A 60,948-nucleotide genomic window follows, 5' to 3' on the forward strand; every position below is an offset into this window, starting at 1 on the left:
ATAATTTTTTATTACCAAGTTCCATTTTTTTATTGATTTCGTGTTGGTGTTACCACCACGTAGCCATTGTGGGCCACATTGCTTTTCTAAATCTGCCTAAGGAAGTTCCACACCCATTTCCCAGCATTCCTTCGCTAACATCTCTAATGTTGGGATTCCATAAAAGAGGTTGGTGAACCCACTCCATGGGAGAGGATGACTACCTCAAATGTATTTCCTCCCTAAGCGTCTTCCAAGAGCCATGATGGAGAGCATCAAACGGTGTTCAGATGCTTTGGAAGATTTGAGCTTCATTTCTTGTACAAAAATGCATTTGTTTGTCGACAACCATTTCTCTCCTATTCTAGGAGACCACATATCAAATCTACGCCTCATTAACACTTTCCATACTTCCTTGCTAGCGAGGAGACTCCTTAATACTAATTTGCCCAATAATGCTTTGCCCTGAGTTTCTAGATCGATGAATCCAAGTCCCCCCTCTTTCTTGCATCATGTTATTTTCTTCCATGCAACTTTGGTTGCCACTTTACCCTCCGATTTGCTTGCCCATAGAAATCTAGAAATATCATATTTTATACCAGTTGTAACCCTCTAGTTGTACACTTTTGGGAATATTAATCCTTTCCAAAAATGTAAGTATCTGGTTGCAACTTTTTCTTGTAACCAGCAAAACGAAGGGTGTGGGTACCACTTTGGTTGCTGGCCTCCAATCCGCCACCCCTTGGACTTGTGCCAATTTATCTTAGCCCCTGAAATTTTGCAAAAACTGTGAATCAAATAAATTTCACATCTAAGAGGTTTTCTTGCATCCAATTGACAAACAACATCGTATCATCAACGAAGGCTAATATAATCAACTCTTTATCATGCCTTGGAATCTATAGGCCTTTAATTCGGGGCTCAACAGCTCGTAAACTTGTTGAAAAAGACTTCGCATATAAAATGAATAAGTATGGGGCAAGTAGGCCTCCTTGCCTTACCGAACCAATTATTTCAAAACCGTGTTCCATATTTCCTGCAATTAGTACATAGTTTCTTGCAAATTTATATAGTGCTCACATCCCTCGGATCGAACGACCAATTGACTATCAAAGGCCTTTCCAAAATCTAACATAAGTTTAGCTATGTCCTGGCAAGTTTGTTTAGCAATTGCACATGCTTCCCAATATGTGATAAGATTGTCTAGTATGCTTCTCTCCTCCACAAAACCTGATTGGCTGTCATGTACTAATTTCGGCAAGTGAGGCTTAAGTCTACATGCTAGGACTTTTGCAAAGATTTTGTAGATCGTATTCAAGATAGTTAGGGGCCTCCATTTTTTTATGTTTGTTCTGGCAACGACATCGTCTGATTTTGGAATCAAATAGATGAGCCCTTTCGTGAAAGACTCTAGCATCCAAGCAGAGTTCTAAATTTCAGTAAATCCCTCCAGTATTGGTTCTTTCACATGCTCCCAAAATGTCTCGGAAAACATCCTTCCTAACCAGTGAATGCTTGAGCATGCTTCCTTATTTATATCCTTAAATGCATTCGAAATTTCTACGAAAGAGATAATTGCAACTTGCAACCATAGATTGACCCATGCTTGATATTTGTGGTATTCTCCATCCGTATTATTCGTGGTATTCTCTATCTGTAAGATTCGTAATATTCTAGAATATAAAATGACCCCAAGAATGTTATAGAACCATTAATTTATTTATTATTTAAAAAAACAAACATTTTTACATCTATTATTAAAATTTAAAATATTATTAGTGTGAGGTCCCCTTTTTATTGTCAGGTAAAAATATCAAATTCGGGGTAGGTTTGCAGAGAGGAAACTGTGTTTGTGGGAGAGTAAAAAGTGGGGGATTAATGAACCTTTTATTTATTATCTATTAAAAATAAAACAAATACTTTTAAGTTTTACATCAATTTTAAAAATATTAATAGTATGAGGTCCTATTTTTAATGCCAGATAAAAATATCAAATTTTGTGGGAGAGTAAAAAGTGGCAAAATCAATGAGCCTTTTATTTATTTATTGTTTTATGAAAAAATAAAACAAATACTTTGAAGTTTTATATCTATTATAAAAATATTAGTGTGAGGTCCCCTTTTTAATGTCACATAAAAATATCAAATTTTGTGTGAGAGTAGCAATGGGCCCGGTTCGGTTTCGGTTCGGTTTATTGGCCTTTAAACCAAACCATTTATTAATAATAAAAACCGAACCAAATTGTCTTTAATTTTATGAAGCCATTTAAACCAAACCGTTTAAAGCATAGGAGAAACCAAACTGTTTACGAAAAATTTAAAACCAAACCAAACCATTTTTTATTGATATTAATCATTATACTTATTATAAATTTGTGTGAGAAAATCATCATAAATTTATTCATCATAAATTTTGTCATCATACTTATTATAAAATTTGTCATTATACTTATCATAATTTTGGTCATCATACTAATCATAAATTTGATCATCATACTTATCATAATTGATCATCATAAATGAAAAAGAGACTCTACATATAATACACATAGATTGACATATTCGCTTTCGTGGGATTTTCCATTCGAATGCAAACGAATACGCATACATTCATGTGGTCAAGTATTCGTTTAAAAAAGAAAAGGAAAAAAAGGAGATGAACTCCCTCCTTTTAGTTTCTTAGGAAGAAAAAGGGGACTTGACAATAAAAAGGGGATAATAAAATAGAGAGTTGAGAGAGACTTGACAGTAATAAATTTTCATTGGAGATCTTGATTCTTTACTAAATAAATAAATAAAATAAAATAAATTTTCGTTTTATTTTTAATAAATAAAAAAAATAAAAGAAAGCTTCATTAATTCTTCACCTTTTCTTTTCCCAAAATTTATGGATATTTTTACCTAACATTAAAATTGAGACTTCACATTAATCATGTTTTTTATAGTAAATATAAAAATATTCGTTTTTTTAAAATAAAAAAATCAATTATTTAAATAAAATAAAGGTTCATAAACTCTCCTCTTTTTTTATTTGACACTAGAAAGGAGAGTTTATGCTAATCATATTTTTATAATTTATTAATGAATAATTGTTCTTTTTTTTAGTGAATTAAATTTATTTATTTTTAAATTAATTAATTAATTAATTAATTTTTTGTATATTTATTTTACAAAACGAATGGTTTTTAAATATTCTTAGGGTCATTTTGTATTCTCGAATATTGAGAATATCACGCATGGAGAATATGACGAATATCACGCATGTGTCAATCTATGATAATACATATAAAATTTAATAAGTTAAAACAAGAGTTTAAAATTAAAAGTTGAAAGTTATAGCTTATAGAAAATATTTATGAGTATTTTTTAACCTATAAATCTTTAAACCTTTAAACCGAACCACATAAATAAAACCAATAAGCCGCTAAACCACTAAACCAGTCAATTTAAAACCGAACCGAAACCGATTAGTAATATTTGAAACCAAACCAAACTGTTTAGTTATCTTTGAACCTATAAATTGTTAAGCCACGGTTTTTCGGTTCGGTTCGATTTGAGCCGAAACCGGGCCCATTGCTATGTGAGAGTAAAAAATGGGGAATTATTGAACCTTTTATTTATTTTATTAAAAATAAAACAAATACTTTTAAGTTTTATATCCTTTATAAAAATATTATTAGTTTAAGTCTAGTTTTTAATGTGAAGTAAAATATCCCCTTTTTATTGTCAATGTCCTCTTTGTTACATATATGATACATGATATATCTTTGAAGCTAAAAAGTAAGGACTTTATAAACTCTCTCTTTTTTAAGAATATGAATATGTCAATCTATGGTTGCAGCCTACAACTATTGCCAACTTGGCCATGTCTTTCATAATACGCACATCATCACTACAAGAAGATTTAAACATTCTTTAAACTACTCCAGGTTTGCATTTATCCACTTCAAGCATGGTTAGACCCATCACCATTACTAGTACTCTGTATTGCCTTCTATTTTTGTTGTCTTCCTTTACACTATTGCGAACCTCCAATTCTTTCTTGCACGAGAGGACATGTTGATGCCTTTCTCCAGTTCATGGATGTCGTGAACACAACATCTCTCAAGGGTTGGGGGTTACGCAATAACAATGGGAGTTGTTGTGATTGGAAAGGAGTGAGTTGTGATTCTGTTTCTGCACAAGTTGTGGGTATTTCTCTGTCCATCAAACATCTTATTGGGAGGTTATCTCAAAGATGAGCCCACATTCCATCTCTTCATGTTATCGATGTTTCGAATAATTACTTACATGGCCCTCTCCCACAATACCTCTCATCCCTTCACACTCTTTGACATCAGTAACAACGAATTTTCAGGTTAGCTCTTTGCAAGTGCTTAATGTCTCTACCAATGTCTTTCATGGTAGCTTGCCTCCCTCTTCTTTAAGGAATTTGAGCCTCTTGAGGGAATCCAATGTTCGCAGAGTCGAAATAAAGGCAAAGTCGAAAGCTCTTTAGAGTTCTACGAAACTACGTTAATGAACTTCTTGGATTTTCTTTCATATATGTACACACATTGTATAAACCTTTCTATAATCATGTTTTATGCTTCCTTTCTCATTCCGTATGAAAGAATAATATACAAAATTATTTCGTTTTACCCCTAAGTTCTAATACATTGTGCTCATCAATATTCATGTTATGAGGTGTCATTATGCTTGAAAATATCAAGTTGAAGGAAATAAAGTAAAACAATGGGAGAAGAGAGCCTTAAAAGCTCCACGATGGGATAATATAAAATCAAGAATAAGGAGACGCCCTAACGAGGAAGAACAATTTTCAAAGAAAGAACATATATACCTCATGGTTTGAATGCCCTAGTTTCCCAAGAGCTTCAATATGTGATGCTACCTTAAGTAGTAGAGATTCAAGGATTTTTCTAATATGCATTTGTTGTCGGGGAGAGAACTAGAGAATCTCATTGGGCATATTTGATTTTCTCTACAATACTTGAGGAGGATCCGAAGCACATATACAAAACACTTCAAAACTTAAAATAATCAAGGGTCTAAGTTGCAACATACTTTCACATGTACTTAATGAAAATATTATATTTTTTGTCTCATAGGACATTGATTTTCCAAAGATGATAATATCTAGCTCTTCAAGCACTTTCCAAAGAGACAAATCCAAAATCTAGACAAAGATAACAATGAATGGAAATATCGTGATTCTCTCACAATACATTTCACACATGAGCTCTCTAACATATATGCTCGACATGTTCAAGCCCATCTCTCCTCCCTTGATCCCTCCCTACCTTTAGAGAGCCTTAGTACGAAACTCACACACATCCTTCACTCTGCAGCAGTTAGCAGTTTCCCATACACGAAACACTCCAATCAAGGTAAAGTAGGATCTATGCCACAAAATAGATGGTATGATGAGGATTGTAGGTGCTTACATAGACAACTTACAATATCGCAACTCAGTGGTAGTATTACCTCAGTACAAGCTCGTAAAGAAATGCGCAAGATGACACGTCGTAAGAGACGAGCATGGGAGGCATCCCAATATTGGGAACTCTACCATATGCTCATGAGTAGTGATTGTGCCACTGCATGGAAGAGATTACGGGAACCAAGACCACAAACACCCATCGAAGATCCCGAAACTTGGCACACTTATACAGAGAGACTTTACCAAATCCCAAACCAACCACCCATTCCAATGCCTTCTACACCTCGACCTACTGTGGGGACACTCTTCACGACCTCTAGGGTCACGAAGGTCATAAAGAAATTACAACATAGGAAGTCCATGGACCACACAGGATTGCAAGCAGAACACATCATATATGTGAGAGAGTGCCTAGCTCCCTTGCTAACTCTAATCTTCAATCGTGCCCTCGCAGAGGGTTTTCCACCACAATGGACCATGAACACAATGGCCCCCATACATAAAGGGGGGGACCCCATGGACCCAAATACTTATAGGACCATTATGATAGGTCATACCCTTGTTAAATTATATGGTGCAGTAATGGAGGCAGAGCTTAGCGAGTATATGGAGACCTTAAATCTTCATGCACCTGAACAGGCTAGCTTTAGACGAGCCTTCTCCACTATTGATCATATCTTCACACTTAGATGCTTAATTGACCAGACTAAGGCTCGCAAGAAGAAACTATATTGTTGTTTTGTGGACTTCCGCAAAGCCTTTGACATGGTCCCTAGAGAGCGGTTGTTTGATAGGCTTAAGAGCTTGAGGATACCAGATGACATGGTTTGGGCCATCTACGCATTATATGAACAAGTGCCTGGGTGTGTTCGATACCCAGGCGGCATATCCGATAGTTTCACTAGCACTATTGGTGTAAAACAAGGTTGCCCCTTATCTCCGACTCTTTTTGGGATCTACATTGATGAGATCACAGATTTTATTGCTCGTAAGGGAGGCAATGGAGTAGTCCTTGGGGATACGCAGGTGCGTATCTTGCTCTATGCAGACGACATAGTTTTCCTCTCTAAATCCGAACACGACCTACAAAGGCACCTTAATGCCTTAGATGACTTTTTCACACAACGTGGATTGGTAGTGAATCTAGGGAAAACTAAAGTCCTTATCTTCCACACGTTGGCCCAAGTTAGAGCTACGTGTCACCTAACTATCTCCCATAGCCCAATTGAGGTGGTTGGATCATATGTCTATCTCGGAGTCACTTTCAGTGCCCACTCAAGTAAATTTTCGATGACACAAGCAGCGAAGGATAGACTTACAAGAGGACATGCATCCCTCTCACTCCTCGAGAGACAATGCCACCAAGCATACTTCCAAGAGCCACGAACTAAAGGGTGGCTCTTTGACTCATTAGTGACTCCCTCTCTCATGTATGCATCAGCGGTTTGGGCTCCAGGACTACCATCTTTCATGTGAACGCAATTAGAGAGACCATTGGTGATGATGTTATCATGCCAACTCTGAAGCAAATCGTCGGTCCCACATGACATTATTAGGGCTGAGTTCACTCTACCCCCTATGTTAGTAGAAGCACTTTTTCAACTTGTAGTCTTTATCCACAGGATACATAACCAACCACTTGATAGAATATCCCACCAAGCCTTTAAGGCTTCTCGAGCACTGTATGAGTCCGGCTATACTAGCTCATGGTCTGGCATGATGGTGAGTTGGCTTCTTGCCAACAGTCTAGACATTAATAACCTCCCCCCCCTTAAGTACGACCACACGACTGATAACACTTTAATCTCTCATGAGGACCGTAATAAAGTAATACGCCAAGAAATATGGCAAATTCATACTCGGTATAAATGGATCACCCCACTAGAGCCACTCCCACCTAAAATGTCATACTATAAGGAACACTTTATGCACTTCTCTAGGTTAGGTTTTATCACGCGCCCAAAATATCTAGATGTATTCTTACCACATGCACTAAGGGTTGCCATTGGTCAACTTAGAATATCATCTCACCAACTTGAGATTGAGAATGGACGTACTAATGGAGTCCCTAGGGAGGAAAGGATATGTAGGTTATGCCACATAGAGATAGAGGATGAGTACCATTTTACATGTAAATGCCCCACCTATGCCGAGATAAGGGCAAAATACCACGACATACTTGGTTCCTCTCCCACCCTCCCTAAACTATTAGATACACTAAATATAAAGAAATTAGGTAGATACGTCTTAGAATTGAAACAACACAGAGAGAATAAGTTACAAACATTGATAATAATGTTGTTAATGTTTACTGTTGAGAATCAAGCTCAACTTGGTCTAGTGTGTGAACTCACCTTGAGAGCGAAGAGACACTCCAACGGTCAAGAGTCACCATTATGTCACCACTTTGTATTCTAGCATTTAGTATGAGTCATAGAATCATATTCTATGACACATAACTTATGAGCTTTCACATTCCCCATGCTCCATGAGGCTTGTAGTTAATGAAGAGAGAGGGTGACTACATAAAGCACCCTCCTCCCACCTTGTATAATGTTGAGTCTTTCTCCTTTGTTAATATACTTTTAACCTTGCGTATACTCTGTGTGTCTCTCTCTCTCTATCTCACACACACAGTTCACACCTATTCCGCTTCACAAGAATCCATCTCTTAATTCTTTACATGGTAACAGAGCGATTTGGTAGCTCGATCTAGCCTATTCGCCTCATTGTGATCGTGTGTTGTGCTCTACGCCGACGACCAAGAACCGGCTCATAGCTAACGTAGCTTCGCTACATAGCTCGCATTCGAAGAGAGAAGAAGAAGAAGAAGAATCGATGTAATGAATACTCAAATGGGGAGCGCTCTCCCTACCGAGAAGTTGGATCGAAACAACTTCGCATCTTGGGAGTACAAGATGCACCAATACCTTGTCGGACAAGGCTATTGGAGCTACATCAAAGGAGCGCATGAAGATCGACCCGCCGAAGCAGCTCCCGGATACGCGACATGGGAGCAAGCCGCAAGCCACATGATGTATTGTTTGGCGACATGTGTTCACGACCACATGCTTGGTTACATTCGAGAAGCTAAGACGCCGAAGCAAGCGTGGGAAAATCTATGAAAGATTTTCGCCGCCAACACGACCACGAGGAAGCTTCAACTCCGCCAAGAGTTGAACAACATTCAAAAAGGGACATGTCCATCACGACATACACCTTGAAGATCAAGGAGCTTTGCGACTCGCTCGGCTCAATAAGCGTAAGTATAGATGATGATGAGATGGTGCAAATATGCCTCGGCGACCTCGCACCACGGTTCGGCCCGATGCGAACCACTGTTCTAGCACGGGAGAAATCTCCCTCCTTCTTCGAGCTCCAATCAAAGCTATTGGTCAAAGAAAACCACGTGCGTACAAGGAGCAATGAGTCAGAAGGCCACATGCTCTACACGCACTCTAATGGAGGAAGAGGACACGGACGAGCGAGAGGCCGATTCGGCCAAGGACAAGGCGGGCAAGGTCCGACCTACGACAACAACTCCCAATTTCGGCCGCAAAACGGAGGCCAACGAGGAACCTTCGCAAGAAGGGGGAGCTTCCAATCCGGCCCGAGCTGTCAAAACACAACCGAATGCGGATATTGTGGAAAGCTCGACCACCACGAAGAAGAGTGTCGAAAGAAGATGCGTGAATCGGCTTCCACAAGCCGACAACTCACGAATTACGCACACAATTCCGACTACGAAGAGTATAACGGAATGTACGGGAATAACTCCGACTATGAAGATCGTGGCAGAATGTATGCATGGAACTCCGACCGTGGTGGAATGTTCATGATGAAACATAGAGCAAACTCTATGTCAGCCTCTACCTCAACTAGTGCCCTCAATCCGGAGGACATATGGTTTGTAGACTCCGGAGCCTCAAACCATATGACATCCCATAAAGAATGGTTTCTCGAACTTCGAGAGCCGGAGCGACCCGGTTATGTCGAAACCGGAGATGACACTACGCACCTGATTCGGCACATCGGCAATGTTTTGTTCGATGAAAGAGGTAAGAAAACATACATTAAAAATGTCTTGCATGTTCCCACCATCACAAAGAATTTGGTCTCGGTCGGCCAAATGGTTGAGCAAGGGATGCAAGTACGATTCGACCAAGAAGGGCGCTTCATCGAAAAAGAAGGCCGAATCATCGCACTCGGAAGAAGAGAGGGCCGGATGTTCATTCTCGATTCGCACGAGATGAAATCCGCCATGTTCGTGAAAAGCACGAAAGCCGACTCCGACATAGAGCTATGGCATAAGCGAATCGGCCACATCAATCTCAACAAATTCAAAGCAATGAGATCGAAAGGAGTCGTTATCGGACTCCCGACATTCAAAGAGAAGGAGATTGAAGGTGTATGCGAAGCGTGCCAATTCGGCAAGCAACACCGACACCCATTCCCGAAGGAGCGGAATGTGAGCAAAGGCGTACTCGACGTAATTCATTCCGATGTATGGGGTCTGGCCCAAACGGCAACATTCGGCGGATGTCGATAATACGTGCTCTTCATCGACGACTTTTCTAGGCACACTTGGATCTATCCGATGCGGCAAAGGAGCGAAGTGTTCGGACACTTCCAAAAGTTCAAGAATGAAGTCGAGAAAGCCACGGGCCGACATGTACAATGCCTTTGATCAGATGGCGGCAAGGAGTACTTCTCGGATGATTTCACGGCGTATCTCCGAAAGGAAGGAATTCGGCGAGAATTCACTTGCCGACACACTCCGCAACAAAACGGAGTAGCCAAGCGCAAAAATCGGCACATCCTCGAAGTAGCGCAGGCCATGATGAACGAGAAGCATATGCCCAAGTCATATTGGGCCGAAGCGGCAAATACGGCCGTCTACCTAATGAACCGGTGCACAACATCCGGCGTGCACGAGGTCACTCCGCACGAAAGATTCTTCGGAAAGAAGCTGAACCTATCATATGTTCGGATATTCGACTCCATTGCGTACGTGCACATCCCTGACGAGAAGCATCAAAAGCTCGACCCGAAGTCGGAGAAATGTATCCTCGTAGGATACTCACTGGAGCAAAAGGGGTACAAGTGCTACAACCCCTCAACTCGAAAATCTCGGGTAAGTCGAGACGTCGTCTTTGACGAGTCCGCATCCTGGTACGCACCAGAGACAACTTCGCTTCCGACTCCGCTCGACCCAGAATCCACCGAACAAGAGATAGAGGATGAAGATCATCTTACACGCATGTTCGAAGAAAGTCCGATCACGACCCGACTGAGCGGACCATAAGAGCCTTTGAGCGATCAAAGCACATCACGGCCTAGCCCGAAGATGGACAAAGGCAAGGAGAAAATGGCATAATATGAAGACGATCGCTTCAACGACGATGAATCGACTCACTCACTCGACGGTGAGTTCGGCGGTTTCGAGGTACCAATCGGAGCCAAGAAAGCCCTCATCTCTCCAAATGAAAAGCTCCGCCGATCCACTCGTGAAAAGAACCCCGTAAGCCGATTCGGCTACAACGATTATATGGCGTACCATTACGCCTTTATGATGAAGGTAGCGACAGTACGGGAGCCGGAAACCTTTTCGGAAGCCGCGAAGGACCCGCGATGGATCGAAGCAATGAACGAGGAGATGCAGGCACTACGGAAGAACGAGACACGGGATCTCGTTCCCACCTCACCACACAAAAAGGCGATCGGATGTAGATGGATCTACAAGGTGAAGTATAACGTCGATGGCTCCGTAAACCGCTACAAAGCTCGACTCGTAGCGAAAGGATAGGCTCAGACGCATGGCGTCGACTACGAAGAGACCTTTGCCCCGGTGGCAAAGATGACAACGGTACGGACCGTAATTGCGATTACCGCGGCGAAAGGGTGGCACCTCCATCAAATGGACGTCAAGAACGTCTTTCTACAAGGCGAATTAGAAGAGGTGTACATGATCCAACCACCCGGCTTTAACTCGAGCACTCATCCAAAAGCCGTATGCCGACTTAAGAAGCCACTCTACGGCCTCAAGCAAGCACCGCGTGCTTGACATTCGAAGATAACACAATATCTTCATCAAATCGGCTTCCGTATGTCAAAATCGGACAACTCCCTCTACATACGAAGCGATTCCGCAAGTCCGATCCTCATCATTTTATATGTGGATGACCTAGTCATTGGAGGGGAGCATATCGTTGAAATCAATAAGGTCAAATCCCTCCTTTCCGACAAGTTCGAGATGACGGACATGAAGGAGCTCCACTACTTCCTCGGCATTGAGGTAATTCGGACTCCAGCCGGAATCATGATGTCTCAACGACACTACATCCTCAACTTGTTATACAAGTTCAGAATGGCTAAGTGCAAATCCGTGGCAACCCCGCTCGATCGTAATCTCAAACTAGATGCGAACTCCGGCACCAAAGTGTGTGAGCCGACTCAGTATCGGCAACTCATCGGAAGTCTCATCTACCTCACGATCACACGACCCGATCTTAGTTATCCGGTCGGTCTCCTTAGCCAATTCATGCAAACACCGCGTGATACTCACTTGGATTGCGCTAAGCGAGTTCTACGCTACGTGAACGACACAATGGATTGCGGCATCCTCTACAAGACCGCGATGCCAATACGACTCGAGGGGTACACAGACGCCGATTGGGCCGGCTACAAAGCTGATAGAAGATCAACCTCCGGATTTGTTTTCTCCCTCAGCAGCGGAGCAATATCCTGGAGTACGGAGGCGGAGCAATATCCTCGAGTACGGAGGCGGAATATAGGGGCGCAACCGTAGCTGCGTGTGAAGCCGTATGGCTCAAGAGGATTTTGAAGGATCTGGGCGTACCCATCAAGGATCTGACTTCCCTTTACTGCGACAACATGAGCAGTATCTATCTGGCTCGGAACCCGGTGTTCCACGCGCGGACAAAGCACATCGAAGTGCACTATCACTTCATCCGAGAGCGCATTCTGGTTGGCTATGTCGACCTACAACACATTAGCACCAATCTTCAAACGGCCAACATCTTCACTAAAGCCTTAGGAGCCGACAAGCTATGGCAATTCATGACCGATCTCGGATTGACGATCCCTGACCTGCCAAGCTTGAGGGCGAGTACTAAAGACACTATGCAATAACGCGTGGATTCCGCAACCACGCAACGAAGCAGCGAAGAGCCGATCTACCGCGCAAAGCCGCGAAGAAAGACGCAAGCCGAAGCACAGACTTCGCACAACGCAAGCTGGAGCACGGATTCCGCAACTCCGCATAAAGCGAGCTGACGCGAGTCAAAGCAGATTTCAAATATCGTATGAAACCAACCCGACTTGAGCTTGAGGGGGCGTGTTGAGAATCAAGCTCAACTTGGTCTAGTGTGTGAACTCACCTTGAGAGTGAAGAGACACTCCAACGGTCAAGAGTCACCATTATGTCACCACTTTGTATTCTAACATTTAGTATGAGTCATAGAATCATATTCTATGACACATAACTTATGAGCTTTCACATTCCCCATGCTCCATGAGGCTTGTAGTTAATGAAGAGAGAGGGTGACTACATAAAGTACCCTCCTCCCACCTTGTATAATGTTGAGTCTTTCTCCTTTGTTAATATACTTATAACCTTGCGTATACTCTGTGTGTGTGCGTGTCTCTCTCTCTCACACACAGTTCACACCTATTCCGCTTCACAAGAATCCATCTCTTAATTCTTTACATTTACCAACATGTAACAAATGAAGTTTTTCAGGAACAGGGGGAGACAATGAATGTCGACACACCTGCACCACTCGGGCTTTTCCTTGATGAAGCAGAAAATCAAAGAAGAACCAAACGCCCTTGGATGCCGGGTTTCAAAGCAACTCGACGAGATGTAGAAGCAATAAAGAAAATAAGGGAACGTGAACTACACCGCCTAGAAGCCATGGCTAGGGCACTCTATGCATCGGGACCATGGGTCACACCCACACCAAAATCTTTTGACCTCCCACTTCTTTTTGAGAGACTTGGGTGGGAATGAGATTAGGTTTAGTGCAAAGTTTTGTACAATACTAGAACTTTCTTAGCTTAAGCTATTTTCTTTTATTTTAGTTTTGATGATTGGATAAACACTCATTTTTGTTGTAACCCAATTATCTCATGGGCCAAATTTGGCCTTAGAAGACGTTAATATATCTTTCTTTCTTTCTCACTACTAACACAACTCACAATAAGGCAAACAAATGATAGAAGCTAACTATCAACAACAGAGTGCAAAATCTAGAAAGGAATTCCCTCTCCACTAACATGATTATGCAAGAAAGTTGAAGAAAAGGAAAAATGCGAAACGCAAATCCTGCTCTATTAACATGATGGGCAAAACTACATTTGTCATGATCTATAGAATCATTCCTCTTTTGTCATTTGAATTTTTCCCAATCTTCATCACTACTATAACCATCCAGAACCATCTTCTTGTTGTCATATAATCGGACATCATAGCATAGATTGTTCAAACAAATGTGATGCAGTGATGATTTTGTTTGTAACTTTTTGTAGTGACCATGAAACTTCATGTGCAAAACGTTGTTGTAAAGCTCTCTGAACGTCCTAGCAATTACCAATTGGCAACGGTTTGGTTCGGTTTGAGAGTGTCAAAACCAAATCGTTTTAAAAACTGGAAACTTGAACCGAACCACGAAACTATTTAAACCAAACTGTTAAACCATTAAAACCGTGGTTACATGGTTCGGTTCCGGTTTTCAAGTTAGGTCAAAATTCATATTTTAGGCTTTAAATTTTAAAATTTAAAACTTTTTCATTATTTCAAATTTTAATTTTCAAAATTTTAATCATTTGGGCTTAAAAATAGAAAGGTTGTTTTGACAAAATATTTTTAAAAAATCAACTAGGAACCTTAAACTCTCAAACCATTTTAACTACAATTTCAAACCGTTTTAATCGAACTGAACTAATAAAACCACTACGCCATTAAGATGTGGTTTCGCGATTTGGTTCAAACCGAACCGTTGACGATTGGTAGTAGCAATGAGGGCAAACCTACGTCAAAAACACATTCCGACACTACTATTGGAATGCCATCGCTTTTTGGGTCTCTTTGTTCACATGCTCCCTCTCTCTCTCCCTCTCTCTCTCTCCCTCTCATGGGCCAATTTTGGCATTAGAAGACGTTAATATTTCTTTCTTTCTTTCTTTCTTTTCTCTCTCTCTCTCTCCCTCTCATGGGCCAATTTTGGCATTAGAAGACGTTAATATTTCTTTCTTTCTTTCTTTCTTTTCTCTCTCTCTCTCTCTCCCTCTCATGGGCCAATTTTGGCATTAGAAGACGTTAATATTTCTTTCTTTCTTTCTTTCTTTTCTCTCTCTCTCTCTCTCTCTCTCTCTCTTTGTACTATTGGTTGCCACAGTTGCAGAGCTTTTCAAAACTTTTGAAACAAAGACCCATTCATAGCCTTAGGAGTGTGAAGAAGACTTTCTTCTTCTACTTCATTCTTCTCATGCATATGTGTATATAACCTTCCCTCCCCTGTTTCTCTACTGTTCTCACATAACATATACATATGTCAAGCCTTGCTCTGTTTCACTTCAGTAATCTCCTTTCTCCTCAATTCACTACCATTTCTTCCACCATTACTACAAGAAGATGTAAAGATAACATGTGTACAGATGCTTCAAACTACTTCCTTTGCATGTATGTATCCACTTTTAAGCATGGTTAGACCCATCACCATCACCATTACAAGTACTCTATATTGGCTTCTATTTCTCCTGTCCTCTCTTGGACTGCCACGAACCTCCGATTCTTGCACGAGAGGAGATGCCGATGCCCTTCTCCGGTTTATGAATTCTGTGAACATAACATCTCTCAAGAAGGGTTGGGGTTTAAGCAACAGCAATGGGAGCTGTTGTGATTGGGAAGGTGTGATTTGTGATGCTGTTTCTGCACAGATTCTGGGCATTTCTCTCTCCAGCAAAGGTCTATATGGGAGTTTATCTCAAGGGTTGGCCAACATTCCATCTCTTCAAGTTCTCAATGTTTCTAATAATTACTTATATGGGCCTCTCCCACAAGACCTCTCAACACTCTCATCCCTTCACACTCTTGATGTCAGTAGCAACCATTTTTCAGGCCAGATCTCTGATGTACTAGTGAATTTCAGCTCTTTGCAAGTGCTTAACCTCTCTACCAATTCCTTCAATGGTAGCTTGCCTTCCCCTTCTTTAAGGAATTTGAGCCTCTTGAGGAAATTCCTAGCAAGCAACAATGATTTAAGTGGAGATTTGCCACTCGTCCTATGCCAAACTGCCCCACTTCTTCAAGAGATGGATCTATCCTCTAACAATTTCTCAGGAACAATCTCAAAAGGTATTGGACTTTGTGCCTCTCTTCAGGCATTAGATCTTGGTGATAACAACTTGGTGGGTAATCTACCCCAAGATCTGTACTACCTAACCTCATTAACAATGCTTCGATTCACACTTAACTCTTTTGATGGCGAACTAGATAATGCTATCGGCAACCTAATAAATCTCTCTCATTTGATGTTGGGTTCTAACAACTTCACGGGACAACTTCCCTCAAACCTCTCCTCGTGTACAAACCTAAAGGTATTTGCTGCAAACAGAAACAAATTCAATGGTTCATTGGATGTTGTTCGATTCAATCAATTCCCGATGCTAGAAAATCTTGATCTCAATAGCAATGCTTTTGTCGGGTCAATCCCACCTTCATTAACTGAGTGCGCAGCGCTCAAGAGCATAAACTTTGCAAAAAACAAACTTTCGGGGGAGATCCCATCATCTTTGTATCGATTGAAGAACCTAACCACACTCATTCTCTCAAGCAACAACCTTAATGGGAGCATAACATCACTGGATGGGAGTGAACATCTGGTGATTGTGATCTTATCCAAGAATGTGTTCAACGAGGCACTACCCGATAGGATGCAAGGGGTAACTAATCTACAAGTGTTCGGCCTCGGAAACATCCGTCTCTTTGGTTCCATTCCAGAGTGGTTGAGGAATTGCACAAAACTACAAGTGCTTGACCTTTCGTGGAACAACCTAACCGGATCGATCCCCCCATGGATAGGGTCCTTTCCACATCTTTTCTATTTGGACTTATCTAACAACTCTTTATCCGGAAGCATTCCGCCCGAATTGTTCTCATTGCCTACGTTGATACATCTCGATAACAACCTAACCGGATTGCAAGGGGTGGTTAGCAACCTCGCCATAAAACAAGAACTTGATGTCCAAGAGCTACAATACACACAAGTTTCAGCTTTTCCACCCTCAATTTACCTCTCCCATAATCACCTCCAAGGTTCTGTACCTTCACAAATTGGTGCTTTTGGCTTGCTTTTAGACATGGATTTGAGTTTCAACAATTTATCGGGAAACATGCCAGAGATGATAAGCAATATGACCGATCTAGAAAGCCTTGATTTATCATACAACTCTCTCACTGGTGGAATACCTTCGTCATTGACAATGCTCAGTTTTCTAACTTATTTCAATGTTTCGTACAATCAACTCGAGGGTTCAATACCTCTTGGCAACCAATTCTTGACATTTTCTAACAAAAGTTATGAAGGGAACTCTGGTCTATGTGGTGCCCCTTTATCCTTTCCTTGTGGGAATGATGATGCCACCAAGTCCAACCCCAATTCCACCTCAAGTAGGGGGGAAATCCCGATTAAGGCCACTGATATTTTCGAACCAATTGGTGTGGTCATTGGTTATGTTGCATTGATAGTGGGTTGGTTTACTTGGGATCTCACTAGAAAAAAGATGGGATAAGATTCAACCACATAAAATCTCAAAGTCTAGTTTATATTCAGTAATATAATGGATTTTAAGGGAAAATGTCATCCAATTTTGTAGTTTCTCTTTTCCATGGTCATAAGGACATCCAACGTTGGTTGCAAACCTTTTATGAGTTCAATGTAACAAACTATGCACGTGTTTTCAATTTCCCTTGGCACAATATAAACCCAAAGGTCTATGCTAATATGGAACACATGTATCGAGCCAAGAGCCGAGAACCTAATGCCCTACATTCCTCTCTTTTTAATTCCTAGATAAAAAGAAACCGCTCTACATAGAGACGAGTTGAATTCGAAGAAAGCAATGAAAAACTAGTGGAGCTTATGCCCGTTCACAAAAGATGGGGTTGTCTACCGACCAACAACCATCCCCAAACATTTCACGGTGGTGCTTGCTTCCATCATCCATGTTTGATCATCTATAAACCTTTGGCCCCCTATATTGTGCATGATCAAGATGATGTTGACATATTGAGGAGTTGTAGTACACGTTCTCACGTTTTGAGGACAGAAAGAGAGAGTCATCTAGGTCAATCCACTCGTAGAGTCACCCAAAGTTCATCTGGTGCCTCCCTTTATTCAACAACACACACGCACACACAACTCCAATGTTTGCTAAAGCCCAAGCAACACTTCTTATGTTGTTATTCAACTAGATATTGCTCCAACCACTTCCCCATGAAAACCATACCAAGGAGCATATTGATGATCATGATTCTCTCATTAACTATATCAATATTCCTAACCTAACATTCAATTACAACTATTTCACATCCTCTTGACATATTCTTTGTTTCAAGAACCCAAAAACCATGATTTGCGACAAGTCTGGACAAGACCTAGGTTTTGACATGAATGGTGGACACATATACTCTTGACAAATCCAGTGTTCCAAGAACCCAAACATAATAATTGCAACAAGCCTGGACGAGTCCTAGCTTTTGATATCAACGTTTGGGCTTAAGTTATGGTCTACCTTCCATCGTCATAAGTTACCTAGAAATTTTGCAAACTTAAATCTTCCTATCAATAGCATGATTCGCTAAGGAGAGTTCCATCAGTATGAATCTCATCTTGATGATGCATTCTAATAGTATACTGTTCAAAAATTGAAGGATGAATCTTTAATTTTAAGTAGGAACTAAGATAAAATGGTGAAAAATGATGTGCATCTAGTCCATGTATGTATATTGAGCATAGTTCTTCATGAAATCTACTTTGTCTCTATGAATCTAAATATATTGTAAATGTGGATATTTTCAAAGAAAATCGCTCTTTTTCACATTCCTTAGTTTTTACAAATCAATGACACTTGTAGCATATTGTTCATTGATTACACAAACACATGGTTATTAGAAACATGAATTTCTTGATTAATTTTCACTTTAGCATAAATGTCAATGACTTACTCCATTGGCTAGGCCCCATCCTGTAGATTGAATTTGTTGTGTGTACATTAGCATTATGAAAAATCTTATCATAGTTATGTATATCTACATAGTAATCTTAAATTAATTTAAAGAGAAAGTATATGTATCATTGTTCACAATAATATTTTGAAAAGAGCTTGGTATTACTAAACAAAAGTCTAAATAAAGGTGGTCTTGAGTCTCATTTGTGTCGTACACAATCCATGCCAATTGGTTTTTTTATAGTGTTATTTTGAAGATGCATAACGTAAAGGTTTTCAAGTAAGATAATGATCACATTCATACTGAAAAAGACAATCCTGAGGTGGGTGAAATATCTATGTCATAAGGGCCATATGTAATGAATATTATATATTTATTGGAGTTGACCCAAAGAATAAAAAGCAATTTATCATTAATCATAGTGTCTTTCAATATCTCTCGTGTTCGTTTTTCTTTTGTCTTGTTGCCTTAGTGATATACACCACAACATTAATGTCATAAATTTTAGAGAAGCCATGTTTGATCCTTGCCATGGGCTTGGCCCTATCCCATTGATCGCACTTGGTCTCTCGCTAAACTACAAATTTTATTATCTAGGGAATGGATTAGGCTCATGCCCCCACGCCCCCCAATTGGCAAGTTTATGGGTTATTTTTCTAGTAAACTATGAAACTATAACCCTATACAATATTTCGTTGAATCTATTTTTAACAATAATGAGAAGTTATTGAGTTGGGTTACAATTTTATGCTCAACAACCAATTCTTTATAGGGAAAAGTACCAGGATACCCTTGGAAGTTCGCCTATTTACCAGAATGCCCCCTAAGTTCCAAAATTACCAAACTACCAATATGTCCAAAAATAACACTTTATAAAGTAATTATACACTCAAATCTACAAGCCCTATTTACCATAATACCTTTCAAACACAAATTTCTTTACTTAAGCGATTCTTTGGGTCCTTTGTACCTAACAATGTAGTCTTTTCTTTCTTTCTTGTTCATTGGGTTGATCAATCGTCTTCATCATTATGATCCATAGAAGGTCAGTTCACACACACACACAGTGTGTGTGTGTGTGTGTGTGTGTGTGTGTGTGTGTGTGTGTGTTTATATATGGTCATTTCTCTATGTTTAGGTTTGCTCTTTCTTCTTTTATTGATCAATCCCCTTTTCCTTCTAATTTCTCTTTTTCCTGTATCCTCCAAATTTTTCTTTTTCTTTTTCTTCTTCTTCTTCTCTCTGTCTCTCTCTCATTTTGATGGTTGATGTCTCTCATAGAATGGCTTTGGTGGAGGGAAGGCAATTTGACTTGTAATAATTACATGTTAATTTTGATCCTTCTACAAAAAGTGTAACCCAAAAATATCCACAAAATCAAATATATCTATCGACGCAACAAAATATCTAATAATGCACAATCATCACTAAATTGGCTAATGAGCACTGTCGGCCCCTCACATTGGGCTACATGTAAGTTTTCAGGGAAAAGGTTTGGACACTTGACATCTAACATTGCCAAGTCCCTAAATGCATGGTTGTTAGAGCCTAGAGCTATGTCAATTCTAGGGATGATGGAATTGATACGCCAAAAGATAATGTCATGGTTTTATGAAAAGACAGTTAATGGAGAAACTTCTAAAGCATGTATTGGATTAGTTAATGGAGAGATAACACATGATGCATTGGTTGGACATGCAGAGAATTTCATTAGAGAATCCATACAACGTGGAAGACTATACCATATTTTGCCATCTACTAATGATGTTTTTGAGATTCATACTCTGAAACATGCTAGGATTTTTTATGTGGATAAGAAGATATGTACTTGTGGACAATGGCAGGACAATGGCAATGTAATAGTTTTCCCACTACTTGTGAGACAGCTTGGAAAGGAAATTCAAGAACTAGGGAGGGTCCTTGAAAAGTTCCTTGGCAAAGACAATTTAGGGATAAGGGATTACCCCTTCACCTTCAATTTGATTCATTGGGACAGGTTGTAAATTCATCGAATTCTCGAGGTTTTCATCAAACGGGAGAACCTAAACAAAATATTTCGATAGACAACTCTAAGGATGTGGTGCATGAAAATCCATATGCAACATTGGAGCATGCTTTGACTAGTTTCATGACATCGGTTGCTCTAAAGGAGCAAGTGCACCCATAACATTGTTGATTGAATGAAAGTGGTAACATGGAATGTGAGAGGGGCATGTTCTCCTCATAAGAAGTATATATTATGGGAAACTTTGTTAAGTAAAGAATGGGATGTATTATGTGTAGTTGAGCATAAGTGATATGAGTTGGCAGGATCCATAGTTCATTTACGTGGATATTCATCATTCTATGCAAGACATCTTAATAATCATTATTCAGGTGTGGTATTAATCATGCGGGATAAATATTATCCTCAAGTGGTGCATAATGATCCTTATGGTCGGTTTTTGGTTCTAGAAATCACTTTTTTTGGCAAGGTTGTGTGGGTGGTTGGGATTTATGCCCCTAACCAAGCCACTCAACGTATTGCATTATGGGGCTCACTCCTTCAGACCCTATGTGTGGGTTGTCCCGGATTACTTATGGGTGATTTTAACATGTGTGTTGATGCATCTCAATCTACGTCTAAAAATTCAATCATGGATGATCCTGAGTAACTTCCTTGGGATGCATTGGCTATGGGGGTTCTGAAGTTGGATGTTTGGACATGGTTGCATAGGAATGATCCAGGTTTTACTTTCCAATCTGCTCAACATAGACAAACATGGAGTCGGTTAGATAGAATGTATGTGATGCACAATGATTCTTTTTTACCAACATCACTTTGTATGAAAGTTCTACAAGATGTAGGAACTTCAGATCACTTTCCTATTTGTTTGGTGGTTTGTAATCATGCAATTGACATGTATAGATCCTTACTTGGAAAGCCTCCATTACGCTTTAACTCTTCTCTTTTGCTTCAACCTCACTTTGATTCTCTCATGGAGCAAATTTTGGTAAATTTTTCACAAGAAGTGAATCTTAAAGGAGTCAAAACATGGGATATCACATTACGAAACATTAAGATCATTCATCGTATGTATGGAGTAACTAATGCTCAACGAAGAAGAGGTCTTCTTCGACAATTCTCACATGTTCTCTCCAAGTGTAATGCATTATTGATACATGCACCATTAGATGGGGAGCTTTTGGATATCCAAAGTCAATTGCATGTTATTATTTCTCAGTTGCAATGCCAAAGTTATCGTTATACGAATGTGTGATAACTGAGGGATGGGTTCATAGATAATCAATGTCAATCTCATTTGTTTTTCCAAGCATTACATCCTAATTATGCTTGATCTAATGTGGTACATGTGAAACAAGGGGATGAATGGATAGTGGATCCAACTACAATAATTAACATATGTGTTCATTACTTTAAGAAGTTGATTGGCCCACAATTGTTAATGATAATGAGGTGAGTAGAGCACGTCATGAGTTTTATGATGTGGTTAGATGTATTGTGCATGATCTCATTAGTCATGAATTGGATGTGGATTTCACTGAGGATGAGGTGGGCACAATTTTAAGGCATCTTCCTAGGGGTAAGAGCTGTCACGGATAGATCATAATCTCAAGAGACAAGAAAGAAGATAACCAAATGGATGGGTAGAATTAACTGAAAGACTCCATAACTAGTGTTGTTCACCTTGAATTCCTTCAAGGTGAACTCAACTATTTATACTACACGGCATGCATACTTGTTGCACGCATGTGAATCTACAATAGAGCATGTAGGTATGCATGCATGTGCCAAGTGTAAATACTACAAGGGAGCACCTATGCACATGATGCTAGCCAAAACTACAAGGACCAATTATATACATAATTGTATACTAAATATGTTGGTTAACCCATAATACTTGATTATAATATGGTCATGTCAAGAGTTTGAATCTTGACATTATCCCCCTTCCTAGGCCACCTTCCCAAATCGGCCACCAATTTGTGGGGATATCGATGATGAAAATCTTGGACCACCTTTAGGGCATTTTGTAAATTTTCCGATGGTTCCCATGTGGCGTCAGACATGGGGTAACCCCTCCAAAATACGAGCTATTGCAAGCATCGACAGTGCCAACGCGAGTCAAGGATTTGGTCGACCTCGTATTCCTCCCTTGTCATCAATTGCACAGGTGGTGGTGGTGGGGCCTGATGTCCTGGGAGTTGCGAAGCATAATGGGGTTCGAGGAGGGAGACATGAAAAACATTGTGAATATGGAAGTGGGATGGAAGAGCGAGCCGGAAGGCGACGGGAATGATACGGAATGGTCCCAACTTCTTGTAATCAAGTTTCGCACATGGACGAGTAGTAGAGATGTGTCGGCGTAACAACCAGACCATGTCTCCAACGACAAAGTGTGGAGTGGCAGATTGATGGTGATCAGCCTGGTTCTTGTATCGTTCACTAGCGAGACTAAGCTCCAAGGATAAATCATGATGTAGCTCTTCTAAAACGCGTGCGCGATCCTCCGCCGAAGGGTTCACGAAAGTGGTAGGAAGGGAAATGTTGAAGTGAGGATGTAAACCATAGTTTGCAAAGAAGGGAGTGACGCCAATTGATGCATGGAGAGCATTATTGTAGGCGAATTCCACGAGTGAAAGTAACTTGACCCAATCATCTTGTTGGTAACTAACCGAGCACCGAAGATACTGCTCAAGGATTTGGTTGACATGCTCCATTTGCCCGTCAATTTGGGGGTGATATGCGGAGGACAACTTGATAGAGATGCCTAAAGTTTGTAGCAGGTGCTGCCAGAAGTGAGAGACAAACTGAGGTCCGCGATCGAAGATGACATCATCGGGGAGTCCATGCAAGCATACCACATTGTTGAGTAGTAGATGCACAATTCCTTCTCCAGTAATGGTTTTGGAGCATGGAGTGAAGTGAGCCATCTTCGTAAACTGATCGACAACGACCAACATCGAGTCATAGTTATTTACCAAGGGTAGATCAGTTATCAAGTCCATAGAGATAGAGGCCCAAGGACGACGGGGGCATGGAAGCAACTAGAGTAAGCCGTATGGCCGATAATGAGCGGCTTTGGACTGAGCACAAACCTCACAACTCTTGATGTATTCTTTGACCAATTTCCATGGTTGTGGCCACCAATACCCCCGAGAGATTAGCTTGAGGGTTTTCACGACCCAGAAATGACCTGCAAGTGGGTCATCGTGGCATTCCCACAACACCCAAGTTCGACATGGGCCCTCTGGGACATATAAGAGATTATCTCGGAATAACAAACCCTCTTGTATGGTGAAGGTGTCAAGATCCTTCCTTTTGGTCGCCTTGGAGGGGTTTTGCAAACTATCTCGAATCTCGTTGACGAACGCATCGGTCGTGGATGCATCGGTGATCTGTTGGAGTAATGAATCATCCTGCAACATACAAGTGGCAAAAAGATGCAATTGGTCGGGTTTCAGCAAATGTCTAGATTGTTGAGCATAAGCAGCATCCCCAGGGTGGAGTGCAAGGTCAACTCGACGAGAAAGGGCATCGGCCTTCCCATGTTGGCCACCAGGTCGAAATACGATCTCAAAATCGTAGTCCGCAAGAAATGTCGACCAACAGGCATGCCTTCAATTCAAAGTACGAGTGGTGGAAAAATAAACTAAATTTTTATGATCAGTCACTACCTGGACACGATGTTGTGCGTTGGCCAAGTAGGGTCGCCATTCTTCAAAGGCAGCAATGATAGCAGCAAGCTCCTTGTCGTATATGGGATAATTGATTTCGGAGGCTGTGAATTTACGAGAGTAGTAAGCCACTGGGTGCATTAGGTTGGTGTTGTTTGCTTGGGATAAGATGGCGCCAATGGCGAAGTCAGAGGCATCAGTTTCGACTTGGAAGGGTTTTGTAGGGTCAGCATGTTGCAACACCGAGGCAACGATAAATGCGTGTTTGAGTGAGTTGAACACATTTTGTGCCTCTGAGGTCCATAAAAAAGGAGTACGTTTACGGGTGCGGGCGATAAGAGGTTGTGCTAGGATGGAAAACCCCTTGATGAAGCGACCGTAAAAATTCGCGAAGCCGAGGAAGGATTGCACATCTTTAAGTCGCCTTGGATTCGCCCACGCTTGAATGACAGAGACCTTCTTCATATCCATGGTGATTCTAGTGGGCAAGAGGATGCAGCCCAGAAATTCGATCGAGGTAATGTCGAAGTCGCATTTCTCGCCTTTGGCATAAAGGTCATGCTCACGAAGTTTGGCAAGAACTAATCAAACTTGGTGAGTGTGCTCCTCCATGTTTGGCGAGAAAATGAGAATATCATCGAGGTAAATGGCAACAAAATGATCGAGATATTCCCGGAATATATCGTTCATCACATGTTGAAAAACTATTGGTGCATTACTAAGACCTAAAGGCATTACCTTGTATTCGAAATGCCCTTACCGTGTTCAGAATGCAGTTTTCCATTCATCCCCCGGCTTGATGCATACTAGATTGTACGCTCCACGCAGATCAACTTTGGAGAAGACACGCTGTCATGAAAAATCCATCACTACGTGCGGATCGTGAGGCGGAACCGCTGGGGTTCTGGACTGAAAGGATTCGAAGTTTGCACTAGCTTTAGCGAGAAAGGATTTAAGATAGATTGAGAGAGGTTGATATGGAGAGAGAGAGATTGAGATAAAGATTGAACGCTTGACTTTAAATTTGAGAGACAAGATACATTAGGATAACTTGATTTATTATTATTATTATTATTAATAATGTCTTCCCAATTTCTTCATTAGTCCCATCTCGCTTGACCTCCATTCTTTTATAGATCCTCCCATGCATATGATGCATGGGAGGGTGCAAGACATGCACGTAATGCATGCAATGCATGTATGAGATTTTACATATGAAAAGTACAATGATAAAAGGTAACTCTAAAGTCATGACTTAGTTTAGTGGTAAGTCATATGGCTCTTATGTAGGAGGTGCAAGGTTCAAATTTTGTAAACACAAAATTTTGTAAGGCTCTAGTCTTATATTTACAAATGTTTAACTGCATACCTCCAATGAATCGATGGAACCGTTAGACAATTTTGTTCGTTTCATACCGAAAAATCTTCAAGACACCGTGCGTCGTGATAAACCTATTCAACGGACCAGATCGATCCATCTATCCGGTCCCGACCAGTTCGATCCGCATCCGATATGCATTCCGTTCGGTCCGATTCCAATTCCAGTTCTCCAAGTCCATTTTAAACAACATGGCCACATCCTTTCATCCAAGTTATACAACCCAACCTTTTTGTGCACCTAACACATAGATGAAACATAAAGAGATATGCCTCTACTTATATACTCTTCAATCCTGATAGTGTCCTATCTATGTGGGATATCTCACAGTTTTTTTGTTTTTCTCTTCTTCTTCTCAAACTTCACACTCACATAATTTGACACTAAGTTGTCCATTTCACATGTAGTAAAATGCATTTGGAACCTGTTGAAGACATCTATCTTTTCATACCAAGATATTAAACTAATATATAATAATATCTTCACTATTATTATTTCATATTGTGTGTGAAGAACCACACTCAATTTTGTACATTCCATGCAATTTTCACACTATTGTCGAAAATCTTCACGACAACGCGCAACTCAGAGTTGATCAAGGAGTTCGGGGATCAGAGGTAGCGGATAGCGGTTGTGCATAGTGAGTTTGTTGAGACCTCGGTAGTCGACGCATAAGCGTAGAGAGTCGTCCTTCTTCTTCACGAATAAAATGGGGGCCCCGGCCGACGACTTAGAAAGTTGAATAAATCCTTTCTCGAGGTTCTCATCGAGATCCACACGAAGGGCCTTCAGCTCTAGTGTAGACAACGCATATAGAGGACCAAAGGGTGGACACGCACCTTGAAGATCAATCGGACAACCGTAGAGCCAGTGTTCGGGCAAATGATTAGCATTACATTTTTCAAATACGTCAAAGAAGTGTTAGTATTTGTTAGGAATAACATGGAGTGTGTTAGAAATTGCACCACAAACAACCCCATCTTGGACTGATGGTGGGGTAGCCGAGTTAGAATCGCCTTCTTCGAAGGATGGGAAACTGAATTGACCTTCATAGTTTTGTGCGAGCATCCTAGCTCGCTAAATGTGATCGAGCGGTTGCACTAATCCACTATTGGATTGTGCGCCTCCAACCACGTTAGTCCTAAGAAGATCGGATGTCAAGGAGATGTGATGAGGTAAAAGGTGAGCTCCTCCTAATGTGAGCCCACACGAAGCCCTAATGGGATCATAGCTTGAGTAATTACGCCTGACGAGAGGACGCGCCCATCAATTGCTTCAACAAGAATGGGTTCTGAGAGGCAAACGACGGGTACGCCATGTGCTTGGGCGAACGCGATGTCGGTGAAGCAAGAAGATGCCCTAGAATCAAGTAAAGCAACAGACTGAATGGAACAAGAGTTAAACGAAACCCATGCCTCCAATGTGAAATTGCCCGACGGTCCGGCAATGGAACCAAGAGAATGTGGGTGATGGGAGATGTCCAGTTGCATGGCTCCTATTGCAACCGAACGATGTCATTTTCCGGATGTTGGGGTTCGTTAGCTCGATGGAATTGTGGGTGATTACTCCTAGGAAAATGGCGAATGACATGACTGGAGGCACCACAATGCAGGCACAAAGCCATTAGCCCATTGAAATTATCGTTCGACATTAGTCAATGGCCGAAATCGGGCTTGATCAATTTCCATGGGGACGGGAGCATCTGCCAAAGTAGGGGAGTGTGACGTAGTCGGTGGGAGGGATATCTGGGGTTGTTTGACCGGGGCATGTCGTGGAAGTGAATGAGGTGGAAACCCTTCCTAACGAAATTCAAAAAGACGATTGTCACAATGGATTGCTTGTGAAATTGCTTGGGATAACGAGGTGGGCTCTAGAAAGTTCAAGAGAAGAATCTTGACATTGCTTCGAAGGCCCCTCCGAAAGTGATAAGCTAAAGCTTGATCATCCCAATTGACGTCACATGCTAGTTGTCGAAATTTTGAAGCATAGACAGAAGTTGCACGTGAACCTTGTTTGAGTGCATAAAGCTTGTTAAAGTATGTACGTTGTCGGTCCGTCTCTCCAAATGTGGCCTCTAACTCAATGAGGAAGGTGGGAAAGTCCTCCAATAGAGGCGATGAAGTTTCTACCAATGGTGCAAGCCAAGCTTGGACCGGACCTGAGAGAAGGGTGCCCAGAGCCCACAAGGCCGACTTGTCGAAAATCATCTGCATAACGTTGAGGTTGTAGCCGAATGATAATTCGAATTTGGTTGATGAACCCTTGGAAATGTGACCTTTTTCCATCAAATTTTTCTGGGAGGCTAACCTTAGGCTTAAGAAAATGCGAAGAAGCTAGGCTAGATGTTGGTAGAAGATCGGGCTCTAGGCTAGGTTGTGGTGGGAGACTCAGCTTCGGGGTTGTAAGGATAGGGAGGTACTGACTTGAAGTTCTTGTAAAGAATTTTGAAGAGCTTCATTTTCAAGCTAGAGTTGTTGTAAGGCTACCATTATCTAGCTTAAGTCACCAGCTGAGTTGGACATAGTTACGGCTTATGAGAGGGAGAGCTATGGGGATGGCAAGGTGAACAAACTGTCACGGATAGATCATAAGCTCAAGAGACAAGAAAGAAGATAACCAAATGAATGAGTAGTATTAACTGAAAGACTCCATAACTGGTGTTGTTCACCTTGAATTCCTTCAAGGGGAACTCAACTATTTATACTACACGGCATGCATACTTGTTGCACGCATGTGAATCTACAATAGCGCATGTAGGTACGCATGTATGTGCCAAGTGTAAATACTACAAGGGAGCAACTATGCACATGATGCTAGCCAAAACTACAAGGACCAATTATATACATAGCTGTATACTAGATATGTTGGTTAACCCATAATACTTGAATATAATATAGTCATGTCAAGAGTTCGAATCTTGACAAGAGCCCTGGTTGGGATGGCTTGACAAATGAAGTTTTTAAGCGATATTCGAACATTTTAAAGGGGCCCTTAACTTTGATGTTTCAACATTCTTGGGATTTTGGTCGTATGCCTCAAGCTTGGAAGGTTGCTCTAATTAAATTAGTTCCATAGGTGACATCTCTCGAGTCATTTCATCAATGAAGACCTATTTCTTTGATAGGGGGGTTGTATAAGATATTTACAAAGTTCTTGGCAAATAGATTACAAAAGTATTTGCAAAAGTTGATACATCCTACCAAATATGGTTTTATTGCAGGTAGAAATATATTGCATAATGTGTTGAATGTTCAAATGGCCATGGATTATGCTCGAAACACTCATCAAGAATTGATTATGGTGCAATTAGATTTGGAGAAAGCTTATGATCATGTTAATTGGTCCTTTGTTTCTTGGTTAATGCATACAATGGGCTTTGGACCTCGTATGTCTCGCTTCATATTTTTATTAGGACAATATGCGGTGTCTCGAGTAATGCTTAATGGGGGAGTTACATTATATATTTCCTTCACAAGATCCATTCGTCAATGATGCCCTCTTAGCCCATTGTTGTTTGCTATTGTTACTCATACCTTGTTAGTGATGTTATCAAGGCTTGCAACAAATGGTGACATTGTGGGTCTACACCTTCCGTCTGGAGGGCAACTAGTAGCACAGGCTTTTGCTGATGATTCTTTCATGTTTATACACGCCTCACGAGAGAATCTGGAGAAGGGGATGCTTGTATGGAACCAATTTGCATTGGCTTGTGGATTAAATATTAATTGGAGGAAGTCTAGTCTCATATCATGTAATGAAAGGGATTTGGAATGTTTAGGATGACAAGGATCCGTGGTGAAGAAAGGCTCTATTTTTCGATACTTGGGCTATCCATTAGGAATGAGTGTTACAATTGGTCAATTGATTGAATGGATGTCTAGTAAGTTGAGGGATAAGTTCATGTATTGGAAGTCACAATCTTGCCCATTTCATGTATGCTTGAAGGTTGTACAATGTATTATGGAACCCATGATACTATATTACTTGCCATTGTTGCCATGGACAAAGAAGGCTTCGATATTTGTTGTGGAAGAAGAGGGATAAGATGGGAATCACTTTGGTTGCATGGAATCATCGAGCAACCCCTAAGCGCTTGGGGGGAGCTGGAATATTGAACTTATCTGAGCATATGATGGCTTGTAGATTTTCATTATTACAAGACATGTGTTCAAACTCACAACCACGGATATCTATTGGTCAATATTTCATTGAGAACAAGGGTTTAACACATGGGAGGACAACGATTAAGGCTTCATGGTGGCAATGATTGAATGGATGCATTTCACTTAGGATTCTGGGCACTTGGTTTAACACTTGGTTACCTCATGGCAAGAAGCACTCTTGTTATGTGTATGGAAACCATCATCTAGTAGAAAGCATTGTAATTCTTTGCAAAAAGAGGTACTTATGTCTTCTCTATTATTATGTTGGCCAGGAAAGGAGATATTACGCTCTCAATTTAATAGTTTGTCTCGTTTGGGGGTCAAAGAGTTGGGAGATATAGTTGAGGCTTCATCTCAAAGAATTTTGGAGTTTGTTGAAGCGTGACAATTATTACGCATTCCACCTAATTATGGGTTTATTTGGCAACAACTACAAAATATTCCATTGATGCAAGGTCCCTTACCTCTACAAATAGGAGAATAACCGTGGATTGATTGGTGTTTAAAGGGTCAAATGTCGTTGTTACAAGTGACTACTAATCTTTTGTATCACTGCTATGTCGAGTCTCTTGGATGGTTATCATCTAAGGCTGAAGAAGAATGGGGAATACACAAATCCGATGATGGGTGGTGGCAGATCTTACAACGTAGTTGGCATTCTAAATTGCCACTTGTAGCAAAGGTCTTCATTTGGAGAGTTTTGATTGGAGGATTGCCTTTGGGATTAGCTCTGAAGTGTCATGGACTCGCAACGGGTAATTGCTTCTTTTGCATTGTTCAAATGGAAGATAGTACTCATCGATTTATACAATGTCCGATTGCTTGTCAGATTTGGAATTACATTTCTCAAATTTGGCAAGTCTTATCACGGTGTTATTTAACACCTAGACAATGGGTGTTTGCACAATTTACACAAGTTGACCCAAAATCAGAGATGGAGATCTTTTTTCTATTTCTAAGATATTGGGGATTGCGTCATAATTGGAATATGCGCAACACTTTTATATTTGATGGTAGACATGGAGTGAAAGCATATCTAGCAAAGTTGAAGGGAGTACTAATGTGGCAATTTTCTTTATTGGAGCAAGTGGAAATTCTTTCCTCGATTCAGTGTTCATCTTGCCTATTGGCAATTCAACATGTTCCACTACCCATGAGTGTAGTTTGTGGGTGACCATAATCCATTGTCACGCCCATTGTAAGTAGTGTTTTGTACACACATTTTTTAATATAATTGTGTGTTTTCACCAAAGAGAGAGAGAGAGAGAGAGAGAGAGAGAGAGAGAGAGAGAGAGAGAGAGAGAGAGAGAGAGAGAGAGAGAGAGAGAGAGAGAGAGAGAGAGAGTGTGTGTGTGTGTGTGTGTGTACTGACCTTCTATGGATCCTGATGATGAAGACGATTGATCAACCCAATGAACAAGAAAGAAAAGGAATACTACACTATTAGGTACAAAGGACCAAAAGAATCGCTTAAGTAAAGAAATTTGTGTTTGAAGGGTATTCTGGTAAATAGGGCTTGTAGATTTGAGTGTATAGTTACTTTATAAAGTGTATTTTTTTGGACATATGGGTAGTTTGGTAAATTTGGAACATAGAGGGGCATTCTGGTAAATAGGCGAACTTCCAGGGGTATCCTAGTACTTTTCCCTTCTTTATATTATTAATGAATCACCATGATGGTCACATGGCATCCTTAGGTGTCACCATGGTGCTCAGTCACTTGTAAGATATAGCCACGATGAACGTCCTGAGATTGGGATGTGTCAATCAACACGCAACCTTTGTGAGTCACCCTACACAACATAAAGTATCTCACAAAGGACCAACTCTTTGTCTATGTTGGACTCCTAATAATACAACCACTAGCATGCTCGTCAACCATATGCTACCGCACATACAACTCCATCCCAACATACAACTATATTGTTCCTAACAATCATCATTGTAACATTAGCAACAACTAACACACATCTTTCTTTCATAAAATAGTGGAGTTATATATACACGATTGAAGACCCACATACAATGTTAAATGCCTAATTCCGCATCCATATGAGCACTTTGCACTACCACATCCAACATCCCACTCATATATCTAGTGACAAACTTCTAAGATACATCAAAATTGTTTTTTACACCCATCAAATGCTCCCGCGATACCGATGATGATAAAAACCAAGACCCGAAGCAATGTTATGCACTACGCGAGCAACAAGATGCATTCGTCGTCGATTCATATGCTTTTCTTTTCGTATCGTTTCTGTTGTCCCTTTAGAGGTCGAGCGGGAACATTCGGCGCATTCACAAAAAATTGATTAAACAGAACCTCAAGCCGCAACTGGGAGTGTTTCCCTGAGAACATCTAGATGTGTGTGTGTGTGTGTGTGTGTGTGTGTATGGGTGTAAGTATGTGTATGTGTGTGTGTGTGTGTGTGTGTGTGTGTGTATGGGTGTAAGTATGTGTGTGTGTGTGTGTGTGTGTGTGTGTGTGTGTGTGTGTGTGTGTTTCCCTTTCAATTCAATCAATCAAACTCCAATTTTGAATACAAAAAGAAGACAGAGAGCTACAAAATACAAGGATACAAAAACAAAGCTCTCTCTCCTCTTTGCAGACTCAAACAGGGGATTGATTGTTTTCTTTTGCTTCTACGTATATACATGTATTTTGGACATGTGTGTAGGTATGCATATACATGCCTTTTGTACATGTATATATACTCTTGGCTATGTACCTGTTTGTATGTTTTTGTGAACTACGTATATATGTATGCAGAGGGAAAGCCAAGATCTCTACGAATGATGTCAAACCCAACTCCTCTTCAAGCAGGAGAAAAAGCCACTGATATTCTTGAGCCAATTGATGTGGTTATTGGTGATGTTGGAGTGTTAGTGGGTTAGTTAACTTGGAAGCTTACTAGACTTGAGAGTATAGTTACTAACAATCATCATTGTAACATTAGCAACAACTAACACACATCTTTCTTTCATAAAATAGTGGAGTTATATATACACGATTGAAGACCCATATACAATGTTAAATGCCTAATTCCGCATGCATATGACCACTTTGCACTACCACGTCCAACATCCCACTCATATATCTGGGCGACAAACTTCTAAGATACATCAAAATTGTTTTTTACACCCATCAAATGCTCCCGCGCTACCGATGATGATAAAAACCAAGACCCGAAGCAATTTTATGCACTACGCGAGCAACAAGATGCATTCGTCGTCGATTCATACGCTTTTCTTTTCGTATCGTTTCTGTTGTCCCTTCAGAGGTCGAGCGGGAACATTCGGCGCATTCACGAAAAATTGATTAAACAGAACCTCAAGCCACAACTGGGAGTGTTTCCCTAAGAACATCTAGATGTGTGTGTATGTGTATGTGTATGTGTATGTGTTATACATACATATATGTATGTTTTTGTGTATGTATGTGTGTGTGTGTGTGTGTGTGTGTGTGTGTGTGTGTGTGTGTTTCCCTTTCACATTCATTCATTTAAACTCCAATTTTGAATACAAAAAGAAGACAGAGAGCTACAAAATACAGGGATACAGAAACAGAGCTCTCTCACCTCTTTGCAGACTCAAACAGGGGATTGACCGAGTTGCAGGTTCAATCATTGTTATGGTACGTCTTTGTTATGTAACTGTATGTACCTGTATGTATGTGTATATGTACCTGTATGTATGTGTATATGTTAGGTATATGTATGCAGGGGGAAAGCTCCAATGTAGCCCAAAGGTTTTTCTTCATAGGGAAAAATGTGCACATATATAATTGTGGAAAAAGCTGGAACGAACTGATCATATAATTTGTCAACATGGCCATCTGAAGGAAATAAAACAAACTGAAAGGTTTTTGGGAAATCAAAGAAAAGACCAGTGGAATTCCCTGTGATGTGTATGTGCGCGTGTCTGTATACATATATCTATCTATATGTATGTATACGTCTATACATGCATATATGTAATTACACACACATATACCTATACATACATACATATGTATGTATGTATGTATGTATGTACATGTAAACATACATACATACATACATATATATATACACACACACACGAACATACGTGTATACACATATACATACACGTATGTATGTATGTATGTATGTATGTATGTATGTATGTATGTATGTATGTATGTATGTATGTATGTATGTGTTTATTTATTCATGTAACGTATATGCATAAACATATGATCACATCAACATGGTTTTAATTCTGACAGGCGTCATTATCTTGTGAGGTGAAAGTTCGGTGCAAATATTGTGTTTCACAACATACATTCATCGACTACACAGCTCACAGACTCTCCACCCCTCACCTCAAAAGGCTCAGAGGAGAACTTCTTCAATATAGATTTTTAGCTACTTGTAGAGCATGTAAATGCAATTTGAAGGGGTTGACTGATGTTCAATCACATGTTGAAGATAAAGATCATTCTACATTGATGACTTCTATATCTTCAAATTGTATGTTGGCATCAGGGAAGTATGATTGTGACACATGTGGAATAACGTTCTACAATGAACCTGCTTTACAAGCTCACAAATCAATGCCACCACATGGCTCTTCTTCTTCTTCTTCTTCTATTATTTCATGTTTGAATAAGTTTCCTAAGCTTTTGGAAGTTATACGGCAACTCCATGGATTGGGAATATCCATTGATTCTCTCTCACAAGAGGTTTGTACCCTATGTGTTCCTTGTAATGTATCACACAATGAACTTGAAGAGTTTCTAAAGCATTTGTGTGAGCCAGGACATGCTGTTTGCCTAAGATCTTCCATGTGCATTATATGCAACAAGGGTTTTAAGAATTCATCTGATAGAGAATTGCATTTGGGGAGTGCCAAGCATCGCTCGAATATTCATAATGTTTCTAACCGTCTAGGACAAGTAAATGCATTGATGCGTCTTAAGAAAGGAGGCTATGCTTGCATGTATTGCATGCTTTGGTGTAGTAGTTGGCAATGTTTGGAACAACATCTTATGGATAAGAATCATGCAAGAATATATATTGAAAGGAAGATTACTCACCCAAGGTTAAAGTTTTTCGCATCAAATGCAACAGATGAGGATTGCCCATGTGATGCCTCTGTTTCTATGAAGTGGAAGGAATGGTTGAGAAAAGATATGAAACAAGAAGAAGACTCATTGGATAACCATGCTTGGTGTCATGCCTGTGGAATTGTGATTGATAGCTCGTATTTAGCTTATCAACATTTGGAAGCTCATAGGGTAAGAAAAGTCCAAGGAGTATCGAACATACATCCATTGAAGTTGTCCTCGGGTCAGGTAGGTATGGATATGCGTCCATCTCCTGAGCTATTCGAATGTGCTATGTGTGCACTTACCTTCAAGAGTGAGTTTATGCTAATGGCACACGAGTCCTCATTCGAGCATCATTACCAATTGGAAGACATCACATTGGGTAACTATCAATGTTGTGCGAATTGTGGAGTTTTGGTGGATCGAAATGATGATCAAAGTGCACTTAGTGTGGTATGTGAAAGAATTCCTCAACCAAGAGGCTTGCATCAAGTGTTAGATGGTGATGTGCATTGTTCATCAATTGGATACCCTGTATGTGATCAGAATCTTTCAGGAAGTAAATGTAAAGAAGAATGCAAGGAGGTTTGCGCCTCTAAAAAGGAAGATGATCATGATAGGTTATTGGCTACAACCCAAAAGCATGTACTGGACTCATGCACTCATGGATCATCATTGGCTACAAGCCATATGCATGTAATTGACTCATGCACTGATAGGTCATCATTGGCTACAAATCATAAGCATGCAATTGACTCATGCACGCATGGGTCATCATTAGTGGCAACCCATACGCATGCCGTGAACCGATGCACTCATGGGTCATTATCGGCAACAACCCATAAGCTTGTGGTGGACTCATGCACTCAAATAGAACAGAACCAATTCAGTTCATTGGAATTAAGCCAATTTCAGAAGGATGGAAGAGATATGAATGATGGGGTTTTCTCACATTCGAGGCAGCTTTGTGGATCGAACCATCCTGAGAATGTCTATGGAGAAAGGTTCATAACCGAGTGCTCTCATCAAGGATATAGCGAGATATCAAATCCCCTTCCATGTGACCTACATAGCAAGACAAAATGCACCCCTGAGGCTCCTGCTGGAGCAGCCAACTCTAGCCAATTGTCACCTCATGTATCTCCTAATGTGAGGAATAAATGCTTTTCTTCAAATGGATTAGAAACCGAAACATTGAACAGAAACAGTGGCAACAATCCTGATAGTGCATCCACGTGTCTGTACCCGAGTGTTCCGATAATCGCTGCCGCAGCAATGACACCAATGGGTTCTCTCCAACAATCGTTAGAATCAGTTATGGCTGTAATTACCCGAACCTTATCTGCAACATTGCCCATGTCTATGCTACAACCAAAGATAGAAAAAAGGCCTCATGAAGGAGATCTATCGGATGAACCAAAAGTTTCCAAGAAACTGTGTTCGGGGTACATGAGAGAGGCTCTTCAGAAGGGTTTGAAATCAGTATGTTCGGAAATTGGTTCGGATTGTGAGAATAAAGAGGATTGTCTCACAGAGAATGAGGGTGGAGTTTGTGCTAGCATGATAGCAAATGCAGATGGTGGGGCAATGACTATATTTGCGGTCGCAGCTTCAGTCGTTCCAGAGTCTTTGCAATGTGTTACCGAGGCTAGAAGTAATGAAACAAATCAACATATGCATGAAACTACTCAAGGTTTACATGCGAATATGGTAGCTTTCCAAGGATTTACGGAGCTAAAGGGAGAGAAAGCGGATTTGGAAGCGAGACCTAGTAAAATGGAAGGCTCGAATGAGTTGCTACCAATTACGGAAGAGCGAGGTATAGGACCATCTTTGACTGATATGAAGGTGGCTTCAGAGCAGAGTCGTGATTGTTACGACTTGCTTGGGCAATTAGCAACCCAGGGCAGATGGTACTATTCGTCAGATTCAGATGACTTGAATGATTAACAGAATGTAAAAAATCCAAAGCATGTTTGGCAATTTTTTGGATATATAGCATGTTTTGAAACATAGTATGAACCATACGTACCATATGTGAATTCGCATTCAAGTACGGTAAACACCTTCGAAGTATGGTAAATACCATACTTTTGTATTTCATTATTTACTATAAGGTAAAACTTTTTTTAAGGTCAAAAGGTGAGAAAAAAACAATTTAAAAACGTCAAAAAAAAACAGAAGTATGTTTTCATAACATACGCATTTGTTTGCGCACATATGAAAACAAATGTTTGAGTAGAAGACTGTGAATATTACATTCTATGTGTTGAACGACATGATGTGCCCTCTTTACGCTTTAAAACAACTAGCTATTACCTAAATCTTGGAAGTATTCAATATTCAAGTGTCGAAGCTACTCTTGGATTCTATAACATTGCCTTATAGAGGCTTGTGTTGAGAAGCTACTGATGACACCTATTAAAGTATTTGAATAGGTTTTTCATTGATGCTCCATTTGCATTCATGTGTAACATATTAGATGTTTTTGTATAAATGTATATTCAACTATATCAACTTGAGTTCCATGCTCATATGTGTGAATGCACCAAACATGGCCAAGCAACTAAACATCAACCTTAGGAAATAGGACCTATCTAAAAGAGTAAGTATCAAATAAGGCAAGGATGTAAAAAGCCAAAATATAAAAGTATAGAAGTGAATGTAATAATACTTCTTTTTCTAAAGCTTTTTCTTTGAAAAAAAATTATAATTATATGAAGTACCTTACTCTAGTGATAAGTTGTTTAGATTACCAATTCTAAGGCATTGGGTTGAAGGCTCAAGTATCTCACCTATTGCTTTTTCCAATTGATTATATGCTACAATGGAATGTAAGGGTTGAATGCATTGTTTTTTTCCAATTGACTATGTGCTAATATGGAATTTAAGTGTTGAATGCATGACCTTCTTGTCCCCGCCAGACAACCTTAACAACTCTCTCTCCCTCTCTCTAAGACATTGATTATTAGATTTTTGGCCTTGTCACAAATGGGTGGGAATAATGGATATACCATAGCCAATGGTAGGGACCTTTGTTATGGGCACACTACGATACATGACATGACATAACCAATGAAAATCAACAAAAAAGGTCATGCAAAAATCGCCTCTTGGGATTAATTGGGAATACATAATAAAAGTTGCACTCTCGGTGAGATGTGAAACGAAATGTAAGGAAAGACAAAACAAAGGCAAAATCATTGGGTTCCATGAAAATAGTAGTTGGCGCAAAATCAACTCAATTAGGAACCAACAAGCAACAAAAAGCTTGCAAAGCCGGATCGAATGAACGAACAACGAGAATTCATCTGGGGTAAATGAATATCGGCATTTTTCTTTCTTTCTTTCTTTCATCAGGGCAAGAGTCCGAATCACTCCTAAGACAGAGTTTTTGTTCATCTGGGGGGGGGGTACCAGAGCAAAATCCTCATTGATGTGGCATAGGAGTTTTCTTGATTGTTTGTGTCGGGCAAACAATGTGCTTGTGTGAGGATACCAATGCCTGTTGCATTATAGTGTTAGAAGTCGAGGTCCCTGGTATTTTCAAGTCTTCAAGGATCGAAGGGTCCGTCCGAAAGGCCTACCGGAATCTACAGACTCCACGCGCCCATTTTCTAAGATTTTATCTACCCTAAGAAGAGAGACAGAAAGAGATTGGTGGATTCGAACCATGGCAGATTGTAGAGAGATTGGAGGATTCGAACCATGGCAGATTGTAGAGAGATTGGGGGATTCGAACCATGCCTGACTGTATTCTGATCTTATTTAGCTACTCAGCTTGAGATGTTTTGATGGGCACTTTGTTAGATCAGCAGCAGGGCTACTGCTTTGAAACAGGGTAAGCTTGTCTTTTGTGGAGATACAGAGAAAGAGATATATGTGGGTGAGAAAAATCTTTTATTATTATTATTGGAATTAAGGCCTTTTGATCCTTACAAAATTGCCCTTCATCTCCATCTGAATGGGGGCTTTGCAGCTATCTGAGATGTCATAGGAAGGAAGTAATGATGTCTTAAAGTGATCATATCCGGGTCGGAAAGTAATGATGGATTAAAGTGGTCTGATTGTGATGCTTTTCCAAATCTTAGACGTGTTCGGTTCTTCAAGTTTTACTATTCAGGATGTTTCTGTTTTCGTAATATTTGCCATCCTGTATTAATGCCTAGATTTTAAGAAATGATGGATATAACAAATTTGTTAACGTTTATTTGATAGGATTGCATTATATAATGATCAGTCATTGTCGATATTCTTATTTACCATGCCAAGTAGACCAGATAGAATGTGAGTTTGGCTATTGAGAATGAGAGACAATCAATATCGATTTTTTCGATGTATCTATAAATTTATTGACATGATGCGTACAGAAAATGTTTAACTATGTCATGTTTGGATAAGATAGGGACAACAAAATTCAAGAGAGCGCATGCCGTAATTTGGACAAGCATTTTCTGAAGTGTGGTTTTCTCAGGTATTGCCATGATGAAGGAAAGGAAAGCATTGTTGATTTTTGACTTTGATCACAGTCTCATTGATTGCAATAGTGATCCATGGGTTGTGAATCATCTGGGAGCTGGAGAAATGATGCTTTCATTGCGTTCGGTAATATCATCGTGGACAGATCTCATGGTATTAACTCTCTCTCCTTCATTCTATTCGGACAGAAAACATTTTACTACGAAATGACTCGAAAAACAGTTTGAACGAGACGATGAGGGCATCAATATGTTGTTTGAAATGCCGCTTAATAGCTATATTCTTATGTGAACTCCATGGAAATAAAGCCTTTAAATGGTACTATGTTTTCTACTCAAGACATGTGCAATTATGTTCGAGATCTTCTTTTTTTCTAATGCTAAAAGGAACAGTGAGATGGTTTTCGTACAGGATGCGATGATGCTTGAACTCATGGGCCGAGGAAATACGATTGTTGATATTGAAAATGCATTGAAGACTATTCCTCTCCATCCTGCCATGATGAGAGTCATTCAAGCTACACACTCTTGGGGGTAAAAACACATAAAGAAAAACCTCCTCTAATTTGGTCTTGTAGGTATATAGTTTAGGTAAAATCAGGAAAATAGCCTCCATGTCGGAGCTTATGTAAAACTATACTCTTCCATGTTTCTGAAATATCGTAGATGACATTGATATAAAAAGTTCAACCATTGAGTTAAAACCTTCGAAAGTGTAGATCTAGAGAACAATTCCCTTCCACATTGGTTTAGTTGAAGATCCTCTTTCTTTATGGAGAGATAGAATTTTTTCTACATATTTCATGGAGATGGCAGAGTCTAACTGCATCATTTCAATCAGCATTTTTGTTTGTGTTTTTTACCATCGGCATACATGAAATTTCGGGAGGGTTCAATTCTCCTAGGGTATTTTGGAAAAAAATAGAAGAATCCCCCTGTATTTGTAGATTATTTGTATCCTCTCTCAATAGATAAAGATATATATACTTCTTGTTGCAGTTGGGAACTACGTATCGTTAGTGATGCAAATATGTTCTTCATACAAACAGTGTTGGCAAGTTATAGGTTACAGGACTGTTTCACTGAAATTCATAGCAATCCTGCACACATCGATGAACGAGGCATCCTTCGCATCCGACCTTATCACGCGCTGCCTCCACATGTGTGTCCACTCTGCCCAGCGAACATGTGCAAAGTAAAAAACCCACCCCACCATTCTTCTTATACTACTTTGCCGGTTTGATTCTTCAAAACCAAAGTAAAGGGAAGGTTCATTCCTTTTTTAGATCTTTTTTATATAGGGCTTGATTCTGGACAAAATACGAATGGCAACAAGTCAATCTGCTAATCATTGTATCATTTATGTTGGCGACGGGCGTGGGGACTTTTGCCCATCATTGAGATTGCGAGAAGGTGATCATGTATTGGCTAGAGAAGGGTATGATGAATTTTTAATCTTGGTTCTGTTTGTATATTCATATCCATATGCACATGCCACATGCACTCGTACATATGCATGTGCATTTTTATATGGATATGCACATGCATACAGATATGTGCATATTCATATCCGTGTACATATACATATCCATGTCCTTGCACATGCACATGCACATACAATACATGCATGTATATATAGATGACCTTCCTTTCTTCATTTGACATTTGCCTCTGAATGTTGTAGGTATCCTCTCTCCAGACTTCTCAATGAAAACCGAAACCTGGTTAAAGCGAAAGTTCACATGTGGAGCTCTGCCTTGGATGTAGAGAATTATCTATTTCAGTTGTATGGAGCATAGGAGACAAATCTCTTTTTAAGTTAACATATGGCTGAGGTCAACAAAGACAAAGGTGTATTACCAGCTGAAAATTTAAATGTTGCGATATCGATTTGATTCCATTTTCGTGTTGCCCATATTTATATAGGCTTCGTAACTTTGAAAGACGGGTAGCTTATTTTGTTAAAATGTGTGTTTGTGTGGTCTCTAGGGTAGTCTGAATCATTAACCCTAATATAAATGTTCCTCGAATGTGAGCTTCACAAATACACTAGCACAAATATGGGTACACGGAAATAGCACATTTATTTCACTAGACGTTAGCATTACACACATTAACGATGTTATTGGGAGTTAATGCAGGTAGTAAATGGCTTTTTGGCTGAAGTGGCTATTGTATGGACATAGATGCAAGTTTTGTGGCCATCGAAAGGGCTAGCTACTGTTGCAAATTGTCTTCTCTATTCTTCTACACTCTAATCTACATATGAGTCTTGCTCACATGTATTGTGTCCATCCATGAGCTATGTATTATTAAGAATTCTTAAATACTAGAGTAGGCTTCTTGTAGACTATACGCCTGATGGCTATGGCTTATACGTTGATCATTATTTTTTTAAGAAGAGAGCATACCGATTAATCATAGCTATGTATTGTTAAGAATTTTTCAAGACTAGAGAAGACCTCTTGTAGACTACTCCATGGATATGGCTTAGACATAGGTATGGAGTATGTAGTATAGTTATATATAAAACTAGCCTTTTTTTTATCCTTCATTTCTTTTACGTGCTTGAAAGTTAATGTGTTACCCACATAAAAGGGGTATTGTGTAACGTGGGATGTGGTAGCACCTCTTATCTTGTCATGGGACTTACAAAGGGATTTCTTCATTCTATCAATTTATGGCTACAAGATGTCATTGCAACATTTGCTGGTGTGAAGTAGCACTATTGACCATCCCATGCACTATCAACAAAGGTAGACAAGAATTTAAGATAGTAGATGAGCTAACCCCAAGGCTAATCCCTAGCAAGTCCTTTATTGAGTTGTATATGTAGTTGCTCACTTGGGAGCACATGAGCTATAGTCTTGTTGTATTAACTCATCGTTGCAATTGGACTTGGGCACCTGATTGATTAATACATCTTTCTCTTTGTGCTTCCCCATTGTAAGCTTGGTTGTAATTAGTTGCTTGACAACTAATCTTGTTGTATTAGCCCATCATTGTAATTGGGCATGGGCACCTGATAGGTTAATACAATCTTTTTTCTTTGTGCTTCTCCATCGTAAGTTTGGTTGCAATTAGTTGTTTGATAAACTCATAATTTCCACAATTAACTTAGTATCAAAGTTAAGTCTTGTGCTCATAATGAAATGAAAGTTTTAGTGTAGATAGTTGTTGAGGTGATGATGATTAACAACTAGGTTTGGTGTGTGCTCATTAGTATAAGATGCAGGAACTAGGATCTAGAACCTAGAAAATCAATTGGCCAACAAGTAGATATGAGGAATGGCCATCGAGATTAGGTAGCCATCATCAAAATGGTGAGGACAAGCGTTTGTTCTTCATTTATTAGGAATTTTGTAGATTTGAACTCAAACTTGTCCCAGTAATTACTTCCTTTTTCTTTATCAATTTTTCTTTTACTTTCACTATCTTATAGCATTATGAGATGAATCACTTTCACTTTTTGCTCCACATTGCAAAGAAAAGAAGAAAGTTTTGATTATGCTTTCTCAACTCAAGCTCCAACTAGATTTCTAGGAGGTTTTCAGTGAATACCTAGCTAGGTTATATAGACAACATGATGCCACAAACTCTCGCATGCAAAACGAACACGGGAAGACCTCAAAACGTCCTTGCGACAAGGTTGTGATTCTCCCACTTTTTGCTCCACATTGCAAAGAAAAGAAGAAAGTTTTGATTATGCTTTCTCAACTCAAGCTCCAACTAGATTTCTAGGAGGTTTTCAATGAATACCTAGCTAGGTTATATAGACAACATGATGCCACAAACTCTCGCATGCAAAACGAACACGGGAAGACCTCAAAACATCCTAGCGACAAGGTTGTGATTCTCCCACCAAGATTGCTACGAATCACTCCACCCCGTAAACCTTGTGGGAGTGAATTCTACTCCGAAAGGCATTGATCCTTTCTAGCAAATTCCATGATAGATTCTGAGAGGTTTTGGGTATATACTTGCCTAGGCTATACATATAGACAAAACACGTGACATTCTCGAGTCTAGTGGAACGAATTGTTACTTGTATAAAGCAAGCACAGGAAGAACCCAAAAAAATGTATGGGCGAGAAGGTGGTGAGTCTCCCGGCAAGATTGCTACAGATCACTCCTCCCACCCAAAAGATCGTCCAGACGAATCCCATTCTGAAAGGCATGGATCGTTTCCCTGCGAGAGTTCCGTGCCCGAAAGGAAGTGGATAGTGCAGGCGAGCTTGCACGAAGAAGAAAAGGTGGGTCGATCATTATGGCTTCCGAGAATATCATAGGATCGGAAGGCCACATCATGGATGCACTTTTATTTATCAGATCAAAAGCAAACCCCTTCCACACATCAACACCAACAACAACAAAAAGAAGAAGAAGGAGAAGAAGGAGAAGGAGAAGGAGAAGGAGAAGGAGAAGAAAAGAAGAAAAGAAGTAGTGTGCACTGTGGATCATAAGAAGAAAGGAGGATAGGGTGCCACGTGTCAGCAGCCACAGATACACACACCTCTACCCTTCAATGTCCTCACAACACTCAGAAACCCTAATTCATCCTCCCTCCCCTCCCCCTTCCCCTTCACCCACCTCAGAAACCCTAATTTATCTCCTCATCATGGATCTCCTGAGTAAAACTCCAAACCCTCTCTTGGACAGCTCCATGCCCTCAGACATGCATCAGAAACCCATTTTACCCTGCTGGGTATCCTAAAATTTTCAGGTGCTGGGAACCCTAATTTGATCACATGCTGCAATGCTGGGGACCCATCAGAAACTCCATATCCTCGGGTTGCATGCATCATAAACCCTAATTCATCATTAGACATCCTAACGCATCATCGTCAGACCTAATTTTCTACCTTCAATGGCATTAATATAAATTGAAGTAAGCAATTGATTGGCCCTCAGACAAAAGGGCATTCATTTCTTTATCAGTTAGTTAATTAGATTTATTTATTCATTCATTCGAAATGGGCGATTTGGCGGGAGCATTGGGTGGACGGATTCATGCCGCAGGAACATCATCAATCTTTGTTGCAGAGAAATTGGCTCCTTCAGATTTTAGGGTTTTCACCTGCCATTCCGAATATAAAACTCTCATTCGCACAAAGATGAAAAGCTCTTATGAGAACTCGATACCACATGATGCAACGACTCGGGATCATGCCATGCAATCATCATCATCGCCATCGCCATCACCATCACCACCATCATCCTCATCATCATTGATATCATCATCAAGTATTCAATTACCAGGTTCTTCTTCATTGCCTACTACTACTACCTTCTTATATAATGGGCTCATTTTATGTGATATTATGCATTTGGGGGCGATTGCACCCAAGAAAATCCTAAAGCACCAAGATGAAGGTTTCCTTATAGAGATTAGAAGATCCCTCTTAGAAAACCAATATTGGGCTTCCACAAGAGAATTAGCATCTAATTATGGTTTTCGTAGACAAGTCGATGGGCTTACCGATACACACATTGAGTCTAGTAATTCATCGTCCATTAATAATCTACAATGTCCATCATCTACACATCATCGACTCTCAGCTCGGGAACGCCGTCTTCTTGCGAAGAAATGGCCAAGGAAAAGTAGTCCCCATGTCATAACATCCAGCGTGAATCATAAGCCCAATCACAACCCAATCTGTAGTACCATATCTGGGGTAACTTCACGGAAGGTTCGAAGTGGCTTGACCGGTAATTTTACTCTCGATTCTATCAACACATTGGGTTACATGAGAGGGAGGAAAAGGGAGCTCCTCACCAAGGAGCAAGAAGTTTTATTGTCAAAGAAGATGAAAGTGGGTCAAAATCTACGAAATGCACGCAAAACGTTAGCATCCTTTGCCCTTCTTCTATTAATCATTTACTTATGCATCTATTATGTAATTTAGCTGTTTAATCTTTCAACAAGAATCAACTCCAGGTTAACAACTATGTTAGGATACGAGCCTTCAAATGAACTTTGGGCTATGAGTGTCAAACTGTCTTTAAGAGAAGTGCAAACGAAACTTTTGGAAGCTGATAGGGCAAGAGAACAAGTTTTTATATGCAATTTAAGGCTTGTGGTCTCGATTGCAAGGAAATACTCTGCTTTTGGGGTTAACCTTACAGATCTCATCCAGGTGATTCTTGTCTTTCATAAATTCTCATCTTTTGACTAATCTACATATCTTCTGCTAAATTTATTTTCATCTCTAATAGTTAAGATTAATTCATCTATGACAAGAGCATTGAACTAAGAGTGAAATCCATAAAGATGTAAAGGTGACAAGTAACTTGAGTTAATATTAAATGATAGCGATGTGTTATGCTAGGAAGGTGCCATGGGGCTTCTCCGAGGTCTCGAAAAGTTTGATCACAAAAAAGGCTTCAAGTTATCCACATATGTGCATTGGTGGATTAGGCAGGTAAAAATGAATTGTTGCTATACAAGACAATAGTATAAGATTATTACATTTGACATATAATCAGACTGTATTTAAATGTCGATATTATACATGTAACTCTATACAAATCATTTGAATGTGTATATTTGAACTGCACTACAGAGTATCACACAAGCACTTGCCCAAAACTCAAAAACGGTGAGAATACCATCGTATATGTATGGGAAATTGATGCTTCTCAACAAAACTATGGAGAGATTACGACGTCATGGGAAACATGTGTCAATTGAGGTATTCATCTACACTCCATTCATCAACTGCCATCTACTTCATCTGTTTTAGTTTCAACAAGTTTCATGTCATTTCTAATTGGTTACTTAATCTAATTACTATGCATATTTTTCTCATGATACCATTTTCCCATCTATTCATTTAGAACAAAAGAATCTCACAAGAAAAAAGCATTTGTCTCATTATTTTATTTTCAACATGGCTTATGTTGTGTATGCAATCCTTTTTTTAATGTGGCTTCTATTTTGGAATTCAAAGACCCTTGCAAGCACTTTAAACATGCCAGAAGAAATGGTATCAGTTGCCTTAAAGGTATTGGATAACACCTTGAGAATGGTATTGGTTGATTATCTGAGTTTATTTCAACAACATCGATCCTAATTAAGTTTTCTTTTCTGTTTGGGGGGATTTCTCTAATTTTCTTTCCACTAGGCTACAAAAAAGATGGTATCACTTGATAAGCCAAAAAGATGGAGAAATTTCAACTCAGCAGATGATTCTCTCCATAATGTAACACATTTCTCAATCTTGTAGAAATCCTGATTTCTTTAGTATATTTAACTTAACATTTTATCAAAAAGGAACTTTTTTTCTCTTCAGTTTGTTGCTGATCCATGTTATGAAAATAACCCATGGCATGTGGTGGACAACATGTATTTAAAAGTAAGTTGTGATTACATACTTTCTTCTTGCTTGTTTTGTCTAAAATCTATACTAAGCTGAGCACAGAACTTTACAGTTTTGCTTGTTATCACAATATTAATGTATCGCTTGCTTGTAATTCAAACACAGCTATGCTCATCTTGTTTACATTGTTTCAGGGGGATCTTGATGATCTTCTCACTTGGACTCTTCCTGAGAGAGAGCAAGAGATAATCCGTATGTATCACGGGTTGCATTGTCCAGAAGGACATGGAATGTCATTTGCAAAGATCGGACACAGGTAAATATATATATTCTCTTTTGTATCTTACTTGGAGCATTTTTATTTAATGATTACGGATGTTTATAGTATTTCACCCCACGAAAAATACTAAGAGAGAAACACGGGCTCTGCATAATATGGAATAAAATATCCCTTGCTTAATGTGGCATGACATAGATTATTAATCAGCCTTATGAAACAAGAACACAAGACAAAACATGGGAATTGAACTACAATTTAATAATTTGACAGCAGTATGCTCCAATGAGTCCCTAGTGAAAAAACATTTTTTTTCCCATGAATTACTAATTAAAAGAAGGTACAAATGATGTATAACTCGAAAGGATGAGGAATACTTTGGTTCAATTTGACATCTGGGATCTAATTCACTATTGTCGAATCAATCAATTCCATGCAGTACATATAACACATAGGTGTTGAACATTTAGTTCAATATTATGCTTGTACATGATGATGAGGCACACTAGATTGATTTGTTATCCATATCAATATTTGTCAGGATTTTAATTGGAGTAATAGAAGAAAGCCTTTACAAAGGCATTGATTATTCAGTCATTGAACTTTTACCAGTGTAGCATTCCAAGTTTTTATAAAAATATAAGTAATTTGGAACAATATCTGATACATTGTTGGCCGTTCTTTGGGGTCTGTCATAGGATTGGGATCTCAAGAGAGAGAGCACGACAATTAGAGGGAACGGCATTGCGCAAACTTGGTGTGGCAAGCCAAGAAATTGGAATGGGAATTCCTCTTTCATCTTGAGCATTATTGTACCTAAGTTTTGTATCTTTGTACATCTTGTTATATTAGTGGATGCTGGGAAATTCGCATAGAAGGTAAATGCTGGATCACTGTTAGAATCTCATTTACCAATACTTAATGTAGATTTATACCGAATTTATGTGATCAATATATGTGAAATATGGCAATGTATGTAATGAATATACCAAGCAAGATGACTCAGAAGAAATCATGACTCTTGCCTGGCAATTATAACATATTTTGAAAACCCTAAAAATGAGTTCACCTAGTCCACATTTATTACGAAGTGGAAATTCTCGTGATGTCAAAAGATTTTGTCAAAAATATCCTCTGAAATTGTTGTAAAATGATATATTCTTCATTATAAGTTGTATAATGAATGAGAAGAGTTTTGTGATGAATTGGGTTAATCTTCACTTAATTGCACCAAAGGCATTCATTAAATTTGTTGTAACATGGTATGTTCTTCATTATAAGTTATACAATGAATGAGACGAGTGTAGTGGGGAATTGGGGGATGTCGACTTCATAGCACCAAAGAAATTGAAATCTATCCCCTGACCCGAGGAAATGATGGAAATGAAGGAGATCATTGAGCGAGAACGAAGATGGAAACATAGATGAATGATGGTAGTTGAAGGAAAAAATGTAAAGTTGTACATAATCACAAAATAGTGGCTCTGTATGAGAGGGGAGTTTACAGTTTTGATCAAGGTTGGATAAAGATTAAGCTCATCAAAATTGCACATGTGCAAACAAATATTCCAATTAGCATAGCAATGTACATGTTTGTTGTGGGCAAGGAATTGCTGTTCACAACTTAGACGGCAGCTATTGAATTATGATGGGTGCTTTCAGATGATCAAGAAGTAAAAACCAGAATGAGATTATAAATGCTCGAAAGATGATTTTGAACAAAGATTAAACATAGAAATAGTTATTTCTGTATTGTTTGTGGATACACGCAACAGAGCTATGTGTGATTATTTGCAAAGTATTGACAAACTATAAAAGGTCTATCCCTTATCCCTTATAAAACGTCTCTCATATGGAGTACTAGTTTAATCAATGGGATATTAAATCCTTTGGCAAATGTCTACAATTAGCTTTTCCTAGTACTTTCAAAAGATTTTGCTTTGCTCTTTACATGAGGGAGAGTGAATGGGTTGGTCATGTTTTCCCATTCAAATATTAACGAAGTTTCAGTCATACTAAGTGCCACACAATAGGTAACCTCCATGACTGCACATCCCTGAAAGCTAGGGAGAATTTTCTCTCAAGTGCTCCTCCACATAAAGAAGAGACAAGCCAATAGCTAAAACCGTAACCAGAAACTTAAGGTTTTATATAAAGCATCAATTGCGTGCAATGACTTACCTTGATGTTCAAATTGTTTTAAAATAGATGTGCTACCCAATTCTTTAGACTAAAACTGATAATATAAAAACATAAATCATAAGTTTTATAACCACTACATAGGCAACTTTACACATTAAATATATGTCAATTGTTAATGGATTGTATCACTTTATCCAAAGATATTCAAATGTGTACATGTACATACTGCCTCCATAATTCACTTTAATATCATCAAACAAGTATGTATTAATCTATGATGTGCCTCAGAAGATCGCTTAGATCTAACAAAACCTAAATCTAAGGGACTACAAGTAAGGGGATAGAAGAAAGTAAGTGTAAGTGGTGGACTGTAATGAAAACTTCCAATACAGAAACTATCTCTGTAGCCAAAAGAGGAAGACTAGTATCCAGCCTAAATTATTGTTATGCAATATATCACAATTCTCGACCAAGAAAAGTATCTTCTCTTCCACTGGGAGAGATCTCAACAAAGTACATAGACAAGATCTCCCGGACGTAAAACCTCCTCTCGAGGGGGATTTGTATACACGTATGATACAGATGAAGAGGATGAATTACAAGAAGACGAAAAAGATGATCGATAAAGGCCAAGCGCCAACCAATGTTCATCATACAATAAGCCCACCAAGAGTTGTCCAAATGTGAGACCTTCATAATCCTTGGGCAATGGCATCTGTTCAAGCCTCACCCCGAGTTTTTTCTCTCCACTCACACCTTCCACTACTTCTCCACCTGATATCAACTTCTCTGTGATTGCCACTGTGTTGCGGTTGAAGAAGAGGGCATAACTAGACATATTAAAAGCAAGCACCCAATATTTATCGATTCATCTTTCCAGAACTTAGAATTATCACATATGCATGTGTTTTGCATGGCACATGAACGTGACATGAAAAAAAAAATGTACACAGCACCCATTTACCATAACCATACCTATGTATACATACATATATGAAGTTGTATGTGTGCACTCACATATGCATCTCTAGCGTGGCAAAATTACATCAGTGCCCATTGCACACATGCATGAATGGAACCATGGTATGCTATATATGTATTTACTATCGGTGGCCAATAGTATATACATAAATAGGTACAATTTTCTTATAATGTTTTTCTACAATTGTAAAATTACCGAAAGGGGTGATTGGGTTCAGGTTTTTCGTGGACATTGGTAACAATACTAGTTGGTTTTTACAAACAACAAGAGAAGCATGCTACTGTAGCAGTTTGACATGTCAATTGAAGTTCTCTTGTGTGCATTATTTTGATGCCATTTTTTATCCTATTTCTCTTATGATCCTTCGTTTCCTTGATTTATCAAAATCAATGAGGCAAGCACTACCTTTCTCTAGAAACAGACAATATAACAGATATATAGATGCCTTCATATTTCTATACAGCACGTTATGAGCATCATGCCTATCTACATCCTCTATTATTTTGTATCAATATTTAGTGAGATGATCAAATTTCTTTGTGAGATGACCTACATATAATACTATAATCTATTTGTTTACTAAAACAAACTTAAATAGATTTACCATAATGGCTTTTCAGCAACATATCACGGTTGTTTGCACATTTATTAACTTACAGTAAGAAGGTGAGAGACTCCGGACAAAATCCTTTGCCTTCAACAAATGCTGGAGCAAATAGGAATGTTGCTGAGCGATTGCGGTTATAGAGTAATTGATCAAAGCGACGCGGGTTAATGCGCAATTTGGGCCGTAGTAACTGTATCTCTGTCTCTTGATGTAGCTCTACAATGAGACGACCTTGCACAGGATGTAGCAACCTCTCAATTGTAGCTGCAATTAGTATATTGTCAATATCCATTATAGTAGATGAGGATGGTGTGAGGCACCGTTCACCACTTATTGGATCTCTACCACAATCATTGCCTCCTCGAGATGCTAAAACCACAACCTTTGCTGTTACACCAGGGTGTAAAACCACAGTTGAGATAATGGTGAATGAAACAACATCAGCTTTTCATTAAGGAAAAAAATCCCTTATGCATGTTCACATATTGCATGTGTATCTTTCTTGGTTTCGTTTAGTAGCATGTGTTTCAAACCCTTGGGTTGTGAAAAGTGAATTTTGTGGACATAAACCACGAAATTCTTTCACATTGTTCTTTAGTATATAATGTCTTGTTTTCTTGAGCTTAGGCATATTTTGTTGGCCAAAAAACAATAGAAGAAAGAACTAACCTGCTTGTAGCACCCCAGCACGCATCAGATCAATTTCATGGATTGGTGACCCCTGAAGAAAATAAACATCATCGAACATGCCGACACAGCCCCAGTCCATGGCAGTTGGCTTGTGAGGATGAATGATGACGATTGGTGGATTGGGCAACAAAGGAGACCTCAAGTGTGACACGAAACAAAATATATTTTCAGGCCATTTCCCATGCATACATACCAACACATGGGGCTTACTCAAATGTACGAGTGCTAAAGTTCTTTCTTCTAAATTCTTTTGGATAATATCAGCTCTCTTCTCTAGGATCGGAAAATCTGGCTTCTCATGTTTCAATGGTGGCCATTGTATAATCATCTCTACAGCGTCTTGCAATGAATACAGCTTCTGTGGCTCAGGATCTTGATTTTCCTCCTTGAATCCTTGGGCCACCTCCGAATTCAATTGGTCGATACTTGACGTAGCTACAATCTCCCTTAACTGTGTTTGCACATCTGCTCTATGGCCTGACTTCATCATACCATAACTCACGAACCCAGATGCCTTTTCTCTTTTCTCCCTTGATGTTGACGATCCTGATCCATCATCAAACTTACAGCGCTTGCTCCTTTTATTTTTTACATAGTGAATCAGCAAGTCATCACGTTCATAATTTGTTTTAAAATTCTCGTTACTCTTCTTGTACAACTTAGAAGACCAAGGAGCCCATTCCTCACAATATGTTGAAACCTTCTCTGCCACAGAGAGATCCATCGCAATTACTAATCCAATATCAGTTTTTTGTATTAAGCGTTGCCTTGGAAAGAGCAAGACTTCACGTATGTCGTCATCTATGGAAATGTCAAGGCCAAATAGGATTATTTCAAATTTGAGATAGACTATCTCCACTACCTGCAATGAAAAAGTAAGATATCACAAAAGTTCCAATCCCCTTTGTAAGCATAAAAGATCAAGAAAGAAATAGAGGCTCATATTCGCCAAACAGCTAATTTTTCTTGCGGACACTTTTGAATAGTTGTTAGGATCAAGGTTTCCGACATATTCATCAAAAGTGTTATAGGAAGTAGAAAGATTAGTCAAATATTTCGATACTTTTGGTGGTTAATAAAGATCTCGGAAATAAACCACCTCCTCAAAAAACAATTGATGCTCATAGAAACATGAGGGTAAGATGATAGGATATATCTCCTGTTGCTGTCCATGGCAATATTGCTGCATCCAGTGCCCAGTCACCATTGGATTGCATACTTTCAGCCCTGCTTTAAATAGATTGACTACCAAAGTAGAAATGCCTTTTATTTGACAGCTGCAAAAAGACAACATACCCATTAAAAAATCTAAAATAACATGATTCTGGAAATAATGAATGAATGTGTTCTTTGAATACATAGGAGACACAAGCACCTCCGGGCAAGAAGTTGGTAACTGATGGCTTCTGGACATACAATTTCAATGCCACCGTCTGCATCATCCCAGATTGGGTTATCTTGGTTCTCGGGCTTCAGCATTTCCACTATCAGCCGCACATTAGAGCCACAGTATCGATGAACTGACAACGCACGCATGATTTGTGCCGCATCTTCAGCATGTAGATCCTGGTGTTTAAAATTTTCAGACGTAATTTGACTTGATCTTTTTAGTAGAAAGCTAATGATAGTAAGGAACTAACTAACCTTTGCCAAGTGATCAGCCATTAGAAAGAAGGCAGATGCAACATTGGCACTTACACGCTCAAGATCAGAATTTTTAAGAGGTGTACCCTCAATAAACTCAACACGGCCTTTGTATTGTGTCAACAAAACTTTCATTTCAAATCTGGAAGTCAAAGATCAATCTTAGGCAGCCTATTAAAGATATATCATTATATAGACTTAATCTTGGGTTGTGAGGAGATCTTACGTAGGCTTAAAAGGAGCCATGATGACCATTCGGAGGGGTAATGTTCGCATATCTACAAATGATGAGAGCATAAGGGCACTTAGAGGCAGTGATTCCGTATTAAACAGATAAAACGAGATTTTTTATTCAACAATGGACCTTTCGCATGTGAAGGATGATAGAATTCTGAAAGGAAGTCTTCCACAGATTGATAAGATAGATTTCCACTCACAATAATGTACCGAGAACCCACAATCTTCCTCACGGCATATGTACCTCCGTAGGGCCTGAAAACAGAACATCAATTATTATGTGAAATGATCAGAAACACAACCTCGACTTGCAACAAGCCATGAGGGAAACCTTCTAGATGCAAGCTCCAATAACTTATTGATTTCCACCGGAATGAACACAATAGCTACAATGATGATGAGTATGGCAATAAGACGGCCCCAATCGGATTTTAACGTGATGTCACCATATCCCACGGTAGAAACCTGGCCACTTAACCCATAAATTAATCTTGTATATATTAGAGAGATGCTCAACTTGAAAATACAACATGAAAACAATCACTTACTGTGACTATTACAAAATACAAGGCTTCATAAAAACTTAGACAGCCATGGTGAGCACAATCATTGTCATCCAGGACAGATCTGGGTGTAGCTCGCCACTCAACCCATTGTAACACTCCAGCTGCTAGTGTAACTGCAAGCATTTGCTATATAGTTAAGCCCGTGTCAACAGTATCTACACCGCACGTGAAAAAAATGACATTCATATTATTGGTTCAAAATACAACAATAGATTCTCGTAGATATCAATGTCATCAGCACCACATATAATGAAATTTGTATTTAATTGGATAAACGAAAAAAGCTCAAAAACTTTGGTTTAATACACCTTTTGCATGTCCATAATTTCCTCGGATGCATACATATTCTATATGAGATTGTTAGTTAAATATAACAATTCATTATTGAATATGCATAAAAACTCCTTTGGAAACACAGAACCCACTGAAAAAATCACTTCTACAATTCCTGTAAATATAGATTCTGAAAATGCTATATCTACATCTGTGGCATAGTATATAGGCGTTTGTAGAATTCCACTGTAGCATCCTCTGACGATTCAATAGCACTTTTTTTGTTTTTTCAACATGCTCGAAAATATTTTTGGGTAACGAACGTTTTCTAAAATGTCTTTTTTGCTTAATCCCACCATAGCTATTAGTAAGGTCAGAACAGATATCTTGCGTTTCTATCTGATTGCGAGCCCAGATTCTGTCTCTCTTATCCATCTGTGATTTGAATCTTCCTCCCCAGTCTGAAATTACAGTGCTAGTACACGCTGAGACTCCCCTCTGAGTATATACCAACTCAGAAAATAAAGATCCACACCTATTGCCATTGGAGACTTGATACGTAATGAATTGAAAGAGAAGTAGAGGAGAGGATATCAAAAATATACGTGAACGTGGTGTTGTATGTATCTTCCGATTGGTTCATAGATAAAACATTATAACATAAGCTCTTAAGTTCGAGCTCATATAGTTGTGTGACCTAATAATGAAGAATAGGATATATATTTTGCCCATCAATGGATGTGCTAAAAACTATGTATCTTTTATCTTGGAACAGACACTGAAAGATCAATCATTTTAATGATGAATTTTGAAGCTTTACTTACAGACACTGAGGATATATGCAATCAGCTTGAAGATTTCTTGACCAATGGCTCCTCCCGGAAGCACCCAAGATGACAACAATGGTACCGCCCTGGTCAATATGGTTTATTTGATTATAAATATATGTCTGTTTACCCTTCAGCAAAACATTAACTAGTCCTATAAAGTAGAAGATTAGGAATAGTATATATAGGTCAGAAATATAATCACCTTAAAACTCGAAATACCAGGAATAGTTGGGGTATTGCAGCATTTTCCATCAATCCACTGTCAGATACAATCAATTCAATTTTTGTAATACAGAAATAGTTTATATAAAACGAGTATTTACTAATGCAAGATGAAATTACCTGGTCAGGATGAAAAAAACTGGAAGAGTACTTATTAGGTCAATGATTCCATTTGCAGAGAGGACGTAATAGAGCCGAACTGGAGCACTATGATGATAAAGAGGAAAAAAATAAAAAAGAATGTACAATTTCTTTTTCATGTACATGAAGAGAACACTAGGTCTAAATAGTACATGAGGACCAAACCAAGAAATAAGCTGAAAAAACCGTTCGACCTCTTCAGAGAAAGTGAAAGAAAGATTAGCCTAACATATCTGAAGGGATCAAAATGGCATATTTGACTCAAATCAGAATTGAAACTACAAAGCCGAAAATCTCTGTAAGCAAATCGAAACATTGCACTGGTATTGAGTAAATAAGAATATTAAAGAAGTCGTGAGGCATACTATACAACATAAATTTGATAGGGAGATACAAAGATAGCTAGACATGCTATTAATGTCCGCAGGAAATCAATACAATCTATGGGACGGCCGGCCAAGCCAATGGCAAGGATTGAACTTGGGTTTTGTCAGTTTTATGCCTTTAATGTAATGATGTAAACAACCGAGCCAACAGCCAGGGAGAAAGAGAGAGAATTGCCTGTAAATCTTGACGAGGTAGTCAAGCAGAAAGAAGACGCTGCAAATGCATTGAACAATTGTAATCCAGTGAAATACATGTGTTGTGTACCTGCATAAAACGAGGAAAATAACATATCAGCTGAATTAAAATGGCATCAAACTACATGGTATTTTTACTACTCACGTTGTGCGCACGTAAAGTGCTAATAATAACAAAGCTGCAATGCACTCCAACTGCAAAAGTAATAGAGAAAAATCAGCTTTGGTATGTACATTCATTGTAAGATAGCTATCGAGAAATTTAAAGAAATTCCCCATTGTCTCATACCATTAACAAGAGTGTGCTCAGAAAAGGCCCACGAATGCATGCCCTTACTTTGGTCGATAAAGCAACTTTTCCATAGAGGAAAGATTCATGATAAGTGGCTAAAACATCCTATCCATGAAAGACATATAAAACATACTGGGTCAGTGTAAACATGTCATATTAAATGGCAAATGAAGATGAAAATAATCATGTGTATTCAATCCTATTTATAAACCCTTATTGCTTTTTTCACGTATAGAATGCATACTTTCCCTATAAAATCAAAGCATATCCTTTTGTGTTTGAATAATATGTAACAAATGGGCTCAAAAAGAAAGAGCTTCCATTGAAATCATGTTTCCATGGTTACATATTTATGAGTAACCAGGCCCCAAAGGAAATACTGCTAATTAACATATTGAGAAGAAAACAATATGTATTAATGTCTCCAGCAGACCACAATAACCTATGATACTCAAAATGCTTTCTCTTCCATGAAAAAAGAAAGATATATTAACGTCTTTTAAGAGGCCAATGGCCCATAAGAGCTAACAAGAGATTACATCTAAAGTGTTGTGTCATTTTTGAGAATGACAAACCAAATTGGTGTTACTAAGTAAATAAGTAAATAAGATAAAAAGTGTCTAAAGAATCTTGTTATCAGTACATGAGAAACAATGAAAGAAATTATGTGTATGCCTTACACGTTTACAAAAATTAACTGAAGAGAAAGAAAAAATTGAAGGGAGTTATATCTACAAATGATGTTAAAATATTGCATGGAAGGCATACCATATAATACATAATACATCCCAATGAGAAAGAGAAAGAGATACCTTTCTAGCTGCAATTGTCTTGCTTGGTGATTGTGTTTTGAGCCAGAAAGACAGAGGACCTCCAATGAACCTGGAGAAGAGGCCAGGCAGGCTGAAATTGAAGGAACTAGCATAGCTGGAAGAAGTAGTGGATTGTTGATGAGTATAGCGGCCATTTCGAGCTCGACATGAGACATCATCAATGTCTGATACCTCTTGTTGTTGATGTGGAAGACCATGGCCTGTGCCAGAAATCAACAATGTCTTGTCACCTGGCGTCAGTTGTTGTTGGTGGTGTGGTTGTTCCTCTGTCACTATTGCTACCTCTGAATCTGTGTCACTCTCGAAGCCCGGCAATATTACTCGCACCAGATCGGGTTCAACCCCTAGTGGCATCTGATCTAGCCCATGTCTTTTTAAGCTTCCCAGTTGCCTGCAGTCAAAGCTCAAATAGTTTCTATCATGAATCCATTTAATGGGAGACCTACTTTCTTCTCTTTTCCGCAAAAGAGATGTACCCTAGTGGTAAACCATGCGGTTTGTTAACGCACTGGATTCACATCGTACTAGATACCACTGCAGAATGTAGGGATTGAACACATGTTCTTCTGGTCTCCACCACCTAACTTTACCAGCTAAGTTACATCCCTCTCCATTTTCTCTTCCTGGATTGAACGCATGATTTGTGTATTTCCAATACCTAATGTTATCAACTAAGCTAAATCCTTTACCCTAAACCCCCTCTCTCTCTATCTATTTATCTCCATTTTTGTTTCCTGTTTTATAGACAACGTATTAAACCATGTACAATATAGAATCAGAATGGTGCAAAGCACTAGGTGACATGACCATTGCTGCCTTACATAGTAAAATAAATGTTGGACTTCCAAAGACCCTGGTAGTAGTAAGCCATATTATGAATTAGCCATTTGGAAATTCAATTCAAATTCCATCAGTTTTAATTCTTAAAGAATTTTGAGTTGAACTCATGACTTTCTGGTTTCCGCAGCATAACCTTACTAACAGAGCTGCACTTGTCCTTTACTCTCTCTTTTTTTGCAACTCTTGTTTTTATATTTCATTCTCTACTCATCGCACTTCTCTAAGTTCTAGTACAAAATTAATGATTACAGTAACATATCCTTGCATAATCATGAGTCATTCATAATACCATACACATACACAATATAAATTTATATATACATTATACTGCAGGTTTATGTAGATATATACAGCATATATATAATATATACATTTGCATATTGATTATGTACACGGACATCTATACATTATGTGTATACACAGGCAAATAGATATATAACAGCATTCACATAATGTATACATGAACATAATGCTTGTGTCTATATATATCCAATAATACATATACTTATAGACACAGCATACATATAGTAATTATACATGTCCAGGTACATGCCTATACACATAGAGATATACATACATGAACACATACGACACATATAGACATACATAGGTACTTATGTACATATGCATATACACACATGTATGCATACACACACGTAAACGCATAATAGATAGACATATGTATTTCACAAACTTTCAGAGGAATGACCTCAACCAAGAGGAAGGTGAAGAAGAAGAAGAAGAACTCAAACCTGAAGCTCTGCAAACGCTTTGGTGAAACAAGTGATGGTGCTGATGAGGTTGATTGCCCTTTAGGATATGGAGAGTCCATTGAATGTATGTATGTATGTGTGTGTGTGTGTGTGAAGGTATGTGAATTGCTGCTGATGCTGCTGCTTCAGCAGCTGATTACAATCAAATGCATAAACAAAGGATTAGAATCAGGGTGCATAGATATAAATATATATAAAGTACATATTTATTTATTTATTTATTTATTTATTTATTTATTTATTTATTTATTTATTTATTTATTTATTTATTTATTTATTTATTTATTTATTTATTTATTCATTTATTCATTCATTCATTCATTTATTTATTGATTTATTCATTTATTTATTTATTTATTCATTTATTCATTTATTTATTTATTTATTTATTTATTTATTTATTTATTTATTTATTTATTTATTTATTTATTTATTTATTTATTTATTCATTTATTCATTTATTTATTTATTTATTCATTTATTTATTTATTTATTCATTTATTTATTTATTCATTTATTTATTCATTTATTTATTTATTTATTTATTTATTTATTTATTTATTTATTTATTTATTTATTTATTTATTTATTTATTTATTTATTTATTTATTTATTTATTTATTTATTTATTTATTTATTTATTTATTTATTTATATTTATTTTTTTATTTTTATTTTTATTTATTTATTTATTTAATGTCATGACTTATGTGTGCTCAAAATCTCTTGGCGTTACAACACTTTCCAACTCCTCACCCACTCACTCTCTTCCCCTTCTTCTTCTTCTTCTTCTTCGTCTTCTTCTATAGTGAGCTCCAATGGCTCTCAATCACATCGCATGTACACACACACACACAATCACGTCGTCGACCAATGATATATGTATACAATACACACACACGTCTGGCCCAAGCCTAGTTTCTCGAAGACTTGTGCATGCCACCTCGTGACAAATCGGATTTTCACGCTCTCTCTCTCTCTCGGATGGCTTATCCTTCTCGACCTTCACACCCCATGACACAATGGTATGTATATGCATGCATCTTATTGGTTTTGGAGTTTCTACATGCTCCTCCTTCTCCCGGTTGCGAGCTCTTGAACAGCAGGAGATTGGATAGTTCTCCGTCACGACTAGTTTTGGGGAGCTTCTATTTCCTTATCTTATCCATGTTTGAGCAAAAATAATAATTTGAAAAAACATTCTTACGAGCTTCAAAATACTAGATGGTAGTTGAATTCTACTCTCATTTACCATCAATTTAGGAAACCAAACAAGAACTAAGTCATGAAAATAGGATTTCCATGTTTTCACCTAATTTTGGATAATGTTCTTAAAACCCCTTAAATTCATGAAAATCCAATCAAGTAGGAATTTAGGAGCATTGTATCGAATAGATCTCTTAAAAAATCATGAAACTCCAAGCTAGTAGAAACCTAATAGCAATTATTCCGAGTAAACAAGCTAAATTTATTAAACAATGAAAATAAGACTGAGACGAAGGTAGATTCTAAACCTAGGTATATGTAGCTAAAGTTGGATGCCATCACAAGTGTCTTGTCTCATATCCTTCAATTAGTCAAATATGTCAAGATTCTATCGATTACATTAAACTTTACAAACTTTACTTTGACAATCTACATCCCTCTAACGGTTAGGTTTACAGCTTACACATATATGCAAGTTATTTTTAAATCATGGCAACTATGACGCATGAATGAATCCTTTCAAGTCCAGACATTTTATCTCTTTTGAAAACAATCACCATTTATGTTTTCCTAGTGGAAATGTTTTATGTTTCCATCATATTTTGATCATGGTGATATTAACTGTGATGCTTTCTTTCTTTCTTTCTAAAAAAAACTCCTTCCATTAGTTATAAAATTTTACAAATGAGATTGTTATATACAAATCCCTGTAGGGACGCGATAGTTCCATCTTATGTGGATGCCCACTGACTCAAGAAAAGGAGAGGACGACCATTGTTGGATGAGCTCTAGTCGTTGGCGTTCAACTCCATCGGAGCCACCCTTGAGGCCATCATATTGTTTGAATATCGATTACCTTCCAAATATTTATATGTAGTGGTGATATGTAATGGTGTTCAAATATTTACATTGGTACTTTACTAATGTAAATTTTTACTTGATGCAAAAGTGAGCATGAGCACTGAGATGACATCGCCTATTTAGTTTTCGGCGATTATTTCAAAACCTATTTATTTAGGATAACATATGGACTTCATCTTTACACATGAAAA

The 60,948-nt window shown here is 38.8% G+C and overlaps 5 protein-coding genes and 1 pseudogene across 5 annotated transcripts; 5 read left to right on the forward strand and 1 right to left on the reverse strand.

Moving 5' to 3' along the window:
• The first annotated feature begins 6,225 nt into the window (after positions 1-6,225).
• LOC147862226 (uncharacterized) lies at positions 6,226-14,404 on the forward strand (annotated as a pseudogene).
• A 722-nt stretch (positions 14,405-15,126) lies between these two features.
• LOC147862227 (uncharacterized) lies at positions 15,127-17,317 on the forward strand. The gene has a single exon (XM_087322779.1). It carries the CDS (start codon positions 15,142-15,144, stop codon positions 17,230-17,232), a length of 2,091 nt encoding a protein of 696 aa, XP_087178905.1. The 5' UTR covers positions 15,127-15,141; the 3' UTR covers positions 17,233-17,317.
• A 16,091-nt stretch (positions 17,318-33,408) lies between these two features.
• On the forward strand, positions 33,409-37,072 carry LOC147862228 (uncharacterized). The gene is made up of 2 exons (XM_087322999.1): positions 33,409-33,527; positions 34,143-37,072. Exons 1-2 carry the CDS (start codon positions 33,525-33,527, stop codon positions 36,912-36,914), a joined length of 2,775 nt encoding a protein of 924 aa, XP_087179125.1. The 5' UTR covers positions 33,409-33,524; the 3' UTR covers positions 36,915-37,072.
• Positions 37,073-38,634: 1,562 nt separating this feature from the next.
• LOC147862229 (thiamine phosphate phosphatase-like protein) lies at positions 38,635-41,342 on the forward strand. The gene is made up of 6 exons (XM_087323136.1): positions 38,635-38,805; positions 39,439-39,596; positions 39,855-39,976; positions 40,442-40,637; positions 40,744-40,880; positions 41,127-41,342. Exons 2-6 carry the CDS (start codon positions 39,447-39,449, stop codon positions 41,239-41,241), a joined length of 720 nt encoding a protein of 239 aa, XP_087179262.1. The 5' UTR covers positions 38,635-38,805; positions 39,439-39,446; the 3' UTR covers positions 41,242-41,342.
• A 2,651-nt stretch (positions 41,343-43,993) lies between these two features.
• LOC147862230 (uncharacterized) lies at positions 43,994-48,024 on the forward strand. Its single transcript, XM_087322525.1, has 9 exons — positions 43,994-45,287; positions 45,381-45,579; positions 45,772-45,864; positions 46,006-46,134; positions 46,393-46,446; positions 46,567-46,644; positions 46,735-46,797; positions 46,956-47,077; positions 47,737-48,024. Exons 1-9 carry the CDS (start codon positions 44,416-44,418, stop codon positions 47,840-47,842), a joined length of 1,716 nt encoding a protein of 571 aa, XP_087178651.1. The 5' UTR covers positions 43,994-44,415; the 3' UTR covers positions 47,843-48,024.
• Positions 48,025-49,341: 1,317 nt separating this feature from the next.
• On the reverse strand, positions 49,342-58,778 carry LOC147862231 (uncharacterized). Its single transcript, XM_087322889.1, has 18 exons — positions 58,671-58,778; positions 57,058-57,469; positions 56,243-56,350; positions 56,099-56,148; positions 55,934-56,023; positions 55,352-55,438; positions 55,212-55,268; positions 55,004-55,092; positions 53,889-54,019; positions 53,672-53,805; positions 53,468-53,595; positions 53,330-53,381; positions 53,104-53,245; positions 52,835-53,025; positions 52,559-52,736; positions 51,439-52,321; positions 50,820-51,156; positions 49,342-50,010 (listed from the first exon to the last, which is right to left on the reverse strand). The coding sequence occupies exons 1-18, from the start codon at positions 58,748-58,750 to the stop codon at positions 49,686-49,688; spliced, it is 3,474 nt and encodes a 1,157-aa protein (XP_087179015.1). The 5' UTR covers positions 58,751-58,778; the 3' UTR covers positions 49,342-49,685.
• Positions 58,779-60,948: the final 2,170 nt, after the last annotated feature.

This window comes from Azolla caroliniana, unplaced genomic scaffold (assembly GCF_043228905.1).
Source record: "Azolla caroliniana isolate FFs.n. ecotype wild unplaced genomic scaffold, voAzoCaro1.0.p SCAF_7, whole genome shotgun sequence".
NCBI lineage: Eukaryota > Viridiplantae > Streptophyta > Polypodiopsida > Salviniales > Salviniaceae > Azolla > Azolla caroliniana.

Bases quoted from the DNA above. Each gene is read 5' to 3' on its own strand.
- LOC147862227 (XM_087322779.1), top strand. From the start codon at position 15,142: ATGGTTAGACCCATCACCATCACCATTACAAGTACTCTATATTGGCTT.
- LOC147862229 (XM_087323136.1), top strand. From the start codon at position 39,447: ATGATGAAGGAAAGGAAAGCATTGTTGATTTTTGACTTTGATCACAGT. The intron at 39,597-39,854 runs GTATTAACTCTC...GTTTTCGTACAG, and splicing joins CATCGTGGACAGATCTCATG to GATGCGATGATGCTTGAACT. The intron at 39,977-40,441 runs GTAAAAACACAT...TTCTTGTTGCAG, and splicing joins CAAGCTACACACTCTTGGGG to TTGGGAACTACGTATCGTTA.
- LOC147862230 (XM_087322525.1), top strand. From the start codon at position 44,416: ATGGGCGATTTGGCGGGAGCATTGGGTGGACGGATTCATGCCGCAGGA. The intron at 45,580-45,771 runs GTGATTCTTGTC...GTGTTATGCTAG, and splicing joins ACCTTACAGATCTCATCCAG to GAAGGTGCCATGGGGCTTCT. The intron at 47,078-47,736 runs GTAAATATATAT...GGTCTGTCATAG, and splicing joins TTTGCAAAGATCGGACACAG to GATTGGGATCTCAAGAGAGA.
- LOC147862231 (XM_087322889.1), bottom strand. From the start codon at position 58,750: ATGGACTCTCCATATCCTAAAGGGCAATCAACCTCATCAGCACCATCA. The intron at 53,806-53,888 runs GTAAGTGATTGT...TTAAGTGGCCAG, and splicing joins TGTATTTTGTAATAGTCACA to GTTTCTACCGTGGGATATGG. The intron at 52,737-52,834 runs GTGCTTGTGTCT...GTCTTTTTGCAG, and splicing joins TACCAACTTCTTGCCCGGAG to CTGTCAAATAAAAGGCATTT.